Consider the following 72,089-nt stretch of genomic DNA (forward strand, 5'->3'; position numbering starts at 1 on the left):
AATGTTTATTAAAGTCAAAAGTGTATAATTATGTCTTAACATAAGTTTAATTAAATAAAAATGAATTATTAAAGTTTAGATAAGTTTAAATGATATAATTAATATAACACAAGTATTTAATTAATTAATTAAATATTAGTCATAATATAAGTATTATTAATTAATAATAAATTTTAAATCATATCATAAGTATCATTAATTAATAATGAATTATTAATCATATCATAAGTTTCTAATTATAATCATTAAATCATAAGTATTTAATAATTAAATTATAATTAAATAATAACTAAGCCTTATAATAATTTAATAATTAATTAATCCTTATTATAAGTCTTATTATAATAATCTCATAATATAAGTTTAATACTTATCATAAGTATTTTCCATTAATAATGAAAGTATTATTAATCACAAGTTTAATTAAAATATTAATTAAATCATAAGTATTAATTAAATGATATAATAAATATATATCATAAGTCTTAAATAATAATGATAATAATTACTTTTTATATCATAAGTAATTAAATGATAATGAAATCCATTATTTATATCATAAGTTTAATAATAAATCCCAAGTTTTAAATCAAAAGTTCATCGGGTCGTATCCTGAGCCCCGGGTGTCGGTTCTCGGCGAGCCTTACATATATCTCCGCCTAAGCAAATCACCCGACACTTTGGTACACTCAAGAACACACCATGAACAGCCCACAAGTCGTGATATACAGCCAATACACTACTTGGAACTTCAATTCAATCAAAAACGTGTTTTAGACGTAACGGGTGATTCGTGGCTCGGATTGAGATGACCCGAACATGAAAGTTCGCCCCACCATCAGTCCTAACACACTAACACACCCTAAAGTCACCAAATATGGTTACAAAGTCGGACCAAACCTGGTTCATAACAATATCACATTTCAATTTCAACAAAATACCATTTTGATCGAATCTAGGGCTCCGGGAATCGAAACGACATGAATCCGGAGTCTAAAATTAATGTCTTGATGAGAGGAACTCATCTAGATACTTTATTTTAACTTTTATAACAGTCACAATTACAGAAAGACACGAATTAGCTGCTGTCCCGATTATATCAAACCCAAAACATATGTATTCGAGTAATTCTATGCATACCATCAACAATACAATAACATATGATCATCATACTACTAATATAACATATAAAATCAGTGAAATATGTGAAAAATTAAAAATCTAGGGTTAGGGTTTATACCCTAATCAAGAATCAAGAAGATGAAGCATGTAGATCGCGAAATGGAGAATCTGTTTGTGTATCTAGTCATGCAAAATGATGATCAATTGATGTTTTATTGTTCTTGGCCGATTTTTGGTGATGGAAGAGGCTAGGGAGGCTGCATAATTCGTTCTAAATGAGAGGGAGGAGAGGAGAGCTTTTAGGGTATGATTAAAATGAAAGTAGTAGTGAGATTTTGACTAAAAGCCACAAGTATGCAAAAATTGCACCAAACACCCCTCCCCTTCAAAATTTCGGCTGTGAACTGAATGGGGTGGGCCCCATAGTGACCCAATTTGATAAATGACAAAATCCTAGTGGCCCGAACGCCCGAACGAAACCCGAAACGCGAAAACACCGCTACGCGATTGATTTTTCGGAGAGATAATAAATACGCGACGAATAAAATATATAAACACTATATATAATCATATGACATCAAAATATCATATTTAAAATAATTAGGACTTAAAAATCCCAAAAACTTGACCGTTGGTTTGAAAACCGAAAAGATTCGCCGGATAGAAATCCGCGACTCGTAGGAACGTATAATTTAAAATATGAATACAAATATTCATATAACACATAATAATTAATATATTATTACAAAAATAATAATATAGGTCATAGAAATGACGTGGCACGAATAACAATTAACGGTCGTTAAATAATTAATGACAAAAGATAACGGAAAAAGTAGGGTCGTTACATATTTAGTGACGTTTATACGACATCTTTTACGATCATTTAATTAATTATTCGGGTTGGGTAATTGATTATTCATTCTGATCAAGTGGGTAAATTAATATTCATATCTCATTAAAACATGGGTGGATTACATACAAGGATAATTGGTATAATTATTAACAAAGTATTAAAACCTTGGATTACACACAGTCGATAACCTGGTGTAATCATTAAACAAAGTATCAAAACCTTGTTACAATTCGAATCCCTAATTAGTTGGAATATTTGACTTCGGGAATAAGGTTAATTTGACGAGCATTTTATAATTATGACCGATGGACTATTATGGATAAAAACCAGATAGGTATCAAATAAATCAAGGACAAAGGACAAGTAACCCAGATAAATAAATTAAAATTAAAACGTCAAACATCATGATTACGGAAGTTTAAATAAGCATAATACTTTTATTTCATATTTCATCGTACCTTTATTTACTGTCATTTTAATTACTGCAATTTACTTTATCGCAATTTAAAATCTTTCATTTATATTATCGTCATTTATCTTTACGCTTTATTTAAAATAGACAAACCGGTCATTAAACGGTAAAACCCCCCTTTTATAATAATAATAATAATACTACTGTATTACTATATATATATATATATATATATATATATATATATATATATATATATATATATATATATATATATATATATATATATATATATATATATATAATTGTTTAAAAATATAGTGTACGCAATAAGCCGTCTCCCTGTGGAACGAACCGGACTTACTAAAAACTATACTACTCTACGATTAGGTGTACTGCCTATATGGATTGTAGCAAGGTTTAGGTATATCCCATAAATAAATAATTAAAACTTGTGTAATTTGTATCGTATTTCATAATAAAAAATAATAGTATTTCGTACTACACCTCGCACACATCACATATCCCTAGTTTTGACGTAGTGTTAGGGATGAACTGGATGAGCCTACATAAGGCCCACATCAAGTGTGATAAGAAGATGGTGACCTTTCGTTTGACCGATGGAACCCTTATTGTGGCCCGAGGGGAGCGAAGTGGGTTCAGTTTTCCATTGATTTCTATGATGAAGGCGAAGTAGTCACTTTCTAAGGGGTGTGAGTATTTTATGGCTTATGTTATTGATGCTAAGATAGAGAAGAGATCTGTTATATTCCGATGGTTTCGAAATTTCCAGAGGTATTTCCTGATGAGTTACCGGGGTTGCCGCGGGTAAGAGAAGTAGAGTATAAGATTGAGTTGGTTCCGGGAACAACTCCAGTAGCTAAGGCTCCTTATAGGTTAGCACCTTCTGAAATCAGAGAGATGATGTCTCAGATACAAGAATTGTTAGACAGAGGGTTTATAAGACCGAGTTCCTCGCTGTGGGGTGAGCCGGTGTTGTTTGTAAAGAAGAAAGATGGTACTCTGAGAATGTGTATAAATTATCGAGAGTTAAATAAGAGGACGGTTAAGAACAAGTATCCTTTACCTAGAATTGATGATTTGTTCTATCAGCTTCAGGGTGCATCGTACTTTTCAAAAATAGATCTTAGATCCGGGTATCATCAGGTTCGAGTTGCAGAATCAGTTATACCGAAGACAATGTTCAGAACGAGATATGGGCATTACGAATTCTTGGTTATGCCACTTGGGTTAACAAATGCTCTGGCAGTCTTCATGGATCTGATGAACAGGGTTTGTAAACCGTATTTAGATCAGTTTGTTATTGTGTTTATCGATGATATATTGGTGTATTAAAAGACAGAGGATGATCATGCGACACGTCTTCGATTGGTGTTAGAGTTGTTAAATAAAGAAAGTTATATGCTAAGTTCTCGAAGTGTGAGTTTTGGCTTCGAGAGGTGCAGTTTCTGGGTCATGTTATCTGTGAGGCAGGTATTAAAGTGAATTCGTCGAAAATAGAAGCGGTAATGGTTTGGAATTCGCCGAAGACGCCGACAGAAGTTAAGAGTTTCTTGGATCTTGCGGGTTATTATTGCTGATTTATAAAATATTTTTCTAAAATAGCGGGTCCGTTAACCAAATTGACCAGAAAAGACGTAAGTTTTCGATGGAGTGACCAAAAGGAACAGGCTTTTCAGACGCTCAAACAGTTGTTGTGTCAGGCTCCAGTGTTAGCATTACCAGAGGGTTCAGATGACTTCGTGGTTTATTGTGATGTGTCTATTGCCGGGTTGGGGTGTGTACTGATGCAGAGAGATAAAGTTATCACGTATGCTTCTCGTCAATTAAAGATACACGAACGTAACTATCCGGTTCATGATTTAGAAATGGCTGCATTGGTATTTACGTTGAAGCTTTGGAGACATTACTTATATGGTACAAAGTGTATAATATGTACAGATCATAAGAGTCTTCAGTATATTTTCACGCAGAAAGAACTAAATATGCGACAGAGACGGTGGATAGAGCTTATAAAAGACTACGATTGTGAAATAAAGTATCACCCGGGCAAAGCAAATGTTGTTGCAGATGCTTTAAGTCGTAAGAAAACTGTGGAGACTATGAAATTTATGAGAACCGAAATAGTTTCAGACCTTATTGAACAGATAAGACAAGTTCAAGCCTGAGCCTTATTAGAGGAGAACTTTAAGACTGAACTGATGACCAAAATCAAGGATCAATTGATTAACGATTCCCGTGGACTTAAGATGTTTAAGAACCGAATTTGGGCGCCTATGCTTGGAGATTTAAGGAATTGATCTTAAATGAAGCGCACAAATCAAGGTTAACTGTCCATCCAGGTAGTACCAAGATGTATAATGACTTGAAACCGATGTATTGGTGGGCAACTTTGAAGAAAGATATTGCTCAATTGGTAGAAAGATGTCACATTTGTGCTCAGGTTAAAGCTGAACATCGGAAACCCTATGGTTCGTTACAGTAGTTGAAAATTTCAGAGTGGAAATGGGATCATATTACAATGGATTTTGTAACCAAATTACCTAGATCTCAGAGAGGTAATGATATGATATGGGTAATTGTTAATCGACTGACAAAGAGTGCACACTTTTTAGCAACAAAAGAGATAGCCTCATTGAGCGTTCTAGCAAAGTTGTACTTAAAAGAGGTAGTTAGTCGACATGGGTTCCGTTATCTATCGTATCCGACAGGGATTCTAGATTTTTAGTGGGAGTAACCCACGCCTGTAGGATCCCACGTGGAAGAAAATCACGCCATCACTCCTCCCTAATGCTTTTCTATTTTGGCCAGCCTCCGTTGCATTCCCACGAGATAACTCACGCACGTGAGTTTATATATATTATTTTTAAAATATTATATTACAACCTTTTTTAATACTTATTCAATTATATTATAACACAACACAATAATCCTAACCCACACCACCATTACTTCACAAAAAAAAAACTACATTGTCAAATCATCAAAAAAGTACAAATAAACTCACACTACCAATACACCCACCTTCCCGCTACAAATGGTCTAATCGAAAACATCACGTTACCCACTGAACTTAGGGGTACCGGGCGAAATGATTACGAGAAGAAATGTGTAACTAAATTGTGACTTTTGACTTTTGAAAGTTATGTTTTTCCAAACCTAACTCGTACAAACTCTAATTGATTGGAGAGTTACCAACACCAATTTTTTTTATAGCAATTAGTTGGGGATCATTCAATTGGACTTAACCACCCACGCGATCATCTGCCGCAGTTGCTATACCCACCTCCAACTGCGTGCTCAGGAAGAAACCCACACTAATCTCATACGGGACATAGATGGTAAAACCCCCGTCCCCTTACCTAACGCAATGTGGAAAATGTGTCAATGGGTAGTACTTCATGGCAGAGATGAAATTGTGTAGTTAATATGTAGTCAACGAGGATCGAACTCCTTACCTCCCAAAGTAGACATGCCACCAACCTTTATACCACATCATAACTTCGGTTACCAACACCACTGCTAGTGCTCACCCTCCCCAACCCTAAACACATTATACAATTCAAATACTCCTCTCTTTGATTGTTCCCTACATCATCATCATCATGAATTCATGATACACATATATTTCCATTCCTGGAGATATTTGTAGATCGATTCAAACAACGGTATATGATCTAGTTTACACCACCATTGCTTGCAATGTTTGCACACCTAAGCTCGATTATAAGCTGCTTTACTATTTTCTTTTTCATCGCTTTCAGTTTGCTATATAGATAGATATGTACCCTAATAATAAATTGTATTATATATATTGATGGCTGGATTTATAACCTAATTATTTTGGATTAGGAAGTGTTTATATTGAATCCTATTAACATGCTTATAGTTACAACAGAGCTACTAGAAATTGAAATGTCCCGTTCATATTGATTATAAATGTTCCATATTAATTGATTTCGTTGCGAGGTTTTGACCTCTATATGAGACATTTTTCAAAGACTGCATTCGTTTTTAAAACAAACCATAACCTTTATTTTATCGACAAGGTTAACAAGACACCACTTAGATTATCCAGAAATGATAATCTAACAAATATCACACTTACACACTACCAATACATATTGGTTTACAAATATTAATATGTTACAACAAAATAAATCTCGAATGCAGTTTTAAACAATATTATATAAGCATGCTGACACCAAATCTTATCCATATAATAGCATGCAACAGCGGAAGCTCTTAATAATCACCTGAGAATAAACATGCTTTAAACGTCAACAAAAATGTTGATGAGTTATAGGTTTAACCTATATTTATCAAATCGTAATAATAGACCACAAGATTTCATATTTCAATATACATCCCATACATAGAGATAAAAATCATTCATATGGTGAACACCTGGTAACCGACCTTAACAAGATGCATATAGAATATCCCCTTTCATTCCGGGACTCCCTTCGGACATGATGAATTCGAAGTACTAAAGCATCCGGTACTTTGGATGGGGCTCGTTGGGGCCAATAGATCTATCTTTAGGATTCGCGTCAATTAGGGTGTCTGTTCCCTAATTCTTAGATTACCAGATTAAAAAGGGGCATATTCGGTTTAATAATCCAGCCATAGAATGTAGTTTCATTTACTTGTATCTATTTTGTAAAACATTTATAAAACTGCATGTATTCTCATCCCAAAATATTAGATTTTAAAAGTGGGACTATAACTCACTTTCACAGATTTTATACTTCGTCGGGAAGTAAGACTTGGTCACTGGTCGATTCATGAACCTATAACAAATATGTACATATATATCAAAGTATGTTCAAAATATATTTACAACATTTTTAATACGTTTTGCTGTTTTAAGTTTATTAAGTCAGCTGTCCTCGTTAGTAACCTACAACTAGTTGTACACAGTTAGATGTACAGAAAATAAAGCAATATATATTATCTTGAATCAATCCACGACCTCGTGTATACAAGCCTCAGGCTAGATCACAACTCAAAGTATATATAATATTTTGAAATCAACCTCAACCCTGTATAGCTAACTCCAACATTACTGCATATAGAGTGTCTATGGTTGTTCCGAAATATATATATAGATGGATCGATATGATATGTTAAAACATTGTATTCATGTCTATGGTATTCTAAGATTACATAATATATTAGAATACATGTATAATACAATATGAGTTAGCTAGGATATGATTAATATAGATTTGTTACCAATTTTCACGTAGCTACAACAAGAAAAATTATCCAATCTTGTTTTACCCATAACTTCTTTGTTTTAAATCCGTTTTGAGTGTTTCAAGTTGATATGGTTTCATATTGAACTTAAGTTTATGAATCTAAATAGAAAAAGTATAAGTTTATAGTCAGAAATACAGGTTACAATTCGTTTTTATAAAGGTAGTCATTTCAGTCGAAAGAACGATGTCTAGATGACCATTTTGGAAAACATACTTCCACTTTGAGTTTAACCATGATTTTTGGATATAGTTTCATGTTCATAAGAAAAATCATTTTCCCAGAAGAACAACTTTTAAATCAAAGTTTATCATAGTTTTTAATTAACTAACCCAAAATAGCCCGCGGTGTTACTACGACGGCGTATATTCGGTTTTACGGTGTTTTTCGTGTTTCCAGGTTTTAAATCATTAAGTTAGCATATCATATAGATATAGAACATTTGTTTAGTTGATTTTAAAATTCAAGTTAGAAGGATTAACTTTATTTGCAAATAATTTTAGAATTAACTAAACTATGTTCTAGTGATTACAAGTTTAAATCTTCGAATAAGATAGTTTTATATGTATGAATCGAATGATGTTATGAACATCATTACTACCTTAATTTTAGTAGATAAACCTACTAAAAATGAGAAAAATAGATCTAGCTTCAAAGGATCCTTGGATGGCTTGAAAGTTCTTGAAGCAGAATCATGACACGAAAACAAGTTCAAGTAAGATTTTCACTCGAAATAAGATTGTTATAGTTATAGAAATTGAATCAAAGTTTGAATATGAGTATTACCTTGTATTAGAAAGATATATTACTGTAAATAAGAAAGATTTCTTGAGGTTGGATGATCACTTTACAAGATTGGAAGTAAGCTAGCAAACTTGGAAGTATTCTTGATTTTATAAAACTGGAACTTATAGAATTTATGAAGAACACTTAGAACTTGAAGATAGAACTTAAGAGAGATCAATTAGATGAAGAAAACTGAAGAATGAAAGTGTTTGTAGGTGTTTTTGGTCGTTGGTATATGGATTGGATATAAAGGATGTGTAATTTTGTTTACTTGTAAATAAGTCATGAATGATTACTAATATTTTTGTAATTTTATGAGATATTTCATGCTAGTTGCCAAATGATGGTTCTCACATGTGTTAGGTAACTCACAAGGGCTGCTAAGAGCTGATCATTGGAGTGTATATACCAATAGTAAATACATTTAGAAGCTGGGTATTGTACGAGTACGAATACGAGTGCATACGAGTAGAATTGTTGATGAAAATGAATAAGGATGTAATTGTAAGCATTTTTGTTAAGTAGAAGTACTTTGATAAGTGTCTTGAAGTCTTTAAAAAGTGTATGAATACATATTAAAACACTATGTGTATATACATTTTAACTGAGTTGTTAAGTCATCGTTAGTCGTTACATGTAAATGTTGTTTTGAAACCTTTAGGTTAACGATCTTGTTAAATGTTGTTAACCCATTGTTTATTATATCTAAAGAGATGTTAAATTATTACATTATCATGATATTATGATATATTAATATATCTTAGTATGATATATATACAGGTAAATGTTGTTACAACGATAATCGTTACATATATGTCTCGTTTCGAAATCATTAAGTTAGTAGTCTTGTTTTTACATATGTTATTCATTGTTAATACACTTAATGACATGTTTACTTATCATTTATCATGATTAAACATAGTGTATCAATATCTTAATATGATTCATATGTATTTAGTAAGACGTTGTTATAACGATAATCGTTATATATATCGTTTCGAGTTTCTTAATTCAATAAACTCAATTTTATGTATATAACTCATTGTTAAAATACCTAATGAGATACTTACTTATCATAATATCATGTTAACTATATATATAATCTTATATATGTCATCATATAGTTTTTACAAGTTTTAACGTTCGTGAATCACCGGTCAACTTGGGTGGTCAATTGTCTATATGAAACCTATTTCAATTAATCAAGTCTTAACAAGTTTGATTGCTTAACATGTTGGAAACACTTAATCATGTAAATAACAATTTCATTTAATATATATAAACATGGAAAAGTTCGGGTCACTATAGAAATCCACCTTACTATCTACACCTGTTCAAAATAATTGTCCAAATGATAAAAAATAATTGCTAAATATCATTAACCTTCACAATTTACCCTTTTTATTATTGTCAATCATCATTTATTATTGTTTATTTATAGTATAAAATATAAATATAAAATGAATTAAATTAAACCACAATTTTTAGAACCTATTTATTAGTTATATGAACACGGATATAACATACGGTACAATACGTGTATTTAGTATTTGGTATGTGAAGTTTGATGGAATTATTGAGCTAAAATGGGAATGTTGCATGGTATTGTAACCAATTTGTCATCACTATTTTATGTAGTTGTTAATCAATTTGATTCCATAAGGTGATAATGTTTCGGCACCATTCATGTCGTTTGAGTCCACTGGATTCCCCCCAGAACTGTTGAGAGAGGTAAGTCGTTCTTCTTGGCAACTAGAAATTGTTTGATATTATTTAATCGTGTACTGTAACTTTTAACTTATATCAAGTATGTTTGGCATTCCTTTTATAATTGTTACTTAAGGATTAACAATTTTGACTTGACGCAAGTGCGATATTTGTTCCGGAAACAGAGCACGTGTCGTACGCTGGCATGTTGTTCACACACTTATGGAATATTTATTCTGAGTTAGGCTGCAAATTTCGACGTTGGCTCCGTATCGTTTGCCTTAATTGCCCCCTTTTCTTGCTCCTAGTTGCTTCAGTAAGCAACTCTATCTATAGGCCTTCATATTAAAAACAATCAGACTAGGTTATGTGATTCCTGCCTATCGCTCTACAGAACAGAGACATAGTGGCAATTGCTAAGACCGGTTCTGGCAAAATATTATGTTAGAATACAAGGAGCCAAGAGTCAAATTACCATATTAGATAATTTGACTTTGGGATCAGAAAACAAGTTTCATCCTTTCCCTTTAGAGACTTTCACAAGCTGCCAAACCAAGTCAGCCATGAAGACAACAAAACGGATACATGTCTCCACATTGCCATTTACATAAAGGTGGTTCCAAAAATGTTTATGGAGCCTAACTTTTTTAGGAAATAGCTGTTAGACCATTTGATGTATTTAAACATGTTCATATGCATTGTAAACAATATGAATCAGTTTGAAACAATAAAAAAACCATATATTCAAAATGTAGTCCTCAAAGTTTATACTCCATCTTTTACTTCATAATCAACTCTACTTCATAATCATTTCTGTAATATTCAGTCAGCATCCATAATCAATCAAATATTCCGCATATCAATTGAAAACATGGTATCAGAGCTTATGGTTGTCTGATCCAAAATCTATGCAACCGATTATAAGCTTCAATCATTTACCAAACTAAGCTGCCATGTCAACCGACGGTAGCTTAGTAAACAGTTTCAAAACCCAACCGAACCTCAATCTTTTACCATTGAACACATGCTGTCATTATAGACAATGATGGTAACGGGTTAGCTTAAATCATCAAACTGCCATGTCAAAATTGACGGTAGCTCAAATCAAGCCTCAAACTCACCGGCGACCAAGCAACAAGGAATAGTTGTGGTTTCCATGGTGATTATGTTGAAGCTTTTGAATAAATAAAAAAAGGAGTGGGGTGCAGCTGACGGTAACCTAGAGGCTACCAACAATGGTGATCACCACCAACAACCATCAACAGTTAACGGCGGCCATAGGTGTTTACCTGGCACCGGAAAAAAGGGAAAAGAAATCAACAACCTGAACGACGGCGAAAGAAACTGCAAGTGGCGGTGGCGGTGGCTGTGGGCAACGACGAGGTCACCGGCAACAACAATTGGGAACCGGCGGCAGCGGCTGTTCAATTTGCCAACAAACGAACCACCATCGGTCATACCAACCAGCCTTCTTGCCATCTTCAATTTGCGGTATCACGTCAGTTCAAAGGGTATCCTGAATGGTGGACTAAACCAGGAAAGGCAGCAGCAGTAACGGCGGAGCCACCACCAACGGCCACCAATCCAGATGCCGAATTAGGGTTCGGTGGTATTGCTACAACCAAAAACCAAACAACAAAGGCAAGGTGTCGACGGTGACTGCAATTGATGAAACCACCACCAACACCACCGATCAAAGATTCGGTGGTATGGCTTCCACCTCAAAATCCATCGAGTAGAATATATCCACTTTCCTTATAATATTGAAGAGTAAAAAAAGTGGTCGACATTGAAGAGTTAAAGTTTCTCTATGACTATCTTTTGTCAATTTTTTTTAGTCTAATAAATTTTTTTTTTTGAACAACCATCATTCAAAACCTTTTGTCAGTGATGTGAGAAATTCCTTATTTAATTCAATTTCACTAATTATTGGTTAAAAGGGGAAGAGTAATACGGGGTAACTCTTACTTTTATGAAAGGTATTTATATTTGTGGTTTTTATCTACATTTGGCCCAGGCCCAAAACTCTTGTAGTTTAAAGGAATAATAAGACAGTCATAGCCCATATTCAAGCTCAAAATTGATTTGATTAAAAAAAAAGGAAAACAGAGAAGCATGTCACATGTTCTTTTCAATTAATTGTGACTTTTGTTGAGACTAAATATTATTATAAAACCCCCCAACATACAAGTGAGGGGGAGTTTGATCATAATATCATTGTGTGTTGGTAGAAAAGAAGTGTCATTACGACGTCACTAATCCTTATTTTTTTATGATTGTTTCCGGTACATATCCAACACACGGGTGAGGGGGAGATTGATTCTAGCGTCACCGTGAGTTGATTACCGAAGCATCTAATGGAATAGAGCAAGACACTCCGGGCGAACCAAACAAGGCTAAAGTTGAACTGGGTTTATGTCTGACGAGCCAAACAAGGTTCAAGTGGAGCTGGGTTCATGTCAGGAAAAGGAAACTTAAATATATCAAGGCGAACCAAACAAGGTCCAAGATTGGATTGGGTTCATGTCTTGAGATTGAACAATCCTTGACGAACCAAACAAGGTTCAAGATGAATTGGGTTCATGTCAGGGAACGAAAATTTAAATACTCCTTGGCCAACAAGTAAAGGTTCAAGAATGAACTGGGTTCATGTCAGGAGCTTGATGATCGAGGCAAATCTAATGAGTTCAAGTCGGGAATCGGCTGAACAAAATTGAAGGCTAGCTCGTGATTGACTAGTCAACTGAAGACCCCTCAATGATGTATTGGGCAAGTTGAATTGTGGAGATCTTACTATTCAACTTGAGGGGGAGTGTTAGAATACAAGGAGCCAAGAGTCAAATTACCATATTAGGTAATTTGACTTTGAGATCAGAAAACATGTTTCATCCTTTCCCTTTAGAGACTTTCACAAGCTGCCAAACCAAGTCAGCCATGAAGACAACAAAAAGGATACATATCTTCACATTGCCATTTACATAAAGGTGGTTCCAAAAATGTTTATGGAGCCTAACCTTTTTAGGAAATAGCTGTTAGACCATTTGATGTATTTAAACATGTTCATATGCATTGTAAACAATATGAATCAGTTTGAAACAAAAAAACCATATATTCAAAATGTAGTCCTCAAAGTTTATACTCCATCTTTTATTTCATAATCAACTCTACTTCATAATCATTTCTGTAATATTCAGTCAGTATCCATAATCAATCAAATATTCCGCATATTAATTGAAAACACATTAGGCTATCTGAATCCTGTTTTCATGCTGCTCAGACATTGTCACAACAATCCTCAAAACGGACCTACAGTTGTCGTTTTAGCTTCCACGAGAGAACTTGCTACTCAAATACAAGATGAAGCCATCAACTTTGGCCGATCAATTAGAATTTCCTGCACCGTGAGTCTTTAAATACTACCATCATTGTTGTAAATAACCTCAATTACTCCCGCTTACTTCTTTTTTAAGAGCAGACCGATCCGTTTTTCTAAAGTTCGTTTAATTGATTGGTCATCGTTTGTTAATGGGTCAAAATCGGATCTTTTGGTCAAAGTCGGTCATAATCAATATTGGTCAACATTTTAATATGAATTTAAACTAGAATTTCAGAGTTCTTAAACAAATGAACCGTTATGTTTTGGTTTTTAGACAATTATGTTAAAGTTAATGTTTATATTTATGGTATTCTTCTATATTTACACACGTAATCTTGAAATCTATTATTTAAATGTTTAAAAAGTCTAATCCGATTAATCCCTGAATTGCCGATTACTCCCTCAAATGTCTCAACCGAGTTTGAACATGAAGCAGATATCGTTGTAGCTACCCCTGCCCGTCTTAATGATATTCTTGAAATGAGGAAGGTTAATTTTCGCCACGTGTCTCTTCTTGTGCTTGACGAGGCTGACGATAGGATGCTTCATATGGGGTTTGAGCCTCAGATAAGGAAGATTGTGAACGAAATACCACCTCGCAGGCAAACAGTTATGTATACTGCCACCTGGCCAAAAGAAGTTAGGAAGATAGCTGGTGATCTTCTTGTCAACCCTTTTCAGGTCGCAGATGAGTTTGCTGCAAACAAGTCTATTACACAGGTAGAACGTTATCCATATCTTTGCTACGTGCTTGGAATACACAAAGATGAAATTTAGTTATGCTTAAGGTTTCATCTGGTGCTAAAATACTAGGAGGATGGGTTAAATACTTGCAATTAGAGGTGGTACTTTAAGCCTGTTGGCATATGAATGTCTTGATCTTTTTAATGTTTTTTAAAGGTTCAAACTTGTAATAAGATGTATAAGCTAGAAAGAGAAGGGCTTGAAAAGTCTAAAATATTTTTTAATGCACAACATGTGTTTCAAAGCATTCATCTTTATCAAGACGTTGGATTGTTGTTGATTTATTATTTGATTACAATAAAATTTTTGGACAAAAACTGTGTCTGATCAACTAAGCACAACCCTCAACATGAACACTACATTTTTCCATATTTAGGTTAAGTGTATGAAACTTTCTCCTTTATGTGTGTGTAAATTTTATTTGTTCCTTTCCCATTAAAAGGTGATCTAAATTGAGACATGGAGGTGGCTTTTGTTCTGATTTATATATGTATTGGTGTCTTAAGTGAATCTTTTGCCAGACTTTTTTTGGGTAAGCGAGGAAACCCTCCTATGAACACGAGCACATTGGCTCCCCCATAGAAAGTAAAACCTCGGGTAATCAAGCCTCCCGAGTGCGAGACCTGATACCGGGTGAATTGCGCATTATGCGCTCCCTCTAGTCACACTCCCTTTTTGAGTAAGCGAGGAAACCCTCCTATGAACACGACCTTACTTGAACAGGATCTTTTGCCAGACTTCGATAATAACTAGTTGTGGAGCCCTCGCTTCGCACCGGGGGCTCCGTTTTGAATGCGAGTTAAAAAAAAAGTCTTGATCTATTTTGTAAAAAAAAAAAATTTTTCGACATAACATTGAAGGGTTGTTCCTTTTGTGAAAGTTGCTTCTTTTAGCGTTCGGGTTTTATTTTAAAAAAAAGTTAGTAAAGTGGGGGTTCGATTTGTATTTTAATAAAAGTTAGTGGGTTAAGTTTATGAAATTTGAAAAAACTTTACGTATAAAGTGGGGGATCGATTTGTATTTTAATAAAAGTTAGGGGGTTAAGTTTGTGAAAATTGAATATTAGTAAAAAAAAAAGTTAGTAAAGTGGGGGTTCGATTTGTATTTTAATAAAAGTTAGGGGGTTAAGCTTGTGAAATTTGGGGGAAAATATACGTATAAAGTGAGGGGTTCGATTTGTATTTTAATGAAAGTTATGGGGTTAAGTTTGCGAAAAGTGGAAAAATGAAATATTAGTAAAAAAAAAAAAAAAAAGTTAGTAAAGTGGGGGTTCGATTTGTATTTTAATAAAAGTTAGGGGGTTAAGCTTGTGAAATTTGGGGAAAAATATACGTATAAAGTGGGGGGTTCGATTTGTATTTTAATGAAAGTTAGGAGTTTAAGTTTGCGAATAGTGAAAAAATGAATAGTACTATTCATTTGAACTTTACCTTTTAGATATAGGTATATAATAAATTATAATTAGATCTCTAAACCAAATTCATGATATCAAATAGCACTTACTTTTTGTTATATCTATGCTGTGCTGAAGGGTGTGAACATAGTCCAGTTTTATATATGTATTGGTGTCTTAAAGTAAATCTTTAACTAGAAAGCGAGAATAATAAATAATTAGATCTTTAAAGCAAATTCATGATATCAAGTAGCACCTAGTTCTTGTTATATATGCTTTGCTGAAGAGAGTGAACATTATTGCTGTCTAGAAATACGGTTCTTTCATATAGTCACTAGTAATCATATTACTCACTGTCATTTCTAGTTGTGCAAATTTTAGTGAATTGCATTGACATTAAGAGAACTCTTAAATAAAAGATGCCGCACTGTAGATAAGGTTTGAACTTTGCCGGATCTCTATTATACGTACTTGATAGTGTTCCAAATGAACATTTATTTAGGCACAATATCCTTCCACTATGTAAAGTTTTCAGTTGCAATTGTTCTATTTTCAAGTAATATTCGTTTAAATAAATAAGTGCGAAGACGAAAGACGAAAATGAAGATTTGAAGACGCAAATGACCAAAAAGCTCAAATGTACAAGATACAATCCAAGTGGTTCAATTTATTGATGAGAAACGTCTAAAAATTACAAGAGTACAAGTCGCGGAACGCAAAGTACAAGATATCTAAGCATACGAAAGGACGTTCGAAAATCCGGAACCGAGACATAAACCGGGCGTAAACGTACGAGACAACGGAGCTAAAATTACAAGTCAACTGTGCACAAGAATATAATACAATATATATATAATTATATATATTATATTATATATTAATTAATTCGAGCAGCCCGCGTTTTGCAAATAAAAAATATCTGATCCAGGCTGGCCATGCGAGTGCATGAGAAATGCACTAAAATCCCATGCACTTGCATGAGCCCATGCGAGTGCATGGGAAATACACTACAATCTCATGGGAGTGCATGAGCTTCAGATTCAGGAAATATGTCTATAAAAGGCAGGCTTCTGCTCGACGAGAAAACACACCTTCACTACTTTTTTCTTTCCTCAGTAAGAATAATATTTATATTTATATTTATAATATTAAGTTTAATTTAAGATTAATAATAATTGGGTTATTGTAAGAAATGTTTTACGGGTTTTAAAGTCGAAACTCTGTCCGTGTAACGCTACGCTATAAATAATCATTGTAAGTTATGTTCTTCCTTTTTAAATTAATGTCTCGTAACTAAGTTATTATTATGCTTATTTGAGTCGAAGTAATCGTGATGTTGGACTAAATATTAAGACGGGGTTATTGGATTTTGTACCATAATTCGGGTTTGGACAAAAAAACCGACACTTGTGGACATTGGACTATGGACTATTAATAGATGGAGGGTATTGTCTAATCGAATGACAACTCATAGGAATCTATCGAACCTATCTTCAAATTAGTTAATCTAATAATTATTAAATGATTATGAATGTCCTATTTAGTGACGTTTATACGACATCCTTTACAATCATTTAATTAATTATTCAGGTTGGGTAATTGATTATTCAAACTGATCAAGTAGGTACATTAATATTCATATCTCATTAAAACAGGGGTGGATTACATACAGGGGTAATTGGTGTAATTGTTAACAAAGTATTAAAACCTTGGATTACACGCAGTCGATAACCTAATGTAATTATTAACAAATTATTAAAACCTTGTTACAGTCTAAATCCCTAATTAGTTAGAATATTTGACTTCGGGAATAAGGTTAATTTGACGAGCATTTTATAATTATGACCGATGAACTATAATGGGCAAAAACCAGATAGGTTTCAAATAATCCAGGACAAAGGACAATTAACCCAGAGTAATAAATTAAAATCAAAATGTCAAACATCATGATTACGGAAGTTTAAATAAGCATAATTCTTTTATTATATTTCTCATCGTACTTTTATTTATTGTCATTTTATTTATTGCAATTTTATATATCGTCATTTATTCATTGTTATTTATTTTACGCACTTTAATTATTGTCATTTATCTTTACGCTTAAAATATAAAATCAACAAACCGGTCATTAAACGGTAAACCCCCTTTATAATAATAATATTACTAAATATAATTATATATATTTTGTATAAATATAGTTTTATAAAAATATAGTACGTAATCACTAGCTTCCTGTGGAACGAACCGGACTTACTAAAAACTACACTACTCTACGATTAGGTACACTGCCTATAAATATTGTAGTAAGGTTTAGGTATATCCAATCTATATAAATAAATAAAACTTGTATCATATTTAGTCGTATTTCGTAGTAAAAATTAATAGTATTTCGTATACACCGCTGCACACATCAAGTATTTTTGGCACCGCTTCCGGGGACTCGGTGAAAAACGCTATATTTTTATAAACTATTTTTTTGTAAAAATATATTATTTCTCATTTCGTAAAAATATTTTGTGTTTATAATAATTGTTAAAAAACTATAATATATATATATATATATATATATATATATATATATATATATATATATATATATATATATATATTTTAAGATTTTATATATAAAATTAACAAGTAATTTTATTTTTAGATTTTAAAATATAAGTTTATTTTAAAATTATATAAATATTTTCTATAATATAAAATCAGAAAATTAAAATCAAATAATAAATATAAATATTAAACTGGGCCGAAGCTTTCGAAGCCCGAATAATTCCTGGAACATTGGGTCATGCGATCGCATGAGCCCACAGCTCTATTCCTATGCGATCGCATGAGGAGATCTGACTGACAACCTAGTACGCGTAATTAATACGGATTAGGGTTTAATTATAATTAATTATATTATTTAGGGTTAAGATTTAATTATTATTATTATTTAGGTTTAAGGTTATTAATTAGTTTTTAATTCTAGTTGTTAGATTTAAATTGTAATATTAAGTTTAATTATTATTATTAATTATATAGATTAATATTTTTATAAAAATAATATTTTTATATAAAATTTTATTTTTATCATTTTTAGATTATATCCTTTTATAATTTGTATCTTTTTATTATTTAGTACGTAGTCTTTATAATTTTCGTTCGTAATATATAGTTTTAAGCTTAGTATTTCGCCGTAGTATTTCTAGATCTTTAAGTTTCGCCGTAAAATCCCTTAAATTCTTTTTCTTTAGATTAAGATTTAGGCACCTTAGAATTTTGCGACACAGTTTATAGATTTTAGTACCTTCTAAGTAATTGCCGATTTTTCTTTTAGAATTACATTTTTAGTACCTTTAGATTTAAGACTTTAGTCGCTACTTTTTAGTTTTAAGTTTTTAGACGCTAAGCTTTTAGACGTCAAATTTTAGTTTCTAAGTTATAGATTGTTTTTCGACCTTTTTTGACGCGCTTTTTCTTTCTCATTTATACGCTCTAGTTTTTAGGACATAGATTTTTATTTCAAAATTTCGACGAAAAATTATAAAAAGCGATTAAATTAATAGACATCCAAATTTTCTGGTTCGTAGTAATAGTTGGATTTGTTAGTGGCGAGTTGTGGATTTTCCGATTTAAAGGATCCTGGCTACCTGCTGCATCTATTGGCTATTCGAAACGTGGGCAAAATCAGAAAAGCCTATTAATTTGATAACTTATATAATTTTTATATTTATAACTAATAGGATATTCAGTGAATGCATCGAGCAAAACGTTCACCACCTTTCATACGTTCACCACCTGTAACCAGATCAAGACATCTAGCTAATATTGCCGCTGTTGATTTTTCTTTAGAATCATCATCTATTCGAACAAGTACTCCAATTTAAATTTCCGATAATCCATTTTTTGAACCCGACCTCACAATTGAGAACCCGGAGGATATTCAAGGACAATTCCAAGATCCTGAACCACTAATCATTCCTTCTGAACCACAAACTGTTAAATCAAAATCCTCTAGTGATTCGTATTCAACAAATTCAATTATGAAAGTAACGGAACCTCAAAGTATGGAAGACCGAATGAGAACCACACGCACTGGCCAAGGACATGCCATTATTGAGCCAGACATTAATGCGCCAGATTATGAAATTAAAGGACAAATCCTACACATGGTAACTAATCAATGCCAATATAGTGGTACGCCAAAAGAAGATCCAAACGAACATCTTCGAACCTTTAATAGGATATGTACTCTATTCAAAATCATAGAAGTTGAGGATGAACAGATCTATCTCATGCTGTTTCCATGGATTTTAAAGGGAGAAGCCAAAGATTGGTTAGAATCGTTACCTGAAGGAGCGATTGATACATGGGATGTTTTAGTTGAGAAATTTCTTAAAAGATTCTTTCCGGCATCTAAAGCCATGAGACTTCAAGGAGAAATTGTTACGTTCGCGCAAAAGCCAAATGAAACATAATATGAGGCGTGGACAAGATTCAAAAAGTTGTTGAGAGGATGTCCTCAACACGGTTTAGACACTTATCAAATAGTATAAATATTCTACCAAGGTGTCGACGTCGCTACACGAAAAGACATCGACACAGCAGCTGGTGGTTCCATTATGAAGAAAACCTCAACTAAAGCTCACATTATCATTGATAACACAGCCTCCTACTTACATGAGTGGCACCAGGAAAAAGATATTTTTCAATCATCTAAAGCGGCTAGACCCGATTCTAGCCATGACTTTGATTCCGTTTTCGCAAAAATAGATGATTTCGAGAGACGAATGAAAAAGATGACTAAATATATTCACGCAATACGAATCAGTTGTGAGCAATGCGGTGGACCACACTTAACGAAAGATTTTTACATTGAACAAATGATGGAACAACGTGAGAATGTTTCCTACATGAACCAAAGGTCGGGAAATAATTATCAAAATAATTATCAACCGCCAAGGCCAAACTTTAATCGAAATCAAAACATTCTTTACAATCCAAATGGACCCAACAATAACTCGTATAACCAAAAAGGTCTGAATAACTAACCAACTCAAAATAACACTTTCAGTCAACAAAGACCTAGCTTGTATAAACCACCACAATAAACCGAAGAGAAAAAGCAAAATCTGGAAGAAATGATGGCAAAGCTAATGGAATCTCAAACACAATTTATTACATCTCAAACCCAAACAAATGAGAGGTTTGATCAGTCATTAAGAACTCAACAAGCTTCCATTTTGAATCTAGAAAAACACGTAGGTACTCTTGCTAGCATGACGAGTGAGAGGGAATAAGGAAAGCTACCGAGTAATACTGAAGTAAATCCTCGGAATGAGAATGTTAATATGGTGTCAACAAAATCTGAAAAACCAGCACCATAAGATGGGAAGGTTTTAGATGTGAGTAACAATGAAGAAGTTACACAACCACCACCACCCGAGTATGTAAAGCCAGTGGTGGCACCCTACATACCACCCATCCCATTTCTAAGAAAAGGAATTGAGTATGAGAAAGTGATAGGTAATAAAGTTTGTGATACCTTTGGAAAGAAGAAGAAGAAGAATAAAAAAGTACAAGAAACAAAAACCGTAAAAATAAACCGGTGAAGACAGTTCCACCAAAACTTCCACCCAAGTTGGGTGATCCGGGTGAATTTATTGTTCCTTGTCTACTTAGTGATTGTGTCATGTATGATGCACTAGCAGATTTAGGTGCGAGTGTGAGTGTTATGCCTCTTTCATTATATAAGAGATTAGGTGTAGGTGAGTTAAGTCCAACGGAAATGAGTGTTCGACTCTTTGATCAAACCATTAGGCACCCAGTTGGAATTGCTGACAACCTACCCGTTCAAGTGGGTAATTTAACCTTTTTAGTCGAATTTATTGTCATTGACATAGAAGAGGACTCAAATATTCCACTAATTTTAGGACGACCATTCTTAGCATCTACCGGGGCGTTAATTGATGTACAGGAAGGTAGAATGACACTTAGTAATGGTGAAAAATCGATCACCATTGTGATTCGAAAGTCTAAATCTCCACCAACCAAAACCGTTGAACTAATAAAAACGATTGGTAAGAACCATATTATTTTACCAACTCCAACGGTAGTGATTAACAATAATAAAACGCCTAAGTGTGGGGAAGATGAAGTAACACCTAATGATGACCTGGTAACAAAGAACCCCGTTGTTGATACGAAATTAAATGACCCCGTTATTAACAGTTCAATGAAGAAACTAATTAAACGGATTCGCGATGCTAGAGCCAAGGGGAACTCTAAGTTATGTAACCGGTTAGTATCCAATCTATCTCCTACAGAAAAGGAAAAACTAGCTGAAATTGTGGATATTACACAAGAATCCGACCAATGGCTTAAAGCAAAAGTCACAGTTATGCAAGTTGATTATGGTCCAAAAGAAATTGACAATGAAGTTAACCACAATTTCGACACCACAGCTAGCTAAGTGTGGGGAGATTCAAATGTTCTAAAAAGAAAATGTTGCCTAGAGTTAGTTGTTCTGTTCTCGTGTAGTTTCGAGAATGGAATTCGATTGGTCTTTTCCACTAGCAGACACTAAAGAACTAGTTTTCTCCCTCCATTCTGAATTTTTGTTTTGTAGGTTTTGTATGAAATTAATATGTTTTTTAAATTTAAGTTTTGTGTGATTTTAAAAAAAACAAAATTTACTTTATTTCACTAAGTTGAAAAAAATAATTTCTAAAATTCGTCGTGATTTAAAGACTAGATCATAGAATCAAAATTGCTTTACCCAAAGACGGGGCGAAAAATTTTGTTATCATTATTTTTAATATTATTGATCTAAAGTATGCCAAAAAAAATTTTAAAAACCCGAAAATCTTTGTTTTTAAAACAATCGCTTTAAAACAACAATTTTTAAATTTTGTCGAGGGATGGACTAGGTAAACGTACCGAAACTACCTCTACCTAAAGTAAAAGGAAACACAATTTTAAAAAATTATCCATTTAAATTGTTTTAATAAATAAAGGTTTTATAAAAAAATATATATATGTATATATGTTTGTAGTCTATCTTATGTACAAAACAGAGTAAAATACACATTTTCAAAAATTAGCAAATAGTCCAGAAAAGCAACCATTTTTGAAGAAAAACATGTGTGATAAAACAACAAAAGGAATGAACGATGAAGCGCGCCATCTATCATTCGACGAGCTTTGTAATTACAAACTGGGTATTTTTAATCACTTTTCTACACTAATCACCCTCATGAATTTATAATTATAGTCTGATTTCATGCAAATGAGGGCATTGCATGATCTCAAGTATGGGGAAGGGTTATAAATTCTCTCGAATTTACACTTGGTTTAATTGCCAAATTTTGTGAAAATTTGAAAAATTTTCAACTAAATGAATTCAAAATCTTGTTTATACATATTTATGAACGATAAAACTAGATGATAATACCGAAATTATTGTTACCTCGGAAAGGACATAAATTGAGAAACAACCCAAAACGCTTGAACTCATTTAAAATGGAATAGAAGAGAATAAAAAGGCAAAGAAAGAAATAAATAAAAGCTAAGTGTGGGAAGAATTTACCAAGTTATTTAAATCACATATCACATATTTTTGTACAAATAATTGAAGGTACTTTTGTTTTGGACGATTTTAATCAGTTTTAATCGATTTCTTATAATATATTTGAAAGAAATGTGCCATTTGATTTAAAAGGAAGTAAAGTATTTCGAAAAAAGAAATGAATGAAGTAAAGTCTTCCGAAAAAGACACATGCTTCTTGATTTAGGTCAGGAAGTTGTCGTCCAGACCAGTTGTAGAGTCTACGAAAAACCTTGAAAAGTTTTCTCAAAAATCAGCTGGAAATCCAGGGACCTCATCATCAAACAGGGTCACCATGTGGTCAAACTTATCGTAACCATGAGAGGATCTGTCTCGTAAAATGGGGAGGGCGCCATGCAAATTAGCTTGATAAGACTAATGAATCATACCCCCAGAAAGGATAATCTCCTTAAAGATTAAAAATCATGATTTAAGCCTGATATTACTCAATCCTTGAGATTGACTTTAAAGATTGAGAATTACAAACTCATGGAATTCGATGATATCTAAACTCGAGCTTGAACGAGAAAATATTTTGATCAAATTAAAACCGATTTGTTTTCTAAAAATCTATTTTCAATGCGTTCATTACCATTGAACGTAAAATCCTAAGAATTCATCAGAATTCATTAGGTCACCTGAACCAAATCGGGTGTCAACCGTAAGAACGGTGATTGCATAGCATGATCGAAGACAGGACCTTGTGCCAGACCGAAAAATTATAGGGTGATCTTTACTATTTCTCCTATAAAGGATAGTAATTGCATCCAAAACGGTTTTTTACCACAATTATCTGCATGTCATGAGACATTGCCTTAACAGTTGCTTGTTCATCGCTTTCCTTTACAACCGGACGGTAGTTTACCGAAAGGTAATATACGGAGCAAGTATACTGGACGTGTGTTTTCTTAATATAAGGTTAGCAAGTGGGTGATACAAAATCGCAAGTTTTGAGCTAAAATTTTAAAATATGAAACCCACACAACCCACAAAAACATTTTGCAAACACCGGCGAAGGGTTATTTCGGAAAACTTATCTAGGGTAAAAGCTAGAATGAATTTTTAAAAGATCATATGTTTTCATAAAGATCCAATTTCCTTAAGGATCTAAATTTTTATAGTCATGTGGGACTGTAAACCACATCGTTACTATCATTGTTCATAATAAAGTGTGAGAATAAAAAAGTGATTCGAGTAAAGTGTGATTTAATTTCAAGTTCTATATTGCTTGAGGACAAGCAACGCTCAAGTGTGGGGATATTTGATAGTGCTCCAAATGAACATATATTTAGGCGCAATATCCTTCCAATATGTAAAGTTTTCAGTTGCAATTGTTCTATTTTCAAGTAATATTCGTTTAAATAAATAAGTGCGAAGACGAAAGACGAAAATGAAGATTTGAAGACGCAAATGACCAAAAAGCTCAAATGTACAAGATACAATCCAATTGGTTCAATTTATTGATGAGAAACATCTAAAAATTACAAGAGTATAAGTCGCGAAACGTAAAGTACAAGATATCTAAGCATACGAAAGGACGTTCGAAAATCTGGAACCGAGACATAAACTGGGCGTAAACGTACGAGACAACGGAGCTAAAATTACAAGTCAACTGTGCACAAGAATATAATACAATATATATATAATTATATATATTATATTATATATTAATTAATTCGAGCAGCCCGCGTTTTGCAAATCAAAAATATCTGATCCAGGCTGGCCATGCGAGTGCATGAGAAATGCACTAAAATCCCATGCACTTGCATGAGCCCATGCGAGTGCATGGGAAATACACTACAATCTCATGCGAGTGCATGAGCTACAGATTCAGGAAATATGCCTATAAAAGGCAGGCTTCTGCTCGACGAGAAAACACACCTTCACTACTTCTTTCTTTCCTCAGTAAGAATAATATTTATATTTATATTTATAATATGAAGTTTAATTTAAGATTAATAATAATTGGGTTATTGTAAGAAATGTTTTACGGGTTTTAAAGTCAAAACTCTGTCCGTGTAACGCTACGCTATAAATAATCATTGTAAGTTATGTTCTTCCTTTTTAAATTAATGTCTCATAACTAAGTTATTATTATGCTTATTTGAATTACTGCCTATAAGTGTTGTAGCAAGGTTTAGGTATATCCAATCTATATAAATAAATAAAACTTGTATCATATTTCGTCGTATTTCGCAGCAAAAATTAATAGTATTTCGTATACACCGCTGCACACATCAGTACTCCTCTAAATAAGTGAATCTGATATATAATATCTGTTGTAATGTTTTTCAGTATGTTGAAGTGGTTCCGCACATGGAGAAGCAGAGGCTTGTGGAGCAGATTCTACGATCTGAACAATGGGGTTCCAAAAGTTATAATCTTCTGTTCCACTAAAAAGTTATGTGACCAGTTTACACGTAGTATTGGTCGTAATTGTTGGAGGTGCAAACCTAAGTCACACATCGGTTATGGGACAAAACAAATGTATGTATATAAGTCTAAGGGGAAGTCCCTCTATCACCAATTGGTTTTAGAAAAGGATAGACTCTTGGACTTATATTGCAGGACATTGTGTTTGGGCTATACGATCTTTACAAATGGTATCAGAGCTAGGTTATAGCCCCGATGTGGTGGACAGCGCAGTGGTCACACCCTTGAGCGTAGGCAGTGACGTGGCGCAACCCTGGCACGATGAGTTGATCCTGGAAGCCTTGTATCGAAATCTCCCTGCCCTCCCACCAGGTTGAGAGTTCCGAGTTGGCGGCGGTAAAGGTTGTATCCGCACTATCATTGGAGGGGAGACCCAGATGGACTTGGGTTTGAGGAGAGGTTTGTTGGAGGTGCAAACCAAAGTCCCACATCGGTCATGGGACAAAACAAATGTATGTAAAGTGTGTAGGCTTCGGTCTAAAATAAAACGGCAGCTAGCTTAGTGGTTAAGTTAGGGTTTGGCCAACCCTAATTTAGTTGGGCCGGTTTAGGGTTTATTTAGACTAGGGTTTATTCTAATCCTTGACTATAAATAGTCTCTCAATTGAATGTACTTGGCATCACCTCCAAATTAATAATAATACTCTCTAGTTCCAAAGTAGATGTAGGTTTCACATCGAAACTGAACCACTATAATTCTAGTGTCGTTTTATTTATTCTTGTGTTTATTTCTCAGTTGTGTTTTGTGACTGCTAATCTGATCAGGGTAATTAAACTTAACAAATGGTATCAGAGCCAGGTTATAGCCCCGATGTGGTGGACAATGCAGTGGGCGCACCCCTGAGCGCAGGCAGCGACGTGGCGCAACCCTGACACGATGAGTTGATCCTGGAAGCCTTGTATCGAAATCTCCCTGCCCTCCCACCAGATTGAGAGTTTTGAGTTGGCGGCGGTAAAGGTTGGATCCGCACTATCGTTGGAGGGGAGACCTAGATGGACTTGGGTTTGAGGGGAGGTTTGTTGGAGGTGCAAACCAAAGTCCCACATCGGTCATGGGATAAAACAAATGTATGTATATAAGTCTAAGGGGAAGTCCCTCTATCACCAATTGGTTTTAGAAAAGGATGGACTCTTGGGCTTATATTGCAGGACATTGTGTTTGGGCTATACGATCCTTACAGTAATTTGGGGGCTGCAGCCATTCATGGAGACAAAACTCGGGTTGAGAGAGAATGGGTTTTGAATCAATTCTGTTATAGAAAGTCTCTGATATTAGTTGCTACAGCTGTTGGAGTGCGAAGTCGAATTACAAAAGGAATAAATGCGAGCTATGTTGATCGAGCAATATTGGTTTCTGTCTGATGAAGGCTTGCGACCGCGAACATATGCTTCACAATTCTCGCGTTTGAGAAAAGTGGTCTGGGCGGGCAGAATTGTAACACAATTAGGAGAGTCCTCGTTTGTTTGATTCGTCGTAGTTTAGCACTATAAATACATCCATATGTACCTGTAATTTATGTGCAAGAAAATTATAAAGTAAAATCTCTTGTTTGCGTCCGTGGAGAAAACCCTTCACAATTTTTGGAGTTAGAATATAACCATGTTAAATTCCAACGTCGTTTATCTTTATTCATCGTTATGCTTGATATTATTCGTTTGTTGTAGTGGGTTTGTGATCGTGGAAGATCACGTGTCTTGGTTTATGGTCCTCATGAATTCCTAACATTGACGTCAAGAATGTAAGGTAAAAACAGAGTAAAACAAATATAAACTCCCTTTCAGTAAAATCTAAGCTTAAATGCTAACATTATTATATTATGGTATTTGTAGGGTGGTGATTGTTGGTTTAGTGTGCACGTCATAACACAAATCTATACTACCGATTATATACAGGCCTATGGGGTCACACACTTTAGCATTTAGACACCATTATTATATATTGTTGATATATAATTATAACCTATAGTTTGAGAAAACGTAATTTAATTAAATATGATTTAATTAAATTAAATAATAAAGTATTATTTTAGTTTTAATTAATATGTAATTAATTAAACTACATGTCGGCTAAGTAAAAATTAATTTGCAAATTGAGGATCTTTTAAAGATTACATCAAATCTTTATATATATATATATATATATATATATATATATATATATATATATATATATATATATATATATATATATATATATATATATAAATAAAAATATCAACTTGCAAATCAATATTGGGAAGTCACGATCCATGTCAACATCCAAAATATTTGAATGATTTCGTAGCATGATTTTTTAACTATATATGTGTTCAAAGATTTCAAATCAGACACACACTTGCATACTTATCCTTGAGTTAAAGTTTGCTTTCATTCTTCAACAAAATACTCCTGTCAAGATTATACATAGATTTCTTTGACATGATACAAAATATGAGATCATATATATCTTATATATTAAGAAAGAGTTTTCTTCGTTTTACGATCCAACTTGATTTCAAAGAAAACAAGTACATCATTCTCTTCTTGTTTCATTTAATTAAATAATCATTGTGATTATTAAGAAAGAGTTTTCTTATATATAAGTATATCTTATATATTAAGAAAGAGTTTTCTTCATTTTACGATCCAACTTGATTTCAAAGAAAACAAGTACATCATTCTCTTCTTGTTTCATTTAATTAAATAATCATTGTGATTATTTAATTCAACTTTTGGTTGTTGTTGACAACCTAAACGTGATCAGAAGAACAAAAAGATTGTTTTGATTTTACTTTTCAAACTTAAAATTGAAAACAATATTGGATATTGTTTTTGAGTTATATACGAACTAGCATCTGATTGGTGTTGCTTGACGTGCTGTGTGGATCAACCATAGAGATATTCATACACTTTGAATATATGTTTCAACTTAGACGTGGATAATTCTTTCTACCGTTCTTGCATCGCTCACTAAAGGTATATCTAAACTCCTCTTTGTGAATTTATTACTTGAATTATTAGTGGCGTAATTGGATCTTGTTGGGATCGTTAATCGTGTAAATGTTTTACTTGAAATTTTATAATAAAATAAATGATGTTTATTTTAATGATTAATAAAAGATGTTTATTTTCATGTTCCGCTGCGTTTCTAAATTTTAAAAGTACACACGGTTTTCCATCAGTGGTATCAGAGCCGTTTTTACACCGTTTTAATTGTCGCATGACTATTCTTTAGATTTAGCTTTGTGGTGTATTGGTGAAAGTCAAAACCTTTTTGATTTTAAAAGTCAACTCTGTTGATCTAGACTTAACCTCATGATACACAAATATGATTGAAAGAATATCACTATTTTAAATTGTAGATTTAATTGTTATGGATTGAATAATTGTTATAATTGTTGAATGTTTTATTCCATGGTTATACACATGCATTGTAACCATGGACAAGTCATACTTAGGTTTTAATAATGTAGTTATTAAAATTTTGACTGCATACATAGGCCATAATGCGCCGACCTATGTGTGATTGTTGTGATTGTTGATTACGACAATATTATGCCATGTTGGTTATTTATTGGAAAGGCCATTTTGAAACCAAAATTGTATTATATTTATTTTTCAATTTCATAGTATTGTATTTAGATTTATTTAAATTAGTAAAAGTACTAGATTAGTTGTATTTTTTAATTTTAAATAAATGTAACAAGATGAAGATTGAAGATAAAATACAACATGGAGTTTGGCTTAGAAGATGGCGAATAGATCAAATTAACAACGATGACTTTCGGAAAGTTTTTACTTGGTTCTTAAATCAAGTGGGAGCTATGATATTATCCTTAGTTTGACCTCTTGATCCCATGTTGGCTCATGGGATCAAGCATAGGATTTTTGGGCTAGGCTATGTATGTGTGTGATGCAAGATTGTGTTTTATTTTACGCATTTATTTATAATTGTTGATATAATCTATGCTAAAAATTTTTTGATAAAAACATTCAACAAAACACATAATGAGTTTAAATTAAAATTGATGATTTTAAAAGTTAAATTCTAACGAGTTTAAAATTGATGATTTTAAAACTCAAATAATATATATGGGCGACATCTTTTAAAACTGTTTAAAATGATACACAATGTGTATTTGTTATTTTTATAAATAAAATAAAATAACAAACTAGACGCACAAACATAATTGACATATACAATTGGTTAAAATGTTTTTTTAACTAATAGTGTAGCGAATCTTGTGTGCATGCATTATTCGTTGACACGAACTTTTTTTCTAAAATACCCGTCAATTTTAAGTCATGCCATCCAATGAGCTTGCAAACACTCCTCGTTGTTTTTATGATCTAGTGAGACTAGGCTAAATTATAGCCACGAGGTGGATTAGTGAGACTAGCGTGAATTTCCATTGTTTCCAAATTGAACGACTTAATCGTATTCACGCTGAGTCCTGAGTTTGAGGAAAGGATGGGACAAACATTCCAATAGATAATAGTGGTTGGTTTAACTACATATATCTCTAGGTCCCATAAAGATCTAAGAGTTGTACTTATAATGCAATTGGTACCCGCTACCTACCAATAGACTCCATAACTGCTAGCTGTTCAACAGATGTAGCTATGAAATCTCTATGTAGATCTTAGGCTTTCGTAAATTAATTGTTTTTAAAAAAAAATTATAAAAACTTGGGTAGTTAATTTATTAAATCTCAATATCGAAAATATTAAATTGAATCTTATATCTGTTGTAGATGTCAAATAATCAAAACGTAAACCAAAACACATTTTTTTTCTTTATTGGAGAAGGATAAACTCAATGTTCAAACTTCCTAGACTTGCAATGCAACCTGAGAACTGTTTCTCAAGCATAAATGGAAGTTGAACAAAATTTAGAACCCTTTATCCATTCTTCATGCTGTGGCAGTTGCTGATGTTCAGCGAAATGCTTATCGGATGTTGTTCGATGATCAAGAAGAAATAGGATGGAAGGGTGAAAAAGAATAAGTCGAATACTTTGTGGAAGGGATATGGTAAATCATTTTCCAGGAAAATATTCCACCTTACAAAAAGTAAATCCCAACAAAAGATGCCGAATGTTTCCATTATAGAAAGGTTGGCAATTGGAGAAGGAAGTTGTCCTATTTACCAATCTGAGCTGAGAAAAGGTAATGACGGTAAGACCAACAAACTCAGGTATATTTCATATATAGTTATATACTTTAACTAGTGATTCCTGGATTTTTGTTAACCAGTTGTGGCCTTCACACCTGTACTAATATGAAAGGAATGAGAAGAAGTAATAGACTGAAAAAGGCACACTAGATTTGTGAGTGAGCAATGGAAATCAAGCTTCGATTGAAGCCATTGGTCACTATGAGCTTACTCTTCCAAGTGGTCTTATTGTTTTATTGAAACAATGTTATTATGCTCCTAGTATTAGGAGCAATATGATTTGAAAGATGCTGGTTTTGAACTTGCATTTACGCACTTTGATATTTCAGTTTCTAGGGATAATATTTTTATCTTAATGCCTATCCAAGTGATGGAATTTTTGAAATTAATATGCATGGTGTGATTTCTATGTATACCTGTACCGCCAAGCAATTCAAGCAACGCTTGAATAAGACCTATCTATGACATTGTCATCTTGGTCATATAAACAACGCATTTCAAAACTCCTTTCTTATGGACTTTTGAAATCAAATGGCTTTGAGTCATTTGATGTATGTGAGTAATGTTTATCTGAAAGGATGACAAAAGCTCATTTCTCCGACTTAGGTGAAAGAGCTACATATCTTTTAAGACTAATACATATTGATGTATGTGGCCCTTTAGAACAATGTCTAAAAATGGTAAGTCTTACTTCGTTACAATAACCGATGGTTATAGTAGATATGGTTATGTTTTAATTGCTGAAACATAAACATGAAGTTTTTGAAATGTTCGAAAGTCTTTCACAATGAAGTAAAGAGTCAGCTTGGAAATATCATTAAATCACTTCACTCTGATGGATGAACTGAGTATATGAGTCAAGAGTTTTTTGGACCACCTGTAGAATTGTGGGATTGTCTTACAATTCAATCCACCTCACACACCATTACTCAATGGTAAGTCTGAATGGAGGAATCGAACTTTACTTGATATGGTTTAATCTATGATAAGGCTGACTACTCTACCACCTTCTTTTTGGGGTTATGCATTAGAGTCTGCTGTAGGCATACTCAATATGGTTCCAACCAAGAAGGTAGAAAAGACATCATATGAAGTATGACATGGGAAGATTTCCAAGTTGTCTTATTTGAAATTCTGGGGTTGTGAAGTGTATGTGAAGCATGACACTCCAATCAAATTAAAACCCTGAATTATTAAATTTCACTTTATGGGATACCCAAAGGAAACAATGGGTTACTACTTCTACTACGAAGCTGAAAACAAAGTGTTTTTAGTCTACTCAATTCTTAAAAAGGAGATCTTCTCTTATAAGAATTTAGTGGGAGTAAAGTAGTTCTTGAAGAAATTCAAGAACCACAAAGTAACATACCTTCTATAAGCACTAGCTATCCACACATTGAATCTGAGCGCATTGTTGGTGAGCCAGAACGTGTTGCACCTGCACTTCATAGATCTGGTAGAACTCCTCATCGGCATAAGAGGTTTGATTATCTGATTAATTCAGATGAACCTCACCTAGAGGATTATGAACCCTCTAGCTACCGTGAGGCCATATAAGATCACGAATCTTAAAAATGACGAGCTACTATGAATGCAAATATGCAGTCCATGAAAGATAATTAAGTATGTGACTTGATTGATCTTCCACCCAATTGTAAGACAATGAGGTGTAAATGAGTCTTCAAAGAGAAGAATAGCATGGACGGTAATGTAAACACTTTTAAGGCTCGATTCGTGGCAAAAGGTTATGATGAAACTTTTACACTGATCGTGAGCTTTATAATTTAGGATACTTATTGTCATAGCTACTTTTCATGATTATGAAGTATGGTAAATGGATATCATGATCACTTTTTTAAATGGCGACCTAAGAGAGGATGTATATATGGTTCAGCCGAAAGGATTTATATATCCTAAGTATCCTAATAAAGTATGCAAGCTAAGCGAGGACGTATATATGGTTCAGCCGAAAGGATTTATATATCCTAAGCATCCTAATAAAGTATGCAAGCTAAAATCCATTTATGGATTAAAGAAAGCATTCAGGAGCTAGAATTTTAAGTTTGATGAGAATATCAAAGAGTTTGGTTTTTCTCAAAAACAAGATGAGCTCTGTGTTTACATTAAATCTAGTGAAAGCAAAGTAGTCTTCATGATCTTGTATGTTGATGACATACTATTTATTGGAAACATTTCAACTTGCAAGATGTCAATTCTTGGCTTAAAAAACTATTTTTCTATAAAGGATCTTGGAGAAGCTACTTATATACTAGGAATCATGATCTATAGAAATAGATTCAAATGGTTTATTGGTTTGAATTAATGTACATATCTTATCTTGCAGAGATTTAGCATGCATTACTCCAACCTTGGAGCATTGCCTGTGCAAAAGGGCATAACCTTGAGCAAGCCTCAAAGTCTTATCTCACATAATGAGATAAGATTAACGAAATGTATCCCATATGTTTCGACTATAGGATCCATTATGTATGCCATGTTATGACTAAAATGATGTCTCGTTATTTTTGAGATTGACGAGTCGTTATCAACAAAATCTAGGTTAAGAACATTGGATTGTTGTTAAGAATATTCTTTAGTATTTGTAGAGTACTAAAGATATGTTCTTGGTTTACGATGGTTTGGAAAAGGAGTTAAGTATTAACCATAATACATATGCTAGTTTCCAAACTGATCGATTTGATTCTCGATCCCAGTCCGGTTGTGTCTTTGTCGATGGACGAGATAGTTAATTGGAAGAGCTCAAAGTAGAGCATTGTTGCACATTCTACAACAAAAGCAGAATACATTGTTACCTGAGATGCTGCTCAGAAAGTTGTCTGGATAAGGAAGTTTGTTGTTGAACTCAGAGTAGTACACAACATTAAATCTTCTATGAAAATGTATTGTGATAATTCGTTGCATATTATACTTGCGAAAGAATCACATATACATTAATCTATCTGACACATTCTTCAAAAGTTTGACTACATTCATGAATGTAACAACCCTGATTTTTCCGTTACTTCCGTTAACCTTCCGTTAGTTTATTTAATGGCGATTATTTAAATTTTGTGTGTTTATGTATAATAAATGCGTACTTGATCTTTGGAGGGTTATAATAATTAATATGGGTTAATATTAATTCAAATAAATATTTCGGATAATGAAATACGATAAAAATGATACGATTTTGATAATAGCTTTTTGAGCAACGAAACGCTCGGGTTTATTTTAATAATTAATTTTATTAATTATTACTCCCTCCGTCCCACCAGAAGTGTCCACTTTAACTTTTTCCAGTCTTCCTTATTCAACTTTGACTTTACATATTTTTGTTGGTGTTATATAATATTTGATGAAAGTTATATCAATGAAAACACAATTAAAACTCAATCAATTCATATAATTTTCATCAATTAATATATAACACGAACATAAATATTTATAGTCAAAGTTGACAAATAAAGACTGTCAAAAGTCAAAGTGGACACTTCTGGTGGAACGGAGGTAGTAACTTTTTAAAATATTTAATTTATTGAGTTTTTAATAAATTAAGCGATTGGTTGCGTTTAACGATCGGGTTTAGCGTTCCGGGCCTTCGGTGCGACTAAACGACACTTAAAACGGACCACGATTACACGAAATTGCAAAACACGAGCCCGGGAGCATCCCATGGGCCATATTCGGCCGACCTCGCCCGGGAGTATCCCATGGGCCATATTCGGCCGACCCCACTCCCCCTCCCCCTTATATTTTGATTTTTGGGTTTACTTGAGGGACTTAGTTGCTAATTATCGATTTTAGGGCCTAATATAAATACATAAGTGTAAACCTAAACTAGTAAACCCTCACACAATTTCTTAGCAGTCGACTTCTTCTCCTCCCTCCCTCCCTTGCTGCTGGCCGTCACCCATAACACACACACCCACACCCAAAATTTATTTTTGATCAATCTTGCTTCATCAAAGTCTCAATTCGTGTCATCCTTTACGCGTGTGTATCGTTAATTTTGTGATCAAAGGTACATTTACATAAAACCTAATTCTTAAAATCTGATTTTAATTAGAGTTTCATAGTTATGTTGTCAATTGCTCAAGTCTATACGCGTACGTGTTAATCGTTATCGTTATTTTGATTGTTTGATGCGCTAGGGTTTAAAAATGAATTTGCATTTGTTTGATCAGAAAAATTAAAATTTTCAAATGTTAATTATTATGTTATAATCAGATTCCTTGAGAAAAACTATTGAGTTTAGGCTTTGGATTCGCTTGATTTCGTTTATGTATGATTAAGTTATGTCAAATTGAATTATCGTTGTGTTTTTGTTGCTTGATCAGAAATCTGGTATTGATAGACAATGAATTGGCATGTGATACTTATACCACTGGAAATATAATTTAAAAACACTCAATTTAGACTAGGATATCATGTCGTTTGCTTATGTATAGCCTGAGATATGCTTGAATTAGTGTAAAAGTAGTTTTATACAGCACTTGCATGAAAATAACCTTGTATGATAAAATGTGTTAACTTCTGTGATTAAATCTTTGTATATTTGAAAATTAGACAAAAATTACTTCATCTTTCATGTGGATATCATAGACTAATTGTATCTAGATCTTCGCATAATCGTGTGTGAATGTGACTAACTAAATGAGAATCGAATCTGTAAATTGCTCACGATTTTGTACTCTGTGGATCGTGTTTATTGATTGAGAATGTATGCTTCTGGACAATGAAACTTAACATGATATGTGACTTATTGTTAGTTTATGTCAATCCTTGAAACCTTATGCATTGGGCACAATAGAGCCATACTTTATGTGAATTTGGATTTGAGCTGAAAACTGAATGTTCAACTTGCACAAATAAACTGTACAAATTGGCTAAACAAAAGTTTCTAGATTTTTGATATGTGTTACTTTGATTTGTATTTGAACTATGGCCACTGGTCGTATATCAATTTCATGTTCCTAACTCCGGTTATAGCCAAAATGAAATCAGTGCGCGGTCAGAAACTGACTTGGCAAACCCCAAATGTATCCCTTCTGATTCCTGACTTTTAATTGTTGTATGGGTCCCTGGCCGGACTTTTTGGCATAGATTTTAAGTATATTTATGATCTGGAGTTTTCCATATTTACTTGAATTTTGTACTATGAGATAATGTGCTAAGTATGCCACGTGTTCATGAATTTTGTGCGTGACGATAAACTGAAATTGTGAAAATGATCATTCATGACCTAAAACGTATTGTTTGACTTAGTTTTGCCATGTTGACCAATATTTGACATGAACCTACTGATGTTGACTTTAGTTGACTACTTTGACCAAGTTTGACTTTCGGTTTGACTTCGGTTGACTTTGTTTGACTTGCATGATATAGTTGACTTTTACTTTATAACGCGTCGAGTAGAGCAATAAGACAACGTACACTATGAAACCACACTTATTTAAGATACATATATTGACCAACCTACATACGTATACTTAGGTTGTCTTACTCAGCTGTAAACCGTACAAGTCGTTTGTTTTTCAATCCGAGCTTATTCAAAGGTGAGTCTATAGTCCCGCTTTTTATATATGTTTTCAGGGATGAGAATACACGCTATTATATTTACATTTTCAAATTACTTTATATTGACATGAGTACTACACATATGCATACTGAGTTTTGTTCAAAAAGCCTCTAGCTTGAATACTTTTAATACCATCGGTGTAAGCACAATTTAGATGGACGGATCCGTTAGGTTGACAACCTCACCCACTATAAAAGCAGTGGTGCATTTATTTTGAACATTAAATACATTTGAACAAGTGTATAACATTTTAGGAGGTAAAGGCGGGTATAGTGGTTTCTATACTCGGGTTAATGCTAGTATTCAGGTGCTCGGTGTATGCATCGATAGAATCTCGTGGTCAAGGAAATTAAACTATTTTTCTGATAACTGTTTTTTTTCAGATACTATACAACGATATTTAAACTATGGTTTACGAGCAAATGAGATAAAACTTGACAGGGTGTTGTCTACAAATGATTGAAATTTGACATGGTAGTGTCAACAAACTTTTGAAACGAGAAACAGTGTTGTCTAAAAACTTTAACATTAAACTTTGGTGGTCTTTTACCAGTAAACGTTTTCGAAATGTTATTTCTTAAACATACTGTATTGTTTACCTAAAACATGTAGATTCACTCAACATTATTGTTGACCCGTTTTGCGTGTTTTATTCTCAGGTATTAATTTCTTCCGCTATAGAATATTGCTGTTACGTAGAAGTCAAGCCAAGCACTGGGACTAGCGTTAACATTCCGTTAAAGGGATTTTTGACGGGGTGTTACATTTGGTATCAGAGCCTTGACTATAGGGAACTAGGATACATTAGTGTGTCTAACTGTAGGGCGCATTAGTGAAGTCTAGTCTATAGCTGTGTGTCTTGGATGACTTTTATACACCATACCTGCACTATTTGCTTCACAATGCTACATGTAGGGCTACACGTTACACCACATACATTTATACCTTATACCATACAACATGGACTTGGACTAAATATACTATATCACGAAACACATACGTACACACAAAGCCATATTTAACTAAATTAAGTTGACTACGCTATCTTGAACTTATGGAGTGATGTCGAATGGATATGTGAGATAGCGTAATGTAATGACCGGGATTACATTACGGTAACTCATATAGAAGTTCCGACATAACGAAATAAGGAATTGGGGCCGAGTCAAGTAGGTTACCTGGATAGACAATGTTTAGATAACAAACCGTATAATCTCAAATGTGATAGGAAACTTACATTGTGTAAACTAATTGTGATATATCTTGTAAGAAACTTGTAATCATGACCCAACTCGTCACTACTCGACACTGCCTGTCACCACCGATCACCACCCGTCACTACAAAGACACAACTTAAACATACTCGTCATCTCATACCACTACTCAGTACTGTTTAATGCTGCTAACTACTACTCTATGCTGCCTCTGACTGCTAGTCACGACTGATCACTACTTCTCACTGCTTGTCATTACTAAATACTACTTACTATTACCCCTTGCTACTTGCTACTACTCAATACTAATCATTACTACTTACCACTACCAAGCATTACTCATCACCATTAACACATCCACGCTTTACTACTCACTACTGTGCATCACAACTCAATTCTGATACGTCTTTAGAGGAGGATTCCTGGTAACAGTCCGCACAATACGTAGTAGATATTGTCCACTCGATTTCCAACTTACCTATCATTCAGTCACCCGCCGATCATGATTTTGTTTCCCAACACGAGCCTACCTATTGATAACTATTATGCCATATTGGGTGCATTAGTATACATGTATATATACTCATGATGCGAGCACGCTATCTAATAACTTTTTCGCCACCGCTATCATCACTGCTTATCACCATCCATCGCTACTTATCGCTAACCATCACTCATTACTACTAGTAATACTACTTGTCACTATATCCTTTCTCATTCGGCCCCAACGTACTTTTCTTAAGCGGCAATCATTTTCGTTATACCCACAAACATTACCAACCAACTTTGAACGCATCGATGCGAACTACACTTCATCTGTTTCCCGCGAGGCACACACGTCTGGGAGATTGTACCAACACTTTTCGATTAAATATCAGATTTTGTTCGGGTTGCCATTATACCTTATTCAATTTCATTTTCCATGAAATTCTTCACGAAACTGCTCTCACTCACCAATCATAATGCTTATACATGATGTCAACACTGGTGCTGATGGAAGCCTTAACGCTAGAGGAATTGGTCACAACCTTTATAACCCTGTGCCTCCCTTAGACAACATGTACTTTATAGAACTATTGAACTGGGAAATTTTAACCTCGTGGTTGAAACAAACTGGTTATCTGACGATACAACCAAAGCAGCTACGACCCGAAGACTATTCGAATTTCTTTCACCAATAATAATAGTGTACGGAGAAGAGATCAGTACACCGTCATGTTACGCTAATTACTCGAAGTTCCAGAAGTACATGATATGAGAATGTATCGCAATTCTGGCACATGTGAGTAAAGATGAGCCGACATTTAAGAGACCCGAGTATTTCCCGACCATTAGAGATTGCCTTGAGGTTACACGTCCACCCCACCGTGAAGTTGATAAAGGGTTGAATGAGTCGAACATCCGATAATTTTACACGAATAATCTACTAAACGAGAATTTAACCCGTTACCTCAGAGTCAGAAGGACTCCTTGATACCGCTAGGCCAAAGGCCCTCGGATTAATTTGGTGCCAGCAGCTGCACTCGTTACGCATACAATATACAGACTTGCACCTTTAGAACTACAAGAGCTTCCCGTGGTGAAGAATATCAGAATTATAATGCCCTAATTTGTGACCGGTACTAGAAGGTGGGTCACATAACCATGAATTTCCGAGTTGGAACTCCAGTCTTGTTTGTTAAAAAGAAAGATGGGTCGATGAGATTTTGTATCGACTACAGAGAATTAAACAAGTTGACAATCAAGAATCGGTATCCGCTACCAAGGATTGATGACTTATTTGATCAGCTGCAGGGATCCAGTTGTTATTCGAAGATTGATTTGAGATCCGGGTATCACCATTTGAGAGTCAAAGAAGCTGATGCCCCATAGCGTTTAGAACACGTTATGGACATTATGAGTTTACAGTGATGTCGTTTGGTTTGACGAACGCACTGGCAGTGTTCATGGACCTCATGAACCGTGTGTGTAAGCCATACCTAGATAAATTCGTCATTGTGTTTATTGATAATATATTGGTGTACTCCAAGAACTGATAAGAGCACGAGCAGCATCTACGTTCGATATTGACTATGCTTAGAGAAGAGCAGTTGTATGCAAAGTTCTCTAAGTGTGACTTTTGGTTGCTAGAAGTACAATTTCTTGGCCATGTTGTAGGGTCCAATGGAATTCAAGTTGATCTGGCAAAAATTGAGTCGGTTAAGAATTGGGAAACTCCAAAGACGCCAACACAGATTAGGCAATTTTTGGGTCTAGATGGCTACTACAGGAGATTCATTGAAGGATTCTCTAAGATCACCTGACCATTGACCGCGTTGACTCATAAGGGCAAGAAGTATGAGTGGTCTGAACCGTAAGGGCCCGCATTTCAGTTGTTGAAAAAGAAGTTAATAACTGCACCAGTATTGTCTCTACCCAAGGGAAGTGAAGATTTTGTTGTTTATTATGATGTCTCACGTCAAGGAATGGGTTGCGTGCTTATGCAACGAAACAAGGTTATTGCTTATGGATCGCGTCAGTTAAAGATTCACGAGCAGAACTACACTATGCACGACCTTGAGTTAGGAGCTGTTGTCTTTGCACTTAAAATATGGAGACGCTACCTGTTTGGAACCAAGTTTACTATATTCACTGACCATAAGAGTTTACAGCACATATTCGATCAGAAACAGCTTAACATGAGACAACGACGTTGGATGGAACTACTTAACGATTATAACTGCGAACTTCAATACCATCCGGGCAAGGCGAATGTTGTGGCAGATGCCTTAAGAAGAATGGAGCGAGAGAAACCTCTTAGGGTTAAAGCTCTTAACATAGTTGTCCGTACGAATCTCACATCACAAATCCGCGAAGCACAACAAGAAGCCATGAAACAAGAGAATGTTGATGTTGAATTTCTCAAAGGGATGGATAAGAAGTTTGACATCAAGGAGGACGGAACACGGTACTTTGCCAATCGAATCTGGGTACCAAAGTTTGGTGGATTGAGAGAACTAGTGTTGGAGGAAGCACACAAGTCAAGATACTCAATTCATCCGGGATCAGGTAAAATGTACCAGGATTTGAAGGCATTCTATTGGTGGCCAAATTTGGAAGCTGACATTGCTACCTATGTCGGGAAGTGCTTGATTGCGCTAAAGTCAAGGCTGAGCATCAGAAGCCATCAGGATTATTAACTCAATCAGAGATTCCCCAGTGGAAGTGGAAAGGTATTTCCATGGACTTCATCACGAAACTGCCGAGAACGGTGGGAGGTCACGATACAATTTGGGTTATCGTGGATCGTCTCACTAAGTCTGCACACTTCTTACCGATAAGAGAAACTAATATAATGGAGAAGTTGGCTCAGATCTACATTAAGGAAGTCGTCTCTAGGCATGGAGTGCCTATATCCATTATATCCGACCGCGACAGCATATTTACTTCCAGGTTTTGGAAATCATTACAGAAAGTAATGGGGACTCGTTTAAATATGAGTACAACATATCACCCCCAGACGGATGGCCAGAGCGAACGAACTATTCAGACTTTTGAGGACATGTTGAGAGCGTGTGTCATTGATTTCGGAAACGGATGGAATAAGTATTTACCACTGGCTGAGTTCTCATACAATAACAGCTATCATGCGAGCATTAAAGCTGCACCTTTCGAAGCGTTGTACGGAAGGAAGTGTAGATCTCCCATTTGTTGGAGCGAATTGGGAGATAGTCAATTGACAGGTCCTGAGATTATTCAGGAGATAACTAAGAAAGTCCTACAGATTCAGGAACGATTGAGAACGGCTCGAAGTCGTCAAAAGAGTTACGTCGATGTTAGATGGAAGGACATAGAATTCCAAGTTGGTGACAAAGTTATGCTTAAAGTATCACCTTAGAAGGGTGTTGTACGAATTGGGAAACGAGGTAAACTGAGTCCTAGATATGTTGGACCGTTTGAGATAACTGAAAGAGTTGGACCGGTAGCTTACAGATTGGAACTGCCACAAGCACTCAGCGATATTCATGACGTTTTCCATGTATCCAATCTAAAGGAGTGCCTAGCCGATGATAATTTGATTATTCCTTTAGAGGAACTACGTATCGACGACAAACTTTATTTCATTGAAGAACCTGTTGAAATCTTGGGCCGTGAGGTTAAACAGTTGAAGCAAAGCAGAATTCCTATCGTTAAAGTTCGGTGGAACGCGAGAAGAGGACCAGAGTTCACGTGGGAGCGTGAAGACCAGATGAGGCTGAAGTATCCGCAATTGTTTCCCGAGAAAACTACTTTAGCGGACGATCACTAAAATTTCGGGAAGAAATTTTCAATAACAGGTGGGTAATGTAACAACCCTGATTTTTCCGTTACTTCCGTTAACCTTCCGTTAGTTTATTTAACGGCGATTATTTAACTTTTGTGTGTTTATGGGTAATAAATGCGTACTTGATCTTTGGAGGGTTATAATAATTAATATGGGTTGATATTAATTCAAATAAATATATCGGATAATGAAATACGATAAAAATGATACGATTTTGATAATAGCTTTTTGAGCAACGAAATGCTCGGGTTTATTTTAATAATTAATTTTATTAATTATTAACTTTTTAAAATATTTAATTTTTTGGGTTTTTAATAAATTAAGCGATTGGTTGCGTTTAATGATCGGGTTTAGCGTTCTGGGCCTTCGGTACTACTAAACGACACTTAAAACGGACCACGATTACACGGAATTGCAAAACACGAGCCCGAGAGTATCCCATGAGCCATATTCAGCCGACCCCACTCCCCCTCCCCCTTATATTTTGATTTTTGGGTTTACTTGAGGGACTTAGTTGCTAATTATCGATTTTAGGGCCTAATATAAATACATAAGTGTAAACCTAAACTAGTAAACCCTCACACAATTTCTTAGCAGTCGACTTCTTCTACTCCCTCCCTCTCTTGCTGCTGGCCATCACCCATAACACACACACCCACACCCAAAATTTATTTTTGATCAATCTTGCTTCATCAAAGTCTCAATTCGTGTCATCCTCTACGCGCGTGTATCGTTAATTTTGTGATCAAAGGTATATTTACATAAACCCTAATTCTTAAAATCTGATTTTAATTAGAGTTTCATAGTTATGTTGTCAATTGCTCAAGTCTATGCGCGTACGTGTTAATCGTTATCGTTATTTTGATTGTTTGATGCGCTAGGGTTTAAAAACGAATTTGTATTTGTTTGATCAGAAAAATTAAGTTTTTCAAATGTTAATTATTATTTTATAATCATATTCCTTGTGAAAAACTATTGATTTTAGGCTTTGGATTCGCTTGATTTCGTTTCCGTATGATTAAGTTATGTCAAATTGAATTATCGTTGTGTTTTTGTTGCTTGATCAGAAATATGGTATTGATAGACAACGAATTGGCATGTGAGACTTATACCACTAGAAAGATAATTTAAAAATACTCAATTTAGACTAGGATATCATGTCGTTTGCTTAAGTATAGCCCGAGATATGCTTGAATTAGTGTAAAAGTAGTTTTTTTTTTTTTCGAACGGCCAAAATATATAAAAAAACTAGCGAGAAGCTAGAGGAAAATTACAAAGAGTACATAGGATTTTGAAGCCACATCGTCTAATTTAAAGTGGACTTGTGGTATCTCGCATACAACCAATTAAAACTCGCAAGAACTATGTTATCAAACACATGAGATTTTTTAAAACTATGATCCTTGAAGATGATGCAATTTCGGAGCCGCCAAACATTCCAAAGGGTCGAATACACGATGACCATGATGAGTAATCTCTTGTTTCCACTTGCAAAGTTTGAATCTATCCAGGGCTAAATCTCATCAATTGAGTTCCAAATAGGAAAAGTGATGCCAAGCCATCTACCCACTCTGCACCAAATTTGATATGTAGAATCGCATCTAACAAACAAATGACTATGCGATTCTTCCGACACCTCACAAAAACCACAACAAGAGGTATCAAAAACCAAACCTCTAGCTTCCAAATTTCGCAACGTAGCGAGCCTATGAATCTTAAGACGCCAAATAAAAATATTGATCTTGATTGGAACTTGTTTACACCACAAAGAAGGAATAGAAAAAGGAGCGTAATTTTGAGCTTCTATTCTAGTTCTAGCAGACGAAACAGAGAATAACCTGGACGGAGAATGCTCCCAAAACCAACTATCTTGATCGTTAGATAAAGTAGCAACAGAGAGAGCATTAGACAAATTATTAAATTGAGCAAGCTCCTCTCCTCCCCTAATATCCCTACGCCATGACCATATCCACCCATTCGAGCCAAAGTGAGAAGCAACAGTTCCATCTTTAACCAATTCAAGAGCGAAAAGACGCGGAAAACGAACTTTAAGAGAAACTCCATCTAACCAAGGATCATGCCAAAAGTCAAAAGAAGTACCACTACCCAACTTACGTCGAAAACATGCTGGAGAGATAACATTGTTGGAATGCATACCACTGATGCACTTATGGATTGAGGACCAGGTGCCCGAAGCGTTAGAAGCACAAGGAATATGATCATTTGGGCAAGTGCCGTGAATGACTAAAATCACTCTCGCCCAACACGACTTCGGATTAGAGACGAATCTCCACCTCCATTTATAAAGAAGAGCAAGGTTATACAGCACTTGCATGAAAATAACCTTGTATGATAAAATGTGTTAACTTCTGTGATTAAAGATTTACATATTTGAAAAATAGACAAAAAGTAATTCATCTTTCATGTAGATATCATAGGCTAATTGTATCTAGATCTTCGCATAATCGCGTGCGAATGTGACTAACTAAATGAGAATTGAATCTGTAAATTGGTCACGGTTTTGTACTCTGTGGACCGTGTTTATTGATTAAGAATGTATGCTTCTGGAAAATGAAACTTAAGATTATATGTGACTTATTGTTAGTTTATGTCAATCTCTGAAACCTTATGCATTGGGCACAATAGAGCCATACTTTATGTGAATTCGAATTTGAGCTGAAAACTGAATGTTCAAATTGCACGAATAAACTGTACAAATTGGCTAAACAAAAGTTGCTAGATTTTTGATATGTGTTACTTTGATTTGTCTTTGAACTATGGCCACTGGTCTTGTATCAATTTCATGTTCCTAACTCCGGTTATAGCCAAAATGAAATCAGTGCGCGGTTAGAAACTGACTTGGCAAACCCCAAATGTATCCCTTCTGACTCCTGACTTTTAATTGTTGTATGGGTCCCTGGCCAGACTTTTTGGAATCAATTTTAAGTATATTTATGATCTATAGTTTGCAATATTTACTTGAATTTTGTACTATGAGATAATGTGCTAAGTATGCTACGTGTTCATTAATTTTGTGCGTGACGATAAACTGAAATTGTGAAAATGATCATTCATGACCTAAAACGTATTGTTTGACTTAGGTTTGACATGCTGACCAATATTTGACATGAACCTACTGATGTTGACTTTAGTTGACTACTTTGACCAAGTTTGACTTTCGGTTTGACTTCAGTTGACTTTGTTTGACTTGCATGATATAGTTGACTTTTACTTTAAAACGCGTCGAGTCGAGCAATAAGACAACGTACACTATGAAACCACACTTATTTAAGATACATATATTGACCAACCTACATACGTATACTTAGGTTGTCTTACTCAGCTGTAAACCGTACAAGTCGTTTGTTTTTCAATCCGAGCTTATTCAAAGGTGAGTCTATAGTCCCGCTTTTTATATATGTTTTCAGGGATGAGAATACACGCTATTATATTTACATTTTCAAATTACTTTATATTGACATGAGTACTACACATATGCATACTGAGTTTTGTTCAAAAAGCCTCTAGCTTGAATACTTTTAATACCATCGGTGTAAGCACAATTTAGATGGATGGATCCGTTAGGTTGACAACCTCACCCACTATAAAAGCAGTGGTGAATTTATTTTGAACATTAAATACATTTGAACAAGTGTATAACATTTTAGGAGGTAAAGGCGGGTATAGTGGTTTCTATACTCGGGTTAATGCTAGTATTCAGGTGCTTGGTGTATGCAGCGATAGAATCTCGTGGTCAAGGAAATTAAACTATTTTTCTGATAACTGTTTTTTCAGATACTATACAACGATATTTAAACTGTGGTTTACGAGCAAATGAGATAAAACTTAACAGGGTGTTGTCTACAAATGATTGAAATTTGACATGGTAGTGTCAACAAACTTTTGAAATGAGAAACAGTGTTATCTAAAAAATTTAACATTAAACTTTGGTGGTCTTTCACCAATAAACGTTTTCGAAATGTTATTTCTTAAACATACTGTATTGTTTTCCTAAAACCTGTAGATTCACTCAACATTATTGTTGACTCGTTTTGCGTGTTTTATTCTCAGGTATTAATTGCTTCTGCTGTAGAATATTGCTGTTACGTAGAAGTCAAGCCAAGAACTGGGACCAGCGTTAACATTCCGTTAAAGGGATTTTTGACGGGGTGTTACAATGAAGTCGTTGAGAAGAATGGTATTAGTATTCTTAAGGTTCAAATAGATGATATCGTGGCTGAACTGTTCACGAAGCCCTTGATGCACAACCAGCATGATGATCATGCTAGTAATATTGGACTTCGTTAAGCTACTAATCTTTTTCATTTGTATTTTAGTATGTGGATATTTCCGGAACATTAAGCAGTTTTATCTTAATGAATTGAGATACTTGGTAAGGTCGTTTTCATTTATATCACTGTGTTCTATATTTGCATGTTTAATCCATGAATAATTGTTGATTATTCTAAATCTCCATAATCGGTCATGTTATGGGAGTAACATGAATTAAGATTATTATGAAATTTGGTTTTATTCACTGATGGTGAATATTTAACTAGCTGAGGTCAAAATTCATATATATTCATTGATGATGAATATTGGAATTACCCAATCATGAGATGTCGCTACATGGATCGTCGTCAATGGTGAATCTCATAATGGTTATGTCTTTGTGTCCTTAGACCTGAGATGTATATGTTAGTTTTTGATTGTATGACATATTTTACTTTGATATGGTTAAACGCTATCCTGAACAAGGTAGTTATAAAGGCCATCATTGGGTATGATGTGAAGTACATGACGATCGCATATAATCAAAAATGAATTTATTCCTCTATGCGAGAGTATGATACCACTTGGCCCCTCGATGAAAGTGAATGGATATTTACACGGCCGTGTCCAAGCTATATTGATTGATGATCAAATATAACTTGGTGATCGCATTCGAATTTTCAAGATCGAGAAACAGAATTGGTTGACACATGAGAATGACTAGATCCATGTCTCATGTCAACTCGGTATCGGTAATAAAGGGACAATAGATACTCAATCATTAAATCATTTTAAATAATAATGATAGTTCGTTTACATGAAACAAACATTTGTATATTTTCGGGGGCATTGACGTGTTGCTAGACGTCAATATATGTCTGTATATTTTTCTAGATGTTATTTCATGCACAAGTGGGAGTTTGTTGGTTTAGTGTGCACGTCATAACACAAATCTATACTAGCGATTATATACAGGCCTATGGGGTCACACACTTTAGCATTTAGACATCATTATTATATATTGTTGATATATAATTATAACCTATAGTTTGAGAAAATGTAATTTAATTAAATATGATTTAATTAAATTAAATAATAAGAGTATTATTTTAGTTTTAATTAATATGTAATTAATTAAACTACATGTCGGCTAAGTAAAAATTAATTTACAAATTGAGGATCTTTTAAAGATTACATCAAATCTTTATATATAAAAAAAAAATATCAACTTGCAAATTAATATTGGGAAGTCACGATCCATGTCAACATCCAAAATATTTGAATGATTTCGTAGCATGATTTTTTTAACTATATATGTGTTCAAAGATTTCAAATCAGACACACACTTGCATACTTATCCTTGAGTTAAAGTTTGCTTCCATTCTTCAACAAAATACTTCTGTCAAGATTATACATAGATTTCTTTGACATGATACAAAATATGAGATCATATATATCTTATATATTAAGAAAGAGTTTTCTGTTATAATTCAGTAGGCTTATAACTACCTTTAGTGGTTTGATTCTTGATGTTATAATTCAGTAGGCTTATAACTACCTTTAGTGATTTGATTCTTGATTTAGAATACTAATAATGAAGTGTAAGAACAAAGATGATAATGGAGAGAAAGAAAGAAACACTTTGTAAGTGTGAGAAATGGTGCAAGTTTAATGCTTGCATTCATGAGTATTTATAGCCTAAAATCTCAATATAAAAATACATACTTTGTGTACCAAAATTGACTATATGTATACACCAAAATTGACTATCCATATCTATATTATTATTATTATTATAACACTCCCCTTGGATAGCAATTTTATTTTGTTGAAGATCAACTATAAATTACTGCCTCGTTAAAAACCTTGCTAAAGAAAACCCAGTGGGAAAAAACTTTAGCTAAGGGAAAAAGAGTGCAGCATGGAGTTGACTCCCCCTCAAGTAGACATCGCTTCAGCTGTTACATCTTTTGAACATGTCTCATGCCAATGTTATGAACGTGTGTTCTGAAAATAGCAGTTGGAAGTGCTTTCGTGAAAAGATCAGCAGAGTTTTTGCTAGATTGCACATATCTCATTTCAATCTGGTTGTCCTTAATGAGATTTTGAGTGTATGAGAAGAATCTAGGTGGTATGTGTTTTGTTCGGTCACTTTTGATATACCCTTCTTTCATCTGTGCTATGCAAGCTGCATTATCTTCATAGATAGTTGTTGGACTTTTATCGCGTTCTAGTCCACAAGAATCAGTAATGAGTTGTGTCATTGATCTCAACCAAAAACATTCTCGAGTAGCTTCATGTAATGCAATCACTTCGGCATGATTTGACGATGTAGCAACAAGTGTTTGTTTTTGAGAACGCCATGATATTGCAGTACCTCCATTTAGGAATACATATCCAGTTTGAGATTTAGCTTTATGTGGATCAGATAAATAACCTGCATCTGCATAACCAACCAAATCTTGTTTTGATTCGTTAGAATAAAATAATCCTAAATCAGTAGTTCCTCGAAGGTATCGAAATATGTGTTTGATCCCATTCCAGTGTCTTTTGGTAGGAGCAGAGCTGAACCTTGCCAACAAATTAACTGCAAAAGAAATGTCAGGTCTTGTACAATTTGTAAGATACATAAGAGCTCCAATTGCACTAAGATATGGTACTTCTGGTCCAAGAATGTCTTCTTGATCTTCACATGGACGAAATGGATCAGCTTCAACATTGAGTGATCTAACAACCATAGGAGTACTTAATGGTTTTGCCTTGTCCATATTGAAACGTTTCAAAATCTTTTCAGTATATGTTGTTTGATGTACAAGTAAACCATTAGGCATATGCTCAATTTGTAAACCAAGGCAATACTTGGTTTTTCCGAGATCTTTCATTTCAAATTCTTTCTTTAGAAGTTGAATGACTTCATAGATCTCTTTATTTGTACCTATGATGTTAAGATCATCAACATAAACAGCTATGATCACATATCCGGATGTTGTTTTCTTAATGAAAACACAAGGGCAAGTAAGGTTATTTGTATACCCTTTGCTTATCAAGTAATCACTTAATCGGTTATACCACATACGTCCCGATTGTTTTAACCCATATAAAGATCTTTGTAATTTAATCGAATACATTTCTTTGGGTTTTGCATTTGATGCTTCTGGTACCTTAAATCCTTCAGGTAACTTCATATATATATCACTATCAAGTGATCCATATAGATAAGCAGTCACAACATCCATGAGATGCATTTCTAAATTTTTAGAAACTGCCAGACTGATTAAGTACCTAAAAGTAATTGCATCCATAACAGGAGAATAAGTTTCTTCATAATCAATTCCCGGTCTTTGAGAAAAACCTTGAGCTACAAGTCTAGCTTTATACCTTGTAACTTCATTTTTCTCATTTCTTTTTCGGACAAAAATCCATCTGTATCCTACAGGTTTCACATCTTTAGGAGTGAGAATGATGGATCCGAAAACTTTTCTTTTATTGAGTGATTCTAATTCAGCTCGTATTGCTTCTTTCCATTGAGCCCAATCATGTCTATTTTGACATTCAACCATAGATGTTGGTTCTGGATCATCATCATTATTCATGATGTCATATGCAACATTAAATGAAAATTTCTCATCAAGATTTTTCATTTCATTTCGGTTCCATAATATTTTTGAATATGCATAATTGATTGCAATTTCTGTATTGACATCATCAATCTCCTCTGCAGTAGGAGTACTGATTTGTGGTTCTTCTTGAACACTTTCTTTTACTTCATTATCAGCTGATTTTCTTTTTCGAGGATTTTTATCCTTTGAACCGATTGGTCTTCCACGTTTCTGACGTGGCAAAGATTCATGAGTGACGTTATTGCCAGCTTTTGGAATTTCAATTCGAGCTGGAGTATTTACTGCTGGTATATATGATTTTGTCACCGTTTTTGTATCTGTAAATGCATCAGGCAATTGATTTGCAAGTTCTTGTATATGCATTATCTTTTGAACTTCTGTCTCGCATTCTTTTGTGCGAGGATCAAGATACTTTAATTGAGGTTCACACCATGAAACATCATTTTCTTTATTTTTCATTTCTCCCCCTAATCTAGGGAACAATGTTTCATTAAAATGACAATCAGCAAAACGTGCTGTAAAAACGTCACCTGTCATAGGTTCAATATACCTTAATATTGAAGATGTTTCATATCCAACATATATTCCCAACCTCCTTTGAGGACCCATTTTTGTACGTTGTGGTGTCGCAATTGGAACATACACTGCACAACCAAATGTTCTAAGATGGGAAATATTTGGCTCTTGACCAAAAGCAAGTTGTAGGGGGGAATATTTATGACTTGCACTTGGTCTGATGCGAATCAATGCAGCAGCATGTAAAATTGCATGACCCCATATAGATACAGGGAGTTTTGTTCTCATTATCAATGGTCTAGCGATTAACTGTAAACGTTTAATCAATGACTCGGCTAAACCATTTTGTGTATGCACATGAGCAACAGAATGTTCAACAACAATTCCTATAGACATGCAATAGTCATTAAATGCTTGAGATGTAAATTCACCAGCATTATCAAGTCTCACCCTTTTAATGGTGTAATCAGGAAAATGAGCTCTCAATTTAATAATTTGGGCAAGAAATTTTGCAAATGCCACATTACGGCTTGATAACAGACAAACATGAGACCATCTGCTAGATGCGTCTATTAGAACCATGAAATATCTAAATGGTCCACATGGTGGATGAATTGGTCCACATATATCACCTTGAATTCTTTCAAGAAACATTGGTGATTCTTTCTCAACCTTAAGTGGTGAGGGTCTAGTTATCAATTTTCCAAGAGAGCAAGATGTACATGGAACCATTGTATCATGATGGATTTTTCTATCCTTTAGTGGATGTCCATGAGTACATTCAATAATCCTTTTCATCATTGTTGATCCTGGATGGCCTAATCTGTTATGCCATAAACTGAATACACCAGGATCAATATATTTTTCGTTAACTACCATATGTATTTCTGGTACATTTATATGTGTATAATGTAATCCAGAACTAAGTCTTGGCAGTTTTTCAACCACATGACTCTTGTCAGTGATACTTAAATATTTCTCATTTTCTGTTGTCACTGACTGATAATCATACCCGTTAAGGTATATGTCGGAGAAACTCAATAAATTTCTGCTTGACTTGGGAGAAAATAAGGCATCATTTATTAAAAATTTTGTACCATTTGGTAGTATGAAATTTGCCTTTCCTATCCCTTTTATCAAGTTAGCAGGTCCTGATATTGTATGTATAGTTCCTTCCGTTGGTTTTAGATCAATAAAATATTTCTCGGATTTAAGTATAGTGTGTGTAGTTCCACTGTCTGCTATACAGAGATCTCCACCACTTGATTGATGTTGTATTCCAGCAAAATTCATATTGAACTTCATATATAAGAAATAAATAGTGAGTACATTAATATTACACAATATTTTAAACGCAAATAGATAGTACTGAAACATTTAGCAAACATAATGACAAAGACAGACGATATTAAATCGTTTATTTTTCAAAAGACACACAACTTAAACATTCAAGAAATCTTCATATAAATCAGATGGTTTCTCAGTGACTGTTGGATCAATATTATCCACAAAATTTACTTCCTTTTCTTTACCTTTCAGCGAATCCTGATACATCTTAACAAGATGTTTAGATGTTCGGCAAGTATTAGCCCAGTGGCCCATTCTACCACATCTGTAGCAAGATTCTTCAGAATTTTTAGAAGAATTTTCTTCAACATCTTGTTTAATGGGCTTGTTTTGTGGTTGATATTTATATTTTCGTGGATTACTATTTCTTTGACCACCACGGCCACGACCACGTCCACGCCCATTACCATTACCATAAGGATGGTTTCTACCATAGTTATGGCTTTTGGCATGATGATGGTGATGGTTATTATAACCACGACCTTGCCCGCGTCCTTGTCCCTGTTTATAATTATTTGCAGTATTTGCTTCAGGGATTGCAAGTGTACCAGTAGGACGGGATTGCTGATTTTTCATTAATAGCTCATCATTTTGCTCTGCAACTAAGAGATATGAATTAAGTTCAGGATATGTTTTGAACTTTAGCATTCTCAAATTTCTTTGCACTGTGATGTTTGCAGCATTCATTGTGGAGAAAGTTTTCTCCATCATGTCTGCATCACTAATTTCATGTCCACAGAATTTAAGTTGTGAACATGTATTATACAGAGCTGAGCTGTATTCATTTACTTTCTTAAAGTCTTGGAACCTTAATGTTCTCCATTGTTCCATTGCAGCTGGAAGTAAAATTTCTCTTTGATTATTGAATCTGCTTTTGAGACCTTCCCATAAAACATGGGGATCTTCTACAGTCACATAATTATTTTGTAAGCATTCATCAATATGTTGATGAATAAAGCAACATGCCGTAGCTTGTTCTTTTTCAGAACAAGTGTTGTTTTCATTTATGGTTTCAAGAATGCCCATTGATTTAAGATGCATTTTTACTTTTATAACCCATGGCATGTAGTTGTTTCCAGTTGATTCTAAAGGAGTAAATTTAAGCTTTTCCAGATTCGACATTTTCTATTATCAAAAATTAAAACAAACATCATGATAAATTAGAGTCAATTTATATTCATAAGTATATAAACATTAAACATAAATTTAATATAACATAAATGATAAGTAGGTGACAGTGTCGACCATGTGTAAGCAATCATAAATAAATGTTATATAACAAAAATATAAATATTAGTAAACATAAATGAAAATTTGGCGACAGTGTCGACCATATATTTTTTCAGGTGGTATAACCGACCTATATCATTCTGGTGGTATAACCGACCATATATCATTTTGGTGGTATAACCGACTATATATCATTTTGGTGGTATAACCGACCATATATCATTTTGGTGGCAGAGCCAACCATATTTAGTATTAAGATTATCGTGCTGATAACGTGTTATAATTCAGTAGGCTTATAACTACCTTTAGTGGTTTGATTCTTGATGTTATAATTCAGTAGGCTTATAACTACCTTTAGTGATTTGATTCTTGATTTAGAATACTAATAATGAAGTGTAAGAACAAAGATGATAATGGAGAGAAAGAAAGAAACACTTTGTAAGTGTGAGAAATGGTGCAAGTTTAATGCTTGCATTCATGAGTATTTATAGCCTAAAATCTCAATATAAAAATACATACTTTGTGTACCAAAATTGACTATATGTATACACCAAAATTGACTATCCATATCTATATTATTATTATTATTATAACATTTTCTTTGTTTTACGATCCAACTTGATTTCAAAGAAAACAAGTACATCATTCTCTACTTGTTTCATTTAATTAAATAATCATTGTGATTATTTAATTCAACTTTTGGTTGTTGTTGACAACCTAAACGTACAAAAAGATTGTTTTGATTTTGCTTTTCAAACTTAAAATTGAAAACAATATTGGATATTGTTTTTGGGTTATATACGGACTAACATCCGATTGGTGTTGCTTGACGTGCTGTGTGGATCAACCATAGAGATATTCATACACTTTGAATATATGTTTCAACTTAGACGTGGACAATTCTTTCTACCGTTCTTGCATCGCTCGCTAAATGTATATCTAAACTCCTCTTTGTGAATTTATTACTTGACAATTATTAGTGGTGTAATTGGATCTTGTTGGGATCGTTAATCGTGTGAATGTTTTACTTGAAAGTTTATAATAAAATAAATGATGTTTATTTTAATGATTAATAAAAGATGTTTATTTTCATGTTCCACTGCGTTTCTAAATTTTAAAAGTACACACGGTTTTTCATCAGTGATTAATTATGACTTTCTGAATGGGGTGGAAGATTGAGTTCATAGAATTGGGCGAACCGGGAGAGCGGGGCAAAAGGGGTGGCATATACTTTTTTTCTGAGCAGGACTGGAAACACGCTCTGGATCTTATCAAAGTTCTTGAAGGAGCTAATCAGATTGTACCCAATGAGGTGAAAGAGATTGCCAGTTGCGGTGGGCCCAAGGATGGTTTTGGTGGCCGTGGTGGAATGAGGGACGGTGGTGGCTTTGGTGGTCCTAGAGGTGTTGGATTCGGTGGTCCAGATTGTGGTTGTGATCGAAATGACAGATTTATTGATTCCCGTGGTGGAGGCCGATTTTATAATAGAAGAGATGGTGATCGTAGCAGGAGAAGAAGTTATTGTCGCAGTTGGAGTCGAAGCCAGAGCTGGAGCTGGAGTCGTAGCTGCTCCCGCAGCCTCAGGAGGAGGCGGAGATGGATCCAGAGCCGTAGCAAGAGCTGCACCACTGTAAGACTTCGTGAGTTCAGAAAGAAGCAGATTTGCCTGTAGTTGGTGTATCTCAAATTTCCAAACCGAGGATGTCTCTTATGTCACCAGTTTTAGGGCCTAAAAGTACTACCGATTCTTCTTTGTTTCCGGAAGTGGCTAAATGATACATGGTACGTTTATTTGTTTTTGCTATGTTTGAAGATTAAACAACATATATCAGAGATATGGCTACCGTGGTTTTCGGTTGTTTAGATGTGTTTGATGCATCTGGGTATGTTTGTGGTTTCATCTTTGGTCCTCAATCAACTGACTGGTTTCCACTTTCCGATATACTTTTCTAGTTATGGAGATGAGATATTTTTTTGTCATTTACGTTTACAGTTGTAGTGGCTCTCAGTTCAGTTGTCTCGTTATGCAATGAAATTTTGCACACTGTTGCTATTGTATGCAAAATGAGATTGTTCCTGTTTTAGGTTATTGTCTTACGAGTATCATATCATAAACGGAGTATCATGTTATGTTATATATACAATAAATTAAAAACTAAGGAGTATTATTTTTGATTCATTTTGGCTAAAAGACTAACGTATTCAACTACTTTGTCTGCATAATGTTTTTAGGTATAAGACCATTTGTAATGGTGTGCTATGTTGTGGGGTGGTGTTGTGAGTTATTTGATGATTAGGATGTGTTGTGGGAGAGAGTGGAGTAGTGGTGGTGTTGAAAGTTGGTGTTGTGGGTTGGTGTTGTGGTAGTGGAATGCTGATGTGACATTTATTTTTGTATTTTCCTGTTTTATTTTATTTTTTTAACTTATTATTATTATTTAATGTAATAAAATTAAATTTAAAATAAAAAATTGAATTGCAATGGCTATAAACTAGCCGTTTTTTCTTCTTCAATTTTCCTCTATATAAACACTCATTTACTTCAACTTTAAACACACACTTATCATATTTACTCTCTCAAATTCATCTCAAATTCCTCTCAAATTTCAAAATGAGTCCATTGAATGTTCACATCAAAGTTCATCACGGAGGTCAGTTTTCCGACGACATGAAGAGTTACACACCCTGCGACACACTTAGTTATTGGGTCGATACGCGTGAGTATCGTTATTGGTATTCTTTCCTTCCAATTATCCAGCGAGACGTACCATACCAACCGAGAGAAGTTTGGTATTTCAAAAACCCAAACGTCCGCGTAACCAAAATTGAAGATGACTTTCAATACTATGGTTTGATTGGAAAAGCTTTGGTTCGTGAAAAAGCAATTAATCTATATACTGAATTTTTGGATGAAAGTTACGCCATTTCAAGCAGTGGAGAGGATGTACCAGAAAGCTCGGACAATGAAGATCCGGAGTTGCGAGCCTCATTTTATGCAACAAGTGACGATGAAGTTGCACCAAATGAAGGTGGTGCTGCACCAAGTGACGATGACAAGTAGTCAGTTGTTCAAGATAGCCGTTAGGAAATAATGTAATATCGTTTTAGGAACTTATGTGGTTTTTTATTTTAATGTAGTCGTTTTATGAAACAATGCAATAAACGGCTATTTTAAGTAAACAACATTTGCATTAATATTATCGGAACTAGAAATACATAAATTATTAAATTGATAAAAAAAGTACATCAAACTGAAACACATAAAAAAATAAAATAGAATAATACATCACATACTACTCGACATTATTAGCGGAACGAAAAAACGGTGACAAGTTCCAAACATGTTCGGTTAGATCGGCCTCCAACATATTGTGTACTTGACGATCTTGTATTTCCTTAACAATAGCATTTCGATCCCTCAAATTCCTTATTAACCGTCGTGGCGGATTCCTTGCAATCATTCTTTCCTCTCGGTGATTTATCACAAAACCATTGTTTTCTTGAATCATGTTATGTAAGACAATACAAGCGTACATGTGTCTTCTAATTTTGTTGAAGTCTAAAGTTCTCGCCGGAGTTTTTAACATTGCAAATCTTCCTTAAAGTACCCCAAATGCACGCTCAATATCTTTCCTTGCACTTTCTTGAAACCTTTTAAATTTTTTGCGTGGTTCGTCAATTGGGTTGTGGGGAGCTTTTACCAACATAGCCCAATCCGGGTATATACCATCACCTAAGTAATACCCTCTCTCATAGGGATGCACGTTTACTTCAAATGGTGAAGGTGGAGCAGTGCCATCTTTTATGGTGTTGAATAATGGCGACATATTTAAAACATTAATGTCGTTGTTTGAACCCGCCATACCAAAAAATGCATGCCATATCCACAAATCTTGAGAGGCTACTGCCTCGAGCATAACAGAAGGGCCTTTTTGATCACCTCGAGTATATTGCCCTTGCCACGCAACAGGGCAATTTTTCCACTCCCAATGCATACAATCAATACTACCAAGCATACCCGGTAAACCATGTTTTTGTGAATGAAAATTATAAAGCCGAGCAATATCATCGGCGGTTGGTTTACGTAAATACTCTCTTGCAAACAAATGAAATACGCATTGACAAAAGTTTTCTAGACATTGGGCAGCAGTTTTCTCACCAATTTTTATATATTCGTCAAACATATCAGGTGTGGTTCCATACGCCATTTGGCGTATGGCCGCCGTACACTTTTGGTATATTGTCAAACTTTGACGTCCAGTACAATCGGGACGCTCCCTAAAGTACAAAAAATAATCGGGTATATTATGACTATTATAGTTAGATATACCTTCGATGATACAGAGCAACAATTGACGACTCATTCGAAACCGTCGCTTGAACTTTTTTTCAGGATAAATCGGTGACTCCGCAAAATAATCATTTTATAACCTCTCGGCAGCAGCCTCACGATCTCGTGCAATATAAGTGCGGGGAAGAGGGACTCGTGAACTACTCGCCTCTCCTTCTAGTTCTTCTTCCTCTTCTTCCCATAAACTGTTAACGAACGTAACAGTTTTTTCATCATCCGAATCATCGATTAAAAAGTTAAACATTTTGAAGGCCTTATCCATTTTTTGTGATTTTTTTTAGTAAGAAGAGAGTTTAAAGAATGAAAGAAAGATAATTGTTGTGTGTAAAATTATAAGGTAATTATGTATATACATAGATAAAATAAATATATTAATTTTTTTTTCTGTTGGCCAACGGCTAGTTTCCTAGCCCAACCACAATCATCCACCTGTCCACCACTCCCGTTTCCCTCTCCGTTGCTTCGTCCCCAACGCCGCCGCAACGCCGCCCGCCACGGCGCCGTTACGGCGTTTGTCTGGCGTTTTTGGTCCTCCAGCTAGGCTACAACAGCGTTGGCCAGCACTGTTACGAGTCGTCTAAGAAATTAACAACTGGATTACTATGTGTAGCTATATATTTTTTAAGGGCCAAAATTTTATAAACACACTCACTTTAGAAATCAGCTATAGGCGGTCAAAAAAAAATTAAAACAGTTTTACAAGTCAATCGTTTCACGAGATATTACATTTCACTTTCTATGTAATTCGATAATAAGAAAATTTACATATCGAGCATGACTGAATTACATATATTTTGAAAATGATTGAATTACATATATTTTAAAAAGTATCACACTTCTTTTAAAACCATTCGCTATGGGTCACAACGAACCCCCATCATTGAGCCACAACGACCACAACAGGCTCTGTGGGGCTGTTATGGTCGAATTCGTTGTACCGTGGTGGGGGCGGACCACGATAGAGATAATGGCCATGGTTGCATAGTTGGCAGAGTATGATTGGTTCAATATCTTTGACCCTCCGAGGCATACTAATATTTACGGAGTATTAGTTTTTGTTTGAAGAAGGTAGATGATGTAGGTGAACGATTGGTGGCTGCAAACTAAACCACCAATATAAACCTTAAATCTTTATTGGGCTAAATTTAAGGCCTATTTTATAAGTCCAAATCTTTTACTTTAATAAGCATTTTTGTCTTAAAAATATTAAGTAACTATCTTAATGCTCGCGAATTCGCAGGGCTACTTTATGGGAGTAAGCAAGTATTAATTAGAAAGTACTTAATGTATCAATGTGTGTGTAAAACACACAAATAATAACTAAAAAATCAACAAACTGAAGCATAACTAATAAACATAAGTAATTTTTTCAAAGTGCGGACAACACACAAATCATAGAAGAGATGTAAAAAAACAAAAGTAAGAGTCAGCAAAATGGACCAACTATGTATCTATTGAAATTAAAATGGTTTCATCTTCGGTATCTTGAGTGCACCAAGTCCAGTTGATGTTGTTCATGTAGTTGTATCATCATTAATAATCACAAGTAAGGAATCACTCTTACGTTTACCACTATCAGCTGTATCCCCTAACTTGGAGCTCCTCGATGCAGACAATGGAGAATCAAGCACTACACTGTTCTTCGTGTGTAATAGCACAAGGAAAAACACATGTTAGTGATAAAACAGTACTATCAAATTTATTTTATATTGTAAAAAGTAATGAGTCACAAGTACGTAGTACACAATTGTAAAGCATACAGTTGTGTACCTCAAACGGATTTGGTGTTTTATAGTGACGATCATCATTCTCCAATTCAATTGACTCTCTATTATTACCGACTTTGTTAGTAATCTCATTAATGACTTCGACGTCGTCCGTTATAGGCCAAAAGAACACTAAACCTGTTGTTTAACCCCCAATGGATAAATTTTGCCATAAGTAACTTTTCAAGCAAAAAACCTATATGGGTCGATGGTTGATTAATTAGTTTGAAAGAAATTTATATTATAGCTACTCATATCATCTTTATATACACAACATCTTTATATAAAATAACAGTCATCACTTATCAATAACACTAATAAGAAAAATAAGAAAGCTATATACCTCATATAGATCCATTGACGTCTGAGGGTAGCTTGATGCCAGATAATCAAGATAAGGAGAATGGAGGCTTTCATCTTCGTCGTCGAGAACATACAGGTTTAGTGACTCTAGTGTAGCTTCAGATACATTTTGTTAGCCCATACCTATTCATCTTTCCAATTTCTTTACGATATCTGCAAATTTCTTTGGTTGCTTTTGTTATTGTCATTTGTAACATGCATGTATCATCAGTAATTGGTATACCTCTTTTGCACGTCCATAACATATATTGAGAATCTGCAATGCCTCGACATCAATTTCCTGAATTTCAAATCTTCTATCAGATATCACATATATTAACAAAGGAATAAGGTATTGATATAGTTATAGTTATAAATTTGAAAAAAGAATTCAAACTATGTAGATTGATTTGTTCTGTGATCCGGAAATTAGATACACCGTAGTATTTGTTGGAGAGCCCACCAAGAACTGTGATGATCGCTCCAAATCCATATGGACGAACACGTCATTTATCAATTTCATTGCGAGGTATTTGACCTCTATATGATATGTTTTGTAAACATTGCATTCTTTTGAAAAGGCACACCATAAATGAATATTTAAATCAAAGGTTTTCGACATCTGATGATTTCTACATATAGACAATTACAGTAAATAATAGTTTACAATAGTACTTCCGTTAATAATGCAGTCAAAATAAGATACATGGTGATGATTTGGTGAATGCAACGTTTCCTTGAAAAATATACCATGTAAGAATCCATGCACATAGCTTGTCTAACATATAAGCAAACAGCGGAAGACTTCTAGGAACCTGAGAATAAACATGCTAACAAGTGTCAACACAAAGGTTGGTGAGTTCATAGTTTTAATGTTTTGCATAATCTGTATATAAAGGTGGATCACAAGATTTCAGTTGTTTCATCTGAAATGTTTATCAAAAGATTCTACGAAATTGAGCACCCTGGTAACTAAACTTAATGTATATATAATTTATACCCTTTGTATAATCATCTTAATAATACACGCAAACCAACGTGTACGCTTCTCAAATAGCATACGTCCGTTAAAAGGCTAGTGCTCTAGCTCGGACGGGGATATCAAGCTCTATGGATCCATATACTACTACTCGCGCCCACCAGTTCTTATAACCGGCAGTTACTAGTTACCAAAGCTAAGGGATTTTCGGTTCAAACTCGGTGTAGAATTTAGTATGTACTTGTATCCATTGAGTTTAAAATAAAGTGCATGTATTCTCAGCCCAAAAATATAGATTGCAAAAGCAATTAAAAAGGGAGCAAATGAAACTCACCTTAGCAGCAGATAAAGTCGTTCACCGAAATGTGACCGAAACTCGGAATACCAAATAACCGTAGATCTCAACCTAGAGAACATATGTTGGTCAATAAATGTCTATCAAGCTAGGTCAAGTCATAGTGTATCACAATCCTAATGCTCGAGATCGACATATAAAAGTTATCAAAAGTCATTTCAAAAAGTCAATCTGACTCAATACAATAGTTGAATGATCATGGCAATCGAAACATTTTAACATTTCACATAGTTTCTCAATTCTTGTAAAATTAAACTATAGTTTTTATAAGGCTTTAAAATATGATAAAATAATCAGTTTTGACAATTGTTCAACAAAACGAGACGTGCCTTATATAAGAATTCATTTACTCGGCTGGTAATATTTAAAATCCAATTTATCAATCTCATAAACAAGTTGTTTAAATATCAATTACAGATTCAAAAGCAATTTTAATTAACGTCAATCATAATTCAGTTGACCATATCTTTAAATTCGTTCATCGAAATTACGCGATTTCTAAATGAAAAGTTATTGATTTTTCGCCAGCTTTCCAAAAATATGCATATCATATACTTTTTATCAGTAGCATATGTATCAAATTCATGTTTCATCATAAACTATCAAATGACAAAATTAAAGCATACCAGCATGCATAAACATATATACTCGAGCACTAGACATGGATACAATATTAATATATAAAAGATAAGATATGAATGCTCACGTATCAATATTGTGATTCAATATTGTAGGAAAGTACGTAGACACAACAGAGATGATAAACACTAGGTTTGACTTGCGAACAATACCCATGAACATTACCCATAACCTCTATAGCTATAACCAATTTAAGAACTCGTTTTGAAAGTGACACGCTCATGACCTCGTCGTAGTATTTTATGTATAATACTAATTAATAATAATACTACTAATAATATTAAGATTAATAATAATAATAATAATCTTAATAATAATAATAATAATAATAATAATAATAATAATAATAATAATAATAATAATAATAATAATAATAATAATAATAATAATAATATAAATAATAAATATAACAGAGGGAGTAAGATATAGAATATGTGTGTGTGTGTGTGTGTACGTTGAGCAAACTGGCCAATTTATAGAATGTTTCTGAAACCTAACTGCCATGCGATCGCATGGATTCTCAGTGCAATTCCCATGCGATCGCATGGGATTCCCTGACAGCTCACAAACTTTTGTTGTTTTACTTGTCGACATAATTAAATATAATATATATAATTTAAATTAATTAATTATATAATATATTATATTCTCTTGACTAGTTGACTTGTAATTTTTATTCCGATATCTTGTATGTTTACGTTCGACTTATGTCCCGCTTTCGATTTCTCGAACGCATTTTCGTACGCTTAGAAAACTAATACTTTTCATTTAGCGAATCGTACTTTTGTCAAAATATAGTCTTAAATTATCCATAAAATATACCACTCGAGATATAACTTATACATTTGAGTGTTTAGGTCATTTACTTCTAGAAATCAATGGCTCGTTATCTAACAAAGTATACTTAATAATATTATTTTAAATCAAAACGTTTTGTAACCAAGTTAATATATATTTTCAATATTCATAACCACGTTTTAAATACACGTCGCAAGTTATTCATATTAATTCTTAACAATTAATATTCCAACTTATCATAAATATTCAAATAGATATTTAAACCAATAAGGTTAATGAACAGTATCATATACTTAATACTTTGTTACGTTATCAAGTTATAGTATATATATGTATCTATTTACATATAATTGTTCGCGAATTGTCGAGAACAGTCGATGGGTAATTGAACATATGAAAGTAGTTCAAAATTATTGAGATTCAGTTTTACAGACTTTGCTTATCGTGTCGGAAACGTTAATTATACAAAGATTAAGTTTAAATTTGGTCAGAAATTTCCGGGTCATCACAAGAACAAACGTCCATGCACCTGACCTGGCGTTATCTGCTGTGTCATCCCAGATTGTACTCAACTGCAGAGTCCAAATCGATCAGTAATTCATCATAAGCCATCTGAAATGATGGGGAAAAAGGATATATAGCAGTGCACATTTAATCAGCATGTAAATAATATGAGAATAAATTGGCTTTCAGAAGCGTATACAATTAAAATTTGTACATGACCCTCACCATGCTGAATCTCAGATAAATTTATTAACTGCATAAGCAAACATCCCCTGAGAAGTTAAAAAATTATGCTTGTTGTGTGTATTCTGTAAAAATACATTTCTGTAAAAACAACTCAAAATCCATTTTCTGTAAAAATTACGCCGGTTTTCATGTTGACCTTATGATCCGAAACCAACTCAAAGTTCATTATCTATAAACCTACCGCTAATGCAACAATCACTTTCATGTTTTGCTTTCTTATGTAAAGTTTACCCATTTGAGTAGTCATTAACGTTATAGATGGTGGTGGTAATACCTGACACATAATTGATCCTACCATAAGTAAATGGGTCGAGATTGCAACATTATCTATCACCTATGTCACTTACTAATAAATAAAACAATTACTTCGTAGTTATCTTTCTAAGTGTGAGACTTCAAAACCTAATATTCTTCAAGTAGAAACAATCTTGCTTGGAGGGAAACTAACATGAAATGATTGGTATTTCAACCTTTGGCAGCGATACCAACTACCAAGATATATGTTACTAATTATTAATTAGATTAGATTGGACAACATTTGATCCTGGTCAACCCAACTTGACCTGAACAAATATGACATTTTGACCTATTACACAACCCGCCCATTTTAGTACCTTGTCATAACTTTTCAGTTTCTTCACAAGTGAGTGAGCTTCTTTCAACCCCATTCCTGGTAACTATTGCAAATAGTCACAACCACTTAAAATGCACATTTCAAGAATCATTTGTTTGGAAAAACCAGTCAAATTCAAGTTTTTGTTATTTTGTAGTTTCGAATACTGAAATTCAACACCTTGCCCATATTTATCTATCTTGTGAATAATCTGAGAATAAAAAAAATTCAAAAATTAAAGAAGAAACTCAGTATAAACCTTTAAAACACGATAATGCTAAAACAAAATAATAGAAATATGTTAACTCATATATGAACTTACTCTATGACAACCAAATGGTATCAAATCTGAATCTTCGATAATAAACCCGCCTATTTTTCCTCCAACAATAATATATTCCTTCCGCCCATTTATGGTTGTTGCAGCTACTGCCACCCCTTGCTCAAAGCAAGAGTACTGAAAGCAAAATAAAAAATGATATTAAGAAACTTTATAGGTGCCCAAACGGGCTGCTTTGATGACAATCAAGGGCATACTGGTAATACACAATATAATAGAGATTATCAAACAAACCGATGATTAAAAAGATACCACAAAGCATTTAGATAAAGCCTGACTAATTTTTCTGATTCCTCCTTTTTCAAACTTTCTTTTAAAGAAGCGATATTGGGTTCCAACTTGGATATAGTTGCATTCAACTCTTCTTCCTTACATTTCATAGCAGCCTTCGAAAACATATATAAATAATTTATTTGATTATTGTTGGTACGATTTTCCGTGTAGCGGCAGTAAGGTACCAGTACAAGACAATAGCTACTTGGCGTGAAGCGTATGATGCCAACTGATGTTCGCCCTCGAGAGATAATCTCTGCAGACCCGGAACACGGATGGGAGATCTGTGGGGTGGCCTCAATCAGTCTGGGGATCAATCTGTAATTGATCCGTCTAGCGTATTGCTGCTAAGCGGCTAATGTGCGTTTAGAGTGAGAAAGAACTGTGTTAGAGAGAAAGTGTACTTCTCTCTGACTGGAGTTCCGATATGAAATGTGGTGACCCAAGGGGTCTACTTATAGGCGTAGAATGTCTGAAATTCTCAGGATACACGTGTCAATCGCTGAATAATTCTGTTACGCGAAGTATCCCGAAGGTCGGTGGCGTGTGCTGATGTGGCTGTGTGCTGTTCACACGCCTAGTTAAAGGGCTTAAGCATAGAAGCTTCCTGCAGGGCTTACGCATGACGATGGGCAGCCTACTGTACGCTAGGCGACAAGTACTAAAAACCGCCAAATCTTGTTATCTTTTGTGTTCTTTGACCCATTTTTCTATATAAAAATGATTTTTTTTCGTGTATCCCCTAGGATACACCACTAAGTCCCCCTCAGTTTAATGTCTTTATTTTTGCAAAAAATAAAGTCATTAAACTAAAAATAAAAGATGACTTTTTCCTCAGGAACAGGAACCTGCTGTAGCCAACATTTTCTCTGATATGTCAGCCACTTTTTGATGATGGTCTGTAAAAAGTACCTTTTTCGAATTTTGAAATTTACTTTCCAATTAAATTTATTTTTCCCGCATATTTACTCATCCGACACGTGGCAACATATCATCCATGCGATTAACTGCCAACTGTTCATCTTTCACTCGTTATTTAAGATTCAGATTTTTCTGTTTAACATTTACTTCATCCCGAATTAACTTTTCTTCATATACCTTAAATCCTTTATTAAGAATTCCTTTCTTAAATACCTAATCAATGACTATCTTTAATGTTGAAGATATTCCGAGCAGAATTTCATCAACCTATCTCGATCGTGTTAGAATTGCTTTCCCTAAATTTTTTAGGGCCGACGCTGTTCTTCCAGGTCCTCATGATCGTGCATCTCATCCCCCTTCTAGAAAATTTGCTATTTATGGTCGTGCATTATATTTTTCTCATCTTCGTGTTCCTTTTACAAAATTTTACTTAGATGTTTGTTGTTTTTACGGCGATAGTGTTGGGAAATTTGAGCCTATGTCTATTCGTAAGATTATGCTTTACGAGATGTACTGTCACGCTGGAGCAATTACCCCTTCTGTACGCCTGTTTTGTCAACTTGCAACTATAAAGTTGTATGATAAAGGTTAGTTCTGTATTACTTTGGACAGATTTCTGCTTAATTCTGGTGATTCACCAGAGGACTGGCATAGTACCTTTTTCTTTATTAATAGTGATGTTATTCCTAAGAACTGCATGAAAGCCTGTTATTGGCGTACATCACTTGATCCTCCCAAGATTACACATCCGAGGATAAATAGTGGTGAACGAAAGGTAGTAAACATGATGAAAAAGGAAGGAATTCTGAACCGTCGATATCCAGAGCATATGCTTTCTCTATGTTCCCTTAACGCTGAATGGGATGAAGCAACTCGTGGTTATGCTATGGTCATGATAAAAAACAAAGATATATTCTGATGATAAATTAGAGCTTGCTCATTAAGTTGCATTATCTGTTTAATAACTGTTACTTTTTGTTCTTTCGGCAATTACTCCGCTCACTGCTTTGCATCATATCAAGTTTGATGAACTCCAATTTTCTTCTGAAAAGATGGTTTATGAGGTTCTTGAAAAAAGTTTGTGTGAAAACGAGCTTGTTGATGATGCTGCTTTAACTCGAGCAAATTCGAGAAAACGCCGTGCTGCTGGTAATCTTTCTTTTGAATCAATAGCAGAAGAAAATCTTTTTTGCTTTTTCCATATGCCTAGCAATGGTGGCTATTATAATGTTGATCCTGATAAATATCCAATATTGAATTGTGATTCATCCTATCTGGATTGAAAAAACTTTTTGAATAACAACTGTTATTTTAATTTAGCCATGGCATCTGAAGAAGAAGCACATAGAAGGCTTGCTCTTCCGCCCCCCACTCAGCATAAAATAATAGGGGAAAGTAGTTCACAAATTAGCCTTCCTAACCTAGATACTGTTGGTTTGTCATCTATTTTGGCGGGTCCTCCTGGTAGTTATGAGGATTTTATAAAATATCTTGAAGCCATGTTGTCTCCTTCACTTCTTAATTTCTTTGAGAGTTTATCTGATGGTGATGCCCGAAAGTGTCAAGCACAGGGCATCATCTAGAATATTGTTGCTGAGTTTAATAATTTGAAACGTTTCTGATCAAGTTCACCGTGACAAATCTGAAAGAATTGAGAAAGACTCAGAGTTATTGAAAGCATCAAGGCTTGAGTTGGATGTTGCTGTTGCTACGAAGAATGCTGCTGAGGCTCGCTATGTTGAAATGGAAATAAAAGAAAAATGGTATCTTCATAAGATTGAGACATTAACTCAATCTGAAACAGCATTAAAGGAACAACTGGAGGTAAGTAAGGGTGAAACAAAGCGACTTATTACAGGTGTGCCAAAGATTATAAAGAATGCTTTTGCTTCGGAGAAGTTAACTAAGCCTTTTGATGAGTTTATAACTGTTGCACTGGACACTGAACGGATAAGATTTATAGATACATTGAAGAAGGATGTGCCTGATTTCCCTAAATCTTTGCCTGAATCGCTCATATCCCAATTGAAACTGGGATGCAGAAGATAGGCTTAAGGTGATAAGTGAGTAGATAGAGCATCTATCATTTCCTGAGTTAGAAAAGTTGTGTAATAATACTGCTACATCAGTAGATGATGATTTAAATTTGATATCGTAATGTGTACTGCTTGTATTATCTGCTGGTGATTAATGTATATTATATATGCAATTACTTTGTGTTAATTTTGCCAAAGCTTTATATGTTTGATTTGGAACAATAAAAAATGATGGCTAGCCATTTATTGCTTGTATTATTTTACGTCATGACGGTCGTAGATACATTCTATTGCCTGGATGTTCAGCGGATTTCTACGTCATCCGCTGCCATTTCAATCTTTTGTTCATGATTGAATTTCTGCCACCGAGGAGAAACTTCTCTTCTGTGGGCAGGGATGACACACAGCTTTGTGACATCTGATAAAAATCCTTGGCCGGATAAAAATTTGAACAGTATGTCATATGAATAATTGTCTAAATTCTTATTATTTAAAGAAATTTTTACATTTATGATTGCATCTCATATTCTCAATAGTTGATCAGGCTATTTGAACATGCAATACTACGCATCAAATTTCTTTAAGCTCATTGCGTTCCATGTTCTTTGAATTTCCTCACTGGAGGGCGCTGCAAGGGTATATGATTCGTTAGGATGTGCCCTTACAATTTTGTATGGACCTTCCTAGTGTGGCCACAACTTCCCTTATTTTTCCTGCCTGCTTGCTTTATTGTCCCTCAACACTAAATCTCCTTCCTTGAATTGCACATATCTGACTCGCTTGTTGTAATATTTTGCCATTCGCTGCTTAGCATCCGCTTGACGGATGGCGGCCATGATTCGCCTCTCTCCCAATAAATTTAAGTTTTCACGCAAGATAGATGAATTATTTTCTATATCAAATGCCAAAACTCTTTGTGTCGGAACACGGATTTCAGCTGGTATTACTACCTCAGTGCCATATACCAAGCTAAACGGTGTTTCACCCGTGCTCCGTTTTGGAAATGTACGGTGAGCCCACAAAACATATGGTACTTCATCTACACATTTAGTCTGACTCAAACCCAACCTAGCCTTTATGCCGGCTACAATTTCCTTATTTGTTATCTCAACTTGGCCATTGGCTTGTGGGTGAGCAACTGAGGTAAATGTTTGTTTGATGTTTAATTGCTCACACCAACTTCTGAATGGATTATCTGCAAACTGCTTACCATTATCGCTTACAATTTCGTTTGGTAAACTGTTAGCCCCAATTCTTGCTAAGGTCAATCGGTTTAGTAAGTGTTAGTGGGTTTAGTTGTTAAGAATAAGTATTATGGTGATAAGGTTGAGAGAGATACTTGCAAAGTGGTGAAAATGTGTTATAACTCAACTAGATACAAAAGAGAGTGGGAGGTTGCTTTTATACTAGCAACCTCCAAGTGGTAACTTGACATGGTAAGTTACATTTACCATGGTAAACTAGCTAAAATACATTAATAAGTAAGCTAACTATTACATTAACACTAACTAAAACCGCATGCCACATATAATAGATAATATTCATTGTCAACATTCTCCCCCTTGGCATGGGGTTTTCAAAACATTGTTGGTTGTCAACAGACTTCTTCTTGATTATCAACCATCAGTCCTTGGCGTGGAGTTTTCAAAAGATGTAACCCTCCCTTGATCATTTTCTTTCAGTTTCTTGTGCAGCCTTCTTCTGGGCATTGATTTCGGTTTGAAGCAATGAAGCTTTTGATGCTATCAGCTTTGAACATGAACTTTTACACATAGCATGAGTTGATCTATGAGAGTTATGGTTGATTTGTTCTGTCTTCTTCTTTAGTTTGGGCGGGAATTTAGGTCTTGATCTTTGACTTACGACCATCTTTATGAAATGCTGAGAAGGTCTTGAAAGTAGCTTGATATGATATTGTGTAAACCTCTTTTGCTCCCCCTCAAATATTGAGTCGTCTTATTCATGATCGTGATTGGTTTGTTTTTGACTCGAGTTTCATTTTCTCCACATGATGAATATGGTGTACCGTGTTCAACACGTGTAGCATGAATATGGCATCCCGTGTTCATCATAAAACAACAGAGAGAGCATATGTGATTATCATTAGAGAGGGAACGTGTACCTGCTAAGAAGAAAAAATGAGGTTAAGGTAAAAGTTTGATCCTCGGGGAAAGCAGGATCTTCAGAAACCGTTTTTGGTTTTGTAAAAATCAAGCTAGTTGTTTTACTAGACAGGTTTAAATCAGGCATGCTAGTTATTACACTAGATAAGTTTTCTGAAACCAAAACTGTATCCGGATTTGGGGACCTCACCGGTATTGGTAGGTCCAAGTTTAACCTCGGTGGATGTTGAGGATGATTGGTTACTGAAGTTTCAGTCGGCGATAGCAAGCTATCCACCTCCATGATTAAAGTATCATGGGAATTTTGTGCGACTATGCCGCTCTTGGTTATACCAAGTCTTCCAACTATACCTAACACCGCATTGGTGTCGGTAGAAATCAATTTAATGTAGGAAGATGTTACATCGCGTCCTAAAGTCATTGATATGTCATGAGGTGACAAATCTCTTTCAGATGTTGCACTCTCTAAGGAGTGTATGTGGTCAGGCTTAAATGCTGACTGGTCGTTAAGGAGATCATCCTTCCAGAGGTCTGATAAATCTACCAAGGTAAGCCTAGGCATTGTCATATTGCCTCTCCGTTGAACTAGAAAGATCTCCCTCAACAAGATAAGTCTGACCTCTGGACCCTATTTGAGGTCCCACCTTTTAAAATAATTGTTGATAGAGGATTTCTGGCCGATACGCAGGGTTCCTATTCATGGTTTTTCGAAACCCCTTCGGCAATTCGAGACTCCAAACACTTAATTTGCATCAAGTTGTTGGGTCATTCCACAGTTGAGGCAGTCATCTAGACACATCCTCCTGAGGCAGTCACTGGGACACATCCTCTGTTATTTGATGACTATTTTGTTTGATGCAGTCATCTAGACATATCCTCTTGAGGCAGTCACTAGGACACATCCTCCGTCATTACTGACATTTGAATCTTTAAACTCCCCCTTTATGGTTGCACGTTTTAGCTTTGGTTTATTGGGAGAGTTATGTGTGTAAATATGGGTTTTACACTGTTATTTGTGCAAAAGTCGTTTTGATATTTAACACCACTTTGAAGTGTGTTTGGCACCGCTTTGAGATGCGGGTTCTACACAGAATTATGTAGAAGCCATTTTGGATGGAACTCATGTTGGTTTTAATCCTTTTAACCTCCCCTCAATATATGACGTGTCATGTTTTGATAAAACCTTTATTTTCTTGGTCTTTTTCTCCCCCTCAAAATATGATTTATTTGGAATTAAAACATATTTTGACAATTTGCTACACATAAAATATAGGTTTTGGAACCTTTATTTTCTTGGTCTTTTTCTCCCCCTCAAAATATGATTTATTTGGAATTAAAACATATTTTGACAATTAATATAGGTTTTGGTGAAAAAGGTATTAAGGAAGTTGAGACGCGGGCCATATAAGATTTTGGTGAAAACCTTCTTTGCGTGTTCATTTAAGGTTTTGGATAAAACCTTCTTTGACGTGTTGGTTCCATACAGATCTATATGGGAACCATACAGATCTATATAGGAACCATCATTCCCCCTTCTCCCCCTAAAAAAATTTTGACGTTTCAGATTTTGATAACCGTCATTTCATTGCGGGTCTCATTGCTCCCTCTAGGAACATGCATTGCTCCCCCTAGGCACATACATTACTCCCCCTAAACACATGCAGTTGCCAAGTTATCCAGGAGAAGAAACTCAGATGAGTCTTTTTCAATGGATGGTGATTCGCCTACAACTACTGAGGTAGATGTGCCAAAGGTTATGGATTCGGGCGAAATTAGTTTTAGAGAAACCGTGAGATTGGGAAAGGTTGGACGAAAGAAAGGTTCAAACAACATATCAGGTCATCTGAGGTTGCGAGTGGGACATGCCTGAGTGGATAGTCAGCTGTCAGCGGGTTAAGTTCGGGTCTTGAACCGATGTGTCCAAGAACCATCATGAAGTCAAATCATTTTTTGAAAGTCAGATTTGAATACCATTTATAAGCATTGTCGATCTGACTTATGGACGTTGAAATCCACTTGGGTTTGATACACGACGTATCCTTAGAAAGTTGATTTTGTAGAATCAAGGATGATTGAAAATCTTTTGACATAGCTAGAGAAATGGATCTCAACTTAAGTTTAAGTAACTCAGACGAATAGTACTTAATTAGTTTTGAAGAAGAAGTGGATCTTGGTGTTGAAAATGGTTTGGTTGTCCACTTCTTATTTGACACTTGATTAACAAGATTATTCTCTGAGTGTTTAGAAACAACGTCAATTTTGGTGCGCGGGGTATTTTTCGTACCTATAGATGGCTTCATGGGTTTATGTGAAAGCCAATCATATTGATCACGAAGGCCCGTAATCTCCCCATTTTTCCCATAAGTTGTTTTCAGAAACGGGCGATTAAACTTGGTCTGGTAACCGGAGTAAGTCCTTTTGCTTGGGAACTTGGATTCTACGGGTAGGGAAACATTAAATTCCTTTGGTTTGGGTTGGGTAACTTTGGGTTCATTTGGTTTCGAGGATGTTTTTCTCGGATTCACCGTTGACTTTGGAGAACCTCGTTCTTTTGGTTTGGGGTTAGAGAACCTTTTGGGTGGAGTATCCAGGTGAACTTTTGGTTTCATGGGGATTTTCCTCGGTGTCTGTGTAGACTTAGGAGGACCATTGTCTTTTGATTTTGGAGCCTCCAAGGTCTTTGGTGTTTTACGTATAGCAGTCTTCGAGTACATTGAGGATTGGTACACTATGGGTTTGGGATTGGTCTTTGCAAAAGTCACCTGCTTTTCCTTAGCTTTGGGTGTAGACGTTGAAGCATTGGACAACTCAGACTTAGTACCTTGGGAACCAACTAACACATTTGATTTTGGAGTATCAGTAG

The 72,089-nt window shown here is 34.6% G+C and overlaps 1 protein-coding gene, 1 non-coding gene and 1 pseudogene across 2 annotated transcripts; 1 reads left to right on the forward strand and 2 right to left on the reverse strand.

Annotated features, from left to right (window-relative positions):
* The first annotated feature begins 10,145 nt into the window (after positions 1-10,145).
* LOC139848785 (DEAD-box ATP-dependent RNA helicase 40-like) lies at positions 10,146-54,893 on the forward strand (annotated as a pseudogene).
* On the reverse strand, positions 20,095-20,201 carry LOC139850906 (small nucleolar RNA R71). The gene has a single exon (XR_011760282.1). It is a non-coding gene; the product is annotated as a small nucleolar RNA R71 (small nucleolar RNA).
* Positions 54,894-56,539: 1,646 nt separating the features above from the next.
* Positions 56,540-57,553, reverse strand: LOC139848786 (uncharacterized). Its single transcript, XM_071838481.1, has 2 exons — positions 57,372-57,553; positions 56,540-57,218 (listed from the first exon to the last, which is right to left on the reverse strand). Exons 1-2 carry the CDS (start codon positions 57,551-57,553, stop codon positions 56,540-56,542), a joined length of 861 nt encoding a protein of 286 aa, XP_071694582.1.
* Positions 57,554-72,089: the final 14,536 nt, after the last annotated feature.

Source organism: Rutidosis leptorrhynchoides, chromosome 5 (genome assembly GCF_046630445.1).
Source record: "Rutidosis leptorrhynchoides isolate AG116_Rl617_1_P2 chromosome 5, CSIRO_AGI_Rlap_v1, whole genome shotgun sequence".
NCBI lineage: Eukaryota > Viridiplantae > Streptophyta > Magnoliopsida > Asterales > Asteraceae > Rutidosis > Rutidosis leptorrhynchoides.

What these genes read in the sequence shown, in the direction of transcription:
- LOC139848786 (XM_071838481.1), bottom strand. Translation starts at nt 57,553, where the DNA reads ATGGATAAGGCCTTCAAAATGTTTAACTTTTTAATCGATGATTCGGAT. An exon ending in CGTGAGGCTGCTGCCGAGAG is followed by an intron (nt 57,219 to 57,371) that starts GTTATAAAATGA and finishes TTTGTACTTTAG; the next exon opens with GGAGCGTCCCGATTGTACTG.